The sequence below is a fragment of the Ailuropoda melanoleuca genome, chromosome 13 (assembly GCF_002007445.2).
Source record: "Ailuropoda melanoleuca isolate Jingjing chromosome 13, ASM200744v2, whole genome shotgun sequence".
NCBI classification, from domain to species: domain Eukaryota; kingdom Metazoa; phylum Chordata; class Mammalia; order Carnivora; family Ursidae; genus Ailuropoda; species Ailuropoda melanoleuca.
Window position 1 is genome coordinate 32,160,441 of NC_048230.1, and position 51,354 is coordinate 32,211,794.

Consider the following 51,354-nt stretch of genomic DNA (forward strand, 5'->3'; position numbering starts at 1 on the left):
TCCTAGCAGAGGAGCCTGATGTGGGGCTCGATCCCAGAATGCTGGGATCACGCCCTGAGCTGAAGGCAGATGCTTAACGACTGCGCCACCCAGGTGCCCCAAAACATTTTATTTTTTTTTTAAGTAATCACTACCTTTGTTGAGGGGCTGGAACTAACAACCCTGAGATCAAGAGTCACACACTCTCCTGACTGAGCCAGCCAGGTTCTCCTGGAAATAGTATTTCTTAGCTATGTTGTACCATAGAGATAGCATGATATTTGACTTTTTATGGAATATTTTAAGTGTCACCAGAGAGAAAAAGAGGGAGTTATGTTTGCTATTAAGAGTACATAGTCATAAGGGAAGAACCGATTTGTGTCTCTTGTTTTCTATAAAATCTTTAAGGTTGATCGAAAAAAAAAGAAAAAGCATGTAGTCATTTATATCAAAACCGCAGTGTAACAATTGCTTAGGTGACTGGGATTAGGCTAAATAATGGTTCCCAGAGATATCAGGTCCTAAACCTAACTGAAAATGTTACCTTATTAGGAAAAGGGTCTTTGGGGGGCACCTGGCTGGCTCAATCAGTATGGCATGGGACTCTTGATCTTGTCAGGGTTATGAGTTTGAGCCTCACGTTGGGTGTAGAGATTACTTAAAAGTAAAATCTTTAAAAAAAAAAAAAAGGAAAAGAAAAAGGGTCTTTGGAGATGTGATTAAGTTAAAGACTTTGAGAAAAGAAGATTAATCTGGATTATCTGGGTGGGCCCTACATACAGTCATAAGTGTACATACGAGAAAAGCAAAGGAAGACTGATACACACACGAAGGGGAGAAAGCCATGTGACCGTGACCGTGAAGGCAGAGATTGGCCTGATGAGGCCAAGGAATGGCCACAACCACTGGAAGCTGGAAGAGACAAGGAAGGGATTGTTCCCTAGAGCCTTCGGAGGGAGCATGGCCCTGCGATACCTTGATTTCGGCCCAGCGATACTGATTTCAGACTTTTGAACTCCAGACTGTGAAAGAATCAGTTTCTGTTGTTTTGAGCCACTAAATACAGGATTATTTTTGACAGCAGCAAGAGAAAATGAACACTGATTCTTTTTATTCACTTGATATAATGGTACTTGACATGAAATAATTCTAACACAGGTCCAAGAGATTTACTCAAAAGATAAAATGCAGTATAATTTTCTTTGAAAATGATTTACAACAGACTTGAAAATACAAAGTTCTCCCACTGCCCTTATTTTAAGTTTTTATTCATTTAAGTAATCTCCACACTGAACATGGGGCTTGAACTCATGACCCCAAGATCAAGAGTTGAATGCTCCCTACACTGAGCCAGCCAGGCGCTCCTCCCACTGAAAAGAAGCAATTTACAAAAACAAATGTTTCACGCACATTTCAGGAACATTTCTGTAATATAACCCTCTTGGCTTTAGATGCAATCAATATGTTAATGACTACTAAATTCAAACCTCTGGCCCTAAGGACTCCCCTTAATTTGACCCTTGTCTATGCATTTGCCTTTTCAATATCGTCACTGGATATCCATAGGGCCCTCAAACTTACCATATCCAAAGCTGGGCTTCTGTCCTTTTCTGTCTGACTTGCTTGTCCCTAACCTGCTCCTTCTTGATAAAAGGCAACTCCATCTTTCCGGACACTCAGGCCAAAAATCTTGCTGACATATTTGACCTCTCTCCCCACATGGCCAACAGCAAATCTGATCTTGGCTCTATCTTCAGGTTGTATTCAGGATCTAGCCCTTTCTCACCACTTCTGCTGTCTCCTACCTTAGTCCAAGCCACCATTATTTTCCTCCCAAATTATTGTAATAACTTCCCAGCTGGTCTCCCAGCTTCTGCTCAACCTAGTCACCATACAGCAGCCAGAATGATTCTTTCACTGTATAAGTCGGCTCGTGCCACTCCTTCACCTAAAACCCCCCCACTGGCTTCTCACCTTACTCAGATTAAAAACCAAGTCCTTACAATGGTGGAAACCTCATCTCTTGCAACTCCTGCCCTCACTCGTTCTGGTCTTCACGCAAGCCAGGGTGATCTGATTGCTCTCACCTCAGGGTTCTTGCTCTCACCTCTGCCTGGAATCTTCTTTGTCCAACTAGCTGCAAGACTCCTTTCCTGGGGTGCTCAGTCTGTGGAGCATGCCACTCTTGGTCTCAGGGTCGGGAGTTCAAGCCCCACCTTGAGGGTAGAGATTACATAGGAGAAAAGAAAAAAGAAAAAGATTCTTATTTACTGCCGGTCTTGGTTCATGAGTCTGGCCTTCCTTGACCACCTCCCATTCACTATCTTCCCTGCTATATATTTACATTTTTATTATCTATCTTCCCCCCCCCCATTAGAATGTTCACTTCACAAAGGTGGGAACTTTGGGTCTGATGTGTGCACAGCCAATAAGCCGAACATGCAGAGATGCCAAATATGAAAACAAACATAGTTGTTAATATAGAGACACATGAGTTTCAATAATCAGTATCATGATATACATTACCAGGGTTTTTCCAATCAGTATTTCTCTCTGTTGCAGAAAATCGACCTCTGTGCTCCGGAGCAGTAACTCGGAGACAGAGTTTGGGTTTACAGCGGCAAAATAGTTTATTATTCTGCCAGGCAAAGGAGGCTACAGCTGGCTAATGGCTCCAAAGACTGCAAGCCTGCCCGGGGTACAAGGCTGAGGGGTTTTATAGGAAAATACAGGATCTGGGCGGTTTGGATAGGAATCTGGTCTGTGCTGCCAGCTGGGAAGGTCACATCTTCAAGGTGGTCTCATGACCAGCGCTGGCACTGGCCATGAGTCTCGTTACTAAGTATACATGGAGGTCAGCGGGATGTCAATATTGGTAAGGAGTTCCTGGAACAAAGGATTCTACAGAAAAACAAATGAAGGGGAATGGGAGGGGGAGGCTTCAAGAATGAGGAAGAGAAGTGTTCAGTTTAAAGTCAAGCCTAGCTGAGGCTCTAGAGTGTTCATCGTTTTTTTTAATTGCATTGTTATGACCCCTATCTTTCTTTTTATTTTTTTTAAATCTCTCAACCTAGCGTGGGGCTTGAACTCAGAACCGGAGATCAGCGGACTAGGGACTGAGCCAGCAAGATGCCCCAACTACTGTGTCTGTCTTACTTTCCATCTATTTTTACGTTTCTATTGCGGTTTCATTTCTACCTTTCAGATTCCTTATTCTTTGCTAATTCTCTCTTCTGAAACTAAATTCTTACTTACAATGTCAGACTCCCCCAAATGAAGGATTTATAAAGAGTCTATCTATATAATAGTACTTTACCTATTTTCTCGGACCATTTCTCAGACTTATACTGAGTTCCTTCTTTACTTCCTTTTTTTTTTTTTTTGTTTCCTCTGCAAGCTTTTCCTTAGATTTCAATGTGCTTTCGTTTTCCGTTACCTCTAAGCCTAGTGAGGAAGGGCTTCAGTTTGGTGTGTTGAGAGCCAATTAGAGTTTTCTCCACCTTTAACCTCTCTCTTAGACCCTCTCTCACTCTTATTTTTTGAGTCCTGGAAACCATAAATCCATTTACTCCATTACGCCTTTGTTACTTTTTGTGTTTTCACACTCTTCATACACAATGTAGACCTCCAAATACTTTGTCTCTAGTCAAACCACGTGCACACCGAATAGAGCCAGAAAACACCTTAGCCAAGCCTGTCTCAACGGTTTTGGCTCCTAGTGTGCGTTCTAGAAATTTGTGTGGGTATCGGATCATTGGTGGGGGGAAGGAAGGTATCAGCATATAATTGGGATGCCAGACATCTACAATGTAACAAGCTTGCACAGCAAAATATTGTCCCACATTCCACCTGATTTTTCAATGTCCTGACAGACACCTACTTATGTGTCTGAGGCCTAGGCTATAACTCCATTTCACATATGCTATTTTTTTTGAAGGTTTAATATACACTAAAACTTTTTTTAAAGATTCATTTATGTGAGAGAGAGAGAGCAAGAACGTGAGCATGCATGTGTGAGGGCAGACCAGGAGGGGCAGAGGGAGAGAATATCAAGCAGACTCCCCACTGAGCATGGAGCCCAACCCGGGGCTGGATCCGACCACCCCGACATCATGACCGGAGCAGAAATCAAAAGTTGGACACTCAACGAACTGTGCCACCAAGACACCCCTGCACAAAAAATTTCTAAGAACTCTTCTATGTGAAAAACAATGGAAGACTGTACTTTCATATAGACAGATCTTTACCAAGAAGTTGTACACCATTTTGGAAAAATCATGCCACTCACAGTAAGCCCTTATGATGCCTGGGGAACCAATGAAAACATATCTGTTGCAGATTTTGCTTTTACAGTTGTTATATATGCGTACATGCAAATGACTACTTCTTTTTTATCTCCTATGATAGACATATTTTAGCCTTTATATTTTGAAGTTTATTTATTTATTTACTTAAATATCTCTACACCCAAGGTGGGGCTGGAACTTACCACCCGAAAATCAAGAGTTGCATGCTCCTCAGACTGAGCCAGCCAGGCACTCCTAACCTTTATATTTTGAAATATATATTATTTTGCTATTTTGCAATGCCCCTCCTTTACATTACACCTAGGACATTTTGTTGTTGTTTTTAATTATGTGTGCAGTTGGGTTATATTATCCATGATTTTTATTATAGAACAGTAAAACAAACAGTAAAATCAAACAACAACAACAAGTCTATTCAGCATATAGAAAGTGATGTTGGTGCTGATCAAATTCACTAACAGGTAGACCATTCCAAGATTTCCCATTTGCTTGGGAGGCTACTGTTGACTGACACTTTGACCACACCACACACAAACTCATTCTCACTTTTCAAGCATCCTAAACTTTTTAATAGGGACCTAGATAGTGCGAATAATAATGAAAACTTGTACGGTCCTTAAAAATTGAAATAACCTCGCATACATGAGCTCGCTCGATGCCCACAAGAGTCCAGATAGCCAATAAAATGTCTTTCTAAAGATTCTTCTTATCCACATAATGTATTATAGTAAAAATGAAAACAAATACTTGTTTTATCACCGAACCGCTGTCATACCTTCTCTTTGATCTTTAAGAGATGCCACAGATTAAACCCCCAAGATTCTCAACCAGGTGAAAACTTTAGAACTTTTTTCTTTAGGGTTTATTTCAGCCTGCTCATGCAGAGATGAGAACACTGAGATGCAACAAAAGTTAAGCGACTTGCCTACGGTTCTGAGAAATAATGTTTCAAAGCAGGAATATAAGAATATATGGGGCGGTCTAGTCTGTTAACACTAGTTCTCCTCACCGCAAATTTTGGATGAAAAGTCTGTCACCGACACAAAACCGGACATGAGCTTCAGGGGCGAGGGTGAGCCCCCCTTAACCCCGCCCCCCAGGGCTGTCCGCAGCAGTGCCTGACTGGCGGCCAGCGCAGGGGGCCTCGTGGGGTCCTTCCCGCGGGCTCCCGACGCACTGCCTGAGCGGGTGAGCAGGAGGCTTCCGGTGTGGGTGACGAGTGGTGGCCGAAGCAGGGGGACATCAAGGGACGTTCAGGCAGGGACCATGGCGGACGGCGGCTCGGAGCGGGCTGATGGGCGCATCGTCAAGATGGAGGTGGACTACAGCGCCACGGTGGATCAGCGACTGCCCGAGTGCGAGAAGCTGGCCAAGGTGAGGGGAGGCCGGCTGGCTGTTGGCGGGCGCCAAGGGCTGAGTCACGGCGCGGAGCTTGCTTAGGCCTCAGGGGGCCTGCCGGCTGGAGGGCGCGTCCCCCACTGCCTGCCCAGCCCGAGTTGGGCCTGCATGAGTAGGAGGTCCCAGGTCCGCTCCGCAGCGGGAGTATGCTAGTGCATACAGCTTCCCAAACCCTCCCCAGGACAGATGGCCACTTCCCGGAGGAGTTGGGGCCCCATGGTACTTTTTGCCTTTTCTTGGTACTGTTTAACGTTTACTTTAGCAGTTTCCCAGGGGTTAAGGCCGCTTTAGCGTTCAGGCTAGGTCAGAGAGTTGAGTTCTGTTGCCCTTGCTGAATCAATTTGAATCAAGTTGTTTTAGGATCATGGGATGTTCCTGGCCTTTAGCCAGCAGTAGGGTTAGGAAAGTGGTAGGGCGAAGGTGATTAGCACAGGACCCCTGCCCTTACGGAGTTCGTATACATCACGAATTAGACGAATCAGTCATGGTGGTGAGTGTCACACAAGTATAAACGTGCCGTTGGGACACAGAGAAGGAAACTGTTCGTTCTTACTGGTGGGATAAGGGAAGGTTTTCCAGAGAAGTTGACGTTTGTATTGGGCCTTAAGAAGAGTGGGATGGGGAGGAGCCGTTCCTGGAGCGGGAACTGCAGAAGTAAAGACAAATAGTCACAGAAGTTCAGGATAACCTCATTAGGGGAGGTCATGAACAGTGGTTTAGCTCAACTGTTTATCTCCCCTGGAACAGGAATTTAACTTGATCCTAACATTTTTAAACCCCCCCCCATGTGCCAGGCAACTTTATGTATCATTTTACATATAAAGAAACCAAGGCTTGGGGAGTTTCTTATGGAACATTACAGTTAGTAATAGAACTGGGGGTTTCAAAACTAGGTTTGTCTGATTTGGGTTTGGATGGTTGTTGCTAAGAATCCTTACACTCAGTCCTCATTAAATTCCTTGACCAATCCAGCCACAAATATTTATTGCTATTCACCTGGGATGCATGTACTAATAGAGTTTTTGTCCTTTAAAAAGCTTACTGCATAAGTACATTTAAGTGTAATAAATTCAGGGACAGGAGTGTCAAGTATTATTTCACAGTAATAGTTCTTGGAAAGAAACCTTTTCAGTACTTCTTCATTTTCTGATAAAGGATTTAATAGAGCTTTACAGAAGACAGGGATAGGGAAAAATAATGAAGTTGATACACCTGAATTTCTTTTTTTCTTTTTTTTTTTTTTTTTAAAGATTTTATTTATTTATGTGACAGAGAGACAGCCAGCGAGAGAGGGAACACAGTAGGAGTGGGAGAGGAAGAAGCAGGCTCCCAGCGGAGGAGCCAGATGTGGGACTCGATCCCAGAACGCCGGGATCACGCCCTGAGCCGAAGGCAGATGCTTAATGACTGCGCTACCCAGGCGCCCCAATACACCTGAATTTCTTAACCGCAGTACACTTGATGGAGGGGAGCCATAAATTCATCTCTGTACTTACTGGTAGCTAGTGTAAAGAAACATCTTGTATATGAAGGTTGGAAAACACCTACAGTGCCAGACAGATAACAATTGCTGGCATTTAATGAGTACTTTCTACAGTGCCAGACACCCTTCTGAGTGCTTACACGCGTTAGCTCATTCGGTCCTCACCTTAGCCCTATGTGATAGGTATCGTTCTTCTTCTTATTTTACAGACATGAAACAGTCTAAGAGAAGTTGAGTCACGTGCTCCTAGGTCATACAGCTAGTAAAGTGGTGGAGCCAGGATGCAAACCAAGCAGACTGATTCTGGAGCTTGTGCTCTCACCATGCTATCCTGCCTAGTGAGCCAAGTGAACTTCTGAGCACCTGTCCAGGGAAAGGGGGCAGTAACTCTTCACCTCCAGTTAATCTTTGCCTATTGGGGATGAAGGCCAAGCCTTGTCAACTCTTCTAATTTGAGGGAGAAACCAGGAAAATGGAGGGTTTTTTAATATGAATTGCCTCAATATTTAGAAATGACACAAATCTATTTTAAAACACGTTTGAGCCAATAGCACATAGGTCGAACAAAACATACGTACGGGTCAAAGTCAGCCCCTGAACCACCACTTTGGAAGTCCTAGATTGCTAGTGTCCAAAGGAAGAAACCATTTGCTTTAAAGAAACACAGCTATTCCTAAAACTGAGACCTGGGAGGAAAAAATCTTCCCTTTACCTTTTTCTTCTGATAGCCTACTGTCAGTAGTCAGTGCTAGACATTGTGGGGAGTACAAAGATTATTATGAGATGAAGCTCTTGCCCTCAGATAGCTTATAGGTCAGTAAGAAAAAAAAATTTCATTTACAGTTGTAGTAATCGTGTGTATGGCATTTATTTAGGAGATTGTGGTTAGTTCAAGATGGTTGAAAAGACTTGCAAACTCAGATGCCTTTTTAGGTGTCAAATTGGTAACAGAATGTTGGTGCCTGTTGAACTGGGTAAAATTAAAGCCATCTGGATTTGTTTTTCTTTTTTAAGCTAGTGAACCAGTGGAACAAAACAAGGCACAGGTGTGGGTTATTTTTTGTGAAGGAGGCAGGTAGAGGACTGGGGGGTGGCAGGGTATAAGCTTTTTGTTTTTTAATGCAAACCCACAATTTTCAACTTTTGGATTAGATGGTTGTCTTACCATCTAGTTAAATTTTATTAAGGTTTGTTTCTTTGTTTTGCCTTTTATTTATTTTTTAAAAGACTTTATTTGACAGAGAGAGTGAGAGTGCATGCACGTGTGCTCAAGCTGGGGATGTAGCAGGCAGAGGGAGAGGGAAAAGCAGGCTCCCCCAGGAACCGGGAGCCTGATGCAGGGTTTGATCCCAGGGTTCTGGGATCACGACCTGAGCTGAAGCCAACTGAGCCACCCAGGTGCCCCTATAGAACACTTTAGCATACATTCTTCTGTTTTTTACTTTGAGCTCATTAGCAAAACTAAAGAAAGTTTTATTGTTTTTCCCTTACTTGTGAGAAAACTAAGGTTCTTGCAGCTTAAGTGGTTTATCCAAAGTCTGCAGCAAAGCCAGATCAGGCTCAGGTCTCCTGGCAACAGGTAGTGTTCTTTTTGCTACATCCCACGACCTCTTTAAGAGACTTTCTTTTGTATTTAATTTCCTTAAAACATTTCTTATTTTTAATATGAAAGACATTTGAAGATAAAAATTATGTTTATAGAAACTTAATAAGAATGTACCCAGTGAGGAAAGCACAGATAGCAGAAACCTTCAAGAGGCAAACTGAAGTATAGATGTGGGTGGTAAAATTGCCAAATCTAGGCCATATCAATCTCCTACAGTGACCTAGTACAATTCTGTTTCTGTATCCCAACACTCACCTAACATTCAACATATGACACCCAGTCACTAATATTTATTGCTGTGTACTTTCCTTTTTAAAAAAATATATTTATTTATTTGAGAGCACAATTGGTGGCACTGGGGTGGGGGTAAGGACAGAGGGAGAGAGAGAGAAGCAGGCCCCTCACTGAGCAGGGAGCCCAATGCAGGGCTCCATCCCAGGACCCTGGGATCACGAACTGAGCTGAAGGCAGACACTTAACTGACTGAGCCACCCAGGTGCCCCTGCTGTGTACTTTCTATATAACATTAGCTGTTATGATGATAATATATTCCAGGCATATCTTCCTAGGTATTGCTTTAATCCTTAGAGCAACCCTGTGGGGCAGGAATTTTAGTATGCTCATTTCACTGAAGAGAAAATTAAGGGTCAGAGAGGGTAAGCGTCTTGCCCAAGGAAACACAGTGGTAGACCTGGCATTTAGACCCAAGCAGTCTGGCCGCAGAGCCTATGTTTTTAACCATTACATTCTGACGCCTCTGTGATTGGTATTTGAGGTTGGTGAGATAATAGGAGTGATACTAGTTCTTGGTAATGGTTAGTGCTTCACCCATGTATTAATCTAAAGAGGGCCTTTTCTGAACTGCAACTATATAGTACTTAGCGGTTCTTACACAGAGGATCACCACCACCCTTCTTGTTTGTGGTATATTTGGTACGTGGGTACTTGGGGATTATTTACATTCTTAAATTGAATATATCCTTTGGTTCTCCTTCTTCATGTCTTTTCATTTGGTTAGCTGTAGCCTCTTTCTCTTTCTTTTTTTCCTTAAGATGCTTTTTTTTCCCCCCTAAGATTTTATTTGACAGAGAGACAGCCAGCGAGAGAGGGAACACAAGCCGGGGGAGCGGGAGAGGAAGAAGCAGGCTCCCAGTGGAGCAGCGAGCCCAATGCGGGGCTCAATCCCAGGACCCTGGGATCAGGCCCTGAGCCAAAGGCAGAAGCTTAACAACTAAGCCACCCAGGCGCCCCTAGCTGTAGCCTCTTAAGGTTACTATCAAAAATAAAGAAGAGGTGAAATGTAAAACAATTTATTGACTGTTAGCAGTTTGGACAAAAAGACCCCTCTGAGAAAAAGGTCATGTGTGGGTCCCCTGGGTGGCACAGTCGTTAAGTGTCTGCCTTCGGCTCAGGGCGTGATCCTGGCGATCTGGGATCGAGCCTCACATCAGGCTCCTCCTCTAAGAGCCTGCTTCTTCCTCTCCCTCTCCCCCTGCTTTTGTTCCCTCTTTCGCTGGCTGTCTCTGTCAAATAAATAAATAAAATCTTAAAAGAAAAGAAAAGAAGGTCATGTGAAAGCATTGAATTGGCATTAAATTTCAACTATTGGCCTTTTTCTTACTTATTTAGGTTGTTTAACAAATCATTAAAGCAGTGGATCCTTTAGGAGTTAAAGGACACAAACATACAGAATTTACAGATACCCAACATGTATTAATGTTGAACAAACTCCTTAGTCATTACCTCATTTACAAAGATTATTTTAATGAGAAAAATGAGTCACAAAAGTGACATGTTCTAACGGGTTGGTTTTGATAGCTCTGACCATCTTGTTCCTCTGAGTTGAAAAGCAGCATCAGGAGGTGGAATTTCAAGAACTGTGTGAATAGATGGGAAAGAAAGGAGGAAAATGGTTAGCCATAGCATTGAACATGGAAGAATGGGAGGAAAAAGTGGGATGATTAAAGAATTGAGAGTTGTATTTAATGAAGTTGATGGTAGCATCCCTCAAATAGCACTGAATTGCCAGTGATGGAACTCGTCACATCCTACATAGTGTGACAGTGAGAATCAGGAATTCTGAGCCATTAAGGTCATCTGATAGTTCTGGTTATTGTCAATGCCTACTATGTACAAGTTGGTGCATGGGAAACAAACATGTTCCAGCCCTGAAGGAATTTATAGACCACTTAGGAGGCAAGATATGCATATTAATAACTGGTACAAGGTGTAAAGGGATGTACCATAACATGTACAGAAGCAACATGATGTGCTTTGCTAGGTACAGAACTCTGAGCTGCAGTGGTGAGCAGCATGGATGCAGTCCCCACTCTTACAGAATTTACATTCTAGTGAGATTAGGAAGACAGGGTGAAAATGGAAAAGAGTTTGGAGTCATTACAAAGCAGAAAGTCAGTGGGCTTGTGAGTTAAACAAGGAAGTGCTGAATAACTACTGACTATGGGGAGTTGTTTAAGAATGCCTTCCTGAGAAGGTGACAGCTGATGTTTTGTTGATACAGCCTATGGCTCTAGAGTGGTATGTGATTCCTTCACATGTAGAGTGCAGTTCTTTAAAACCCATACTCTGGGGGTGCCTGGGTGGCTCACTCTGTTAAATGTCTGCCTTGGGCTCAGGTCATGATCCCAGGGTCCTGGGATCGAGCCCCGCATTGGGCTCTCCACTCAGTGGCAAGTCTGTTTCTGTTCCCTCTCCCTCTGATCTCTCTCACTTTCTCTCTCAAATAAATAAAATCTTAAAACAACAACATACTTCTGAATACTATAGACTATACTCTGTTGATTATAGTCACATGACTAATAGTAATTGCAAAAGTGATAGGTGACCATTAATGAACAGTATTTTGCATCTTAATTATTTTTGTACTACGTTTGTTGCCAGATAGTAACCATTTCCCTAATGGAAATTACCTTGATGGAAGCAAAGATGTGATTTAAACTGGTTACACTGGGTGTTATACGCAACTAATGGAGCATCGAACTTTACATCGGAATCCGGGGATGTACTGTGTGGTGACTAACATAATATAATAAAAAATCATTTAAAAAATAAATAAAAATAAAAAACCAATAAAAAAAATAAACTAGTTACGGTTTGGTGTCATGGAGGGAACACTGGACCAGGAAGCAAGAGCCCTGGGTTCTGGTTCTGCTGATAAGTTTTGTGGCTGAGCTGTTTGGTCCTTAGTCTTTTTATACTCTAAAATGAGGTGATCAGGGCTCCTGGGTAGCGCAGTCGTTAAGCGTCTCCCTTCGGCTCAGGGTGTGATCCTAGTGTTTCGGGATCGAGTCCCACATCAGGCTCCTCTGCTAGAAGCCTGCTTCTTCCTCTCTCACTCCCCTCCTGTGTTCCCTCTCTTGCTGGCTGTTTCTGTCACATAAATAAATAAAGTCTTTAAAAAAAAATAAAATAAAATGAGGTGATCGATCGCATTAAATAATCTGCAGCAGTCTTTACAGTTCTAAGATTCTTTTATCTTTTATGATTTATTAGCCTTTGAAGAATTTATGGATTTGTTCTTTTCCTCTGATGGACATTTAGTCAGCATTTATCATACATATGAATCTATAGAGTTTGCAGAACTGAGGCTCCCCCTTTGCATATGAAACATTGTTGCAATTTTAATCTTACATGTTTCAGACTTAACTATAATAATTGTATAGATTTGAGTTAAAGTTCAAATAATGCCTGTATAGTACATATTCTGTGCTCCATAGAAAATTCATAGTTTAAATGTTATCTTGGAAAATATGGAAAGAGTATTTGAAAAGTCCAAACATTATTTGTATCCTTAATTCAAAAACTGTTTGTTTCTTTCATCAGTAAGAGTAGTACTCATGTACTATCCATGAATGTCATTAAAATAAAATAAGTTTCAGGGCACTTGGCTGGCTCAGTTGGTGGTGCATGTGGCTCTTGATCTTGGGGTTGTGAGTTTGAGCCCCACATTGGGTATAGAGATTACTTAAAAATGAAATCTTTTAAAATGAAAAAAAAATAGGGGCGCCTGGGTGGCTCAGTCGTTAAGCGTCTGCCTTCGGCTCAGGGCGTGATCCCGGCGTTATGGGATCGAGCCCCACATCAGGCTCCTCTGCTATGAGCCTGCTTCTTCCTCTCCCACTCCCCCTGCTTGTGTTCCCTCTCTCTCTGGCTGTCTCCCTCTCTGTCAAATAAATAAATAAAAGCTTTAAAAAAAATGAAAAAAAAATAAATTTCATTTATAGTTAGAAAACCAATTTCAAAATAAAACCATCATCACTTTTTTTTTTTAAAGATTTTATTTATTTATTTGACAGAGACAGCGAGAGAGGGAACACAAGCAAGGGGAGTTTGAGAGAGAGAAGCAGGCTTCCCTGCCGAGCAGGGAGCCCAATGTGGGGCTCCATCCCAGGACCCTGAGATCATGACCTGAGCTGAAGGCAGACGCTTAACAACTGAGCCACCCAGGCGCCCCCCTCCCCATCACTTCGAATTCATTCACTGTTACTAATATCAGTATCTTCAATACTTGCAATTTTTTTTTGCTTTGGACTGGTTTTGTTTTTATCACAATGTGGTTTGTTTTGGTTTTGTTGTTTGTTTTTGTTTTTCTTTTTTAGATTTTACTTACTTAGTTGAGAGAGACCAAGAGCGAGAAAATGATCCCAGGACCCCAAGATCATGACCTGAGCCAAAAGCAGATGCTTAACTGACTTAAGCCCTCCAGGCACCCCACAATGTGTGGTTCTTAATAGGATAGCTTATTTTAGTCCTGATATATTACCATTTAAGTTTATATCATTTGAATTTTGTTATTCCCATTTCCTGACGTGCACCCCAGGAAGAGTATTTTTTGTATATGAGAGATACAGGTTATTGTCAGTTGACAAAAAGGGGTATTCCATTTGGATCAGTATCTGCTTAGAAGCATGACCTTTAGTATAGCATGTATGGATATTCTCGGGTGGTCTTCATTTCCTTTAACCACAATTATAATTTACTTTAAAAGTCATTGAAGAATTAGGGGCTCCTGGCTGGCTCAGTTGGCAGAGCATGCAACTCTTGATTGCGGGGTTGTGAGTTCAAGCCCCACTCTGGGCACAGAGCTTACTTAAAAAAAAAAAAAAAAAAAAAGTCTTTGAAAAATTAAACCAGGGTTTCTTATCTTTTCACCACCAAATATCCTTTTTATTTTTCCTGAAAACTTAATGTTTTAAAGTATTTGTGTTGGTGACTTCATAAAGAAATCATTCATTTTTCCCATTTTTATTCCTCAAAGACACGTACGTGTAAGTGCCACTTAGAGTCTCAGTTCGAAACAAGATAATCTGGTTACCGTACTGAGTTGATCAGTTAGAATCCAAAACAAAGACTTGACTTTTTTTCAGGCGTTAAATCATTGTTCTTTTTTTTTTTTTTTTTTTTTATTTTTTTTTTTTTTTTTTTTTTTTTTTTTAAGAGCCCAATGCGGGGCTCGGGGCTCGATTCCAGGATTCCGGGATCACGCCCTGAGCCGAAGGCAGACGCTTAATGACTGAGCCACCCAGGCGCCCCTAAATCATTGGTCTATATTCAGTTTCTCTTAGGCACTTTGAAATGTTAAAAACAGCTGTGGGCCCCACTTTGGGAACCACTGACTTAAGGAGTCCACAGGAAAAGCAAGCACTACCAAGAGAAGAAAACCAAAACAATAGTGGTAATGGGGGTGGCCCTTTTCCTCTGAAATGGATTTTTTTTTCTTTTCTGTGTCAGAAACATCTCATTTTAGGCTAGTTTGTTTGGTTTTGTGTTGGTGGTAGTGTTTTCATGGTTCATTTTTATCTTTTGTTTTAGGAAGGAAGACTTCAAGAAGTCATTGAAACCCTTCTCTCTTTGGAGAAACAGACCCGCACTGTGAGTAGATTATAGTGAAAACCTCAATTATCATTAATTTCACTTAACAGTGCTCCATTAACTTCAATATATTTTCATTCTTACAGGCTTCTGATATGGTGTCTACATCCCGCATCTTAGTTGCAGTAGTGAAGATGTGCTATGAGGCTAAGGAATGGGATTTACTTAATGAAAATATTATGCTTTTGTCAAAAAGACGGAGTCAGTTAAAACAAGTGAGTTCATGACTACATTTGCATTTAAATAAGGACTTTAGAAAACCGTTCTATGAATCTGTTTTAAATTTACTGTTAAATCAGCATTACATTCCAGACAGTTTTTAAAAATTCTGCCCATATTTTTATGTCAGCTGTTTTTATGTTTTTTTCCAGTTTTTATATATTTGCATATTTTTACAAAATTGTGCTGAGTGTTGGTGCGGCTTTGTTCTATTTCCATGTGGCTCCATGTCTTCATGTTTATTATTTTTTTATTTTTTTTAAAAGATTTATTTATTTGAGAGAGAGTACGCACGTGTGCGCGCACACACGCTGGAGCATGTGAGGGGTGGGAGAGGGAGAGAGAGAGAATCTCAAGCAGAATCCCCACTGAGCGCAGAGCTTGGAGGATCTCAGCCCTGAGATCACGACCTGAGCCAGAATCAGGAGCTAGACATTCAACTGACTGAGCCACCTAGGCTCCTCCTCATGTTTATTATTTTAAATGATTGTGTTATTATCCATCAAATTGATCATCTGTAATTTACTTAGTCATGTCTTTTATTAAATATTTAAGATTTAACTTATTTTGAGGCCATTTTTCAGACATTAGTTTGACTAATTTTGTTTAAAGATTATGTTCTCATTTGGTGTTTTGGGGAAGCTAGATTTTCTTTACTGTTTTCCCTGTTTTTTTTTGCTTGAGTTTTTGTTATTGTTTTTTAGTAAACTCTGTGCCCAATGTGGGGCTTAAACCTATGACCCCAACGTCAAGAGTCACATGCTCTACTGACTGAGCCAGCCAGGCGCCCCATTCTGTTTGAGATTGAGATATTTAAATGATCCTCTGTACAAGTAGATTCCACTTGTCATTTATATCTCATCTTTCAAATGCTGTTCCCTGAGTAGTTTCCAGGTTTTTATTTTTTGCTTGCAAATAAAGGTATTAACATTGTAAAACAGAATAGTAGTAGTGGAACCAAAAACAGAAATATGGTGTTCTTGTTCAGATCTCTTGTTTTATTAATTAGTTTACTGCTAGAGTGAACCTAGTGTTAGAGTGGGTTAAATTATTTTTTTTGCATAAAATGTTTTTCTCCTTTTTTTTAGATAAGTTTATATGCATATAATTTGGTCAAGAATTAACATAGAGGGGCTTCTGACTGGCTCAGTTGGTATAGCTTGTGACTCTAGATGTCTGGGTTGTGAATTCGAGCCCCACATTGGGTGTAGAGATTACTTAAAAATAAGATCTAAAAAAAAATTAATATAGATTTGAGGCAGTCTAGTATATGTGAATGAAATTGACTTAAATATGCCTTTTACTGCTGAATTCTGTGGTTTGAGAGACCATCATAGAAGCAACTGAGAGACTGACATTGTCTTCCTCTGATTTTCTAAGAGATTTACTTTCTAAGGACAGTTTGGAAAGGGCTGCTTATTTATTTGTCTTGAGGCAATCTGGGTTAAAGTAAACAAAAATATGTGTTTTATGTAGTACTAGTGCCATTCAAAGCACATACCCAAAAATACAGATTATTAATAGAGTCATAACATTTCAGAGCTAGTAGAAGGGACTGTTTAACTCTGGCTTTTCTGATTGAAAAACTGACATTTGTATGTAAGACTCTCAGAATGTGAAGAAATGTGTCAGGTAACTTCTAGTTCATAGACAATATAAATCACGAGTAACAGTAGTCCATCTTTAGCAAGGTGATTTGTTTTTTTTAAAAGTTACACACATAGGGGCACCAGGGTGTCGCAGTGGTTTGAGAGATTGACTCTGGATTTCGGCTCAGGTCATAATCTCGGGGTTGTGGGATGGAGCCCTGTGTCAGGCTCTGCACTCAGCACGGGGTGTGCTTGTCCCTCTCCCTCTGCTCCTCCCCCAGCTCACTGTCTGGCACGCACTCTCTCTCGCTCTTTTTCTAAAAAATCTTAAAAGTTACAGACTCACACAGCAATATATAGTGAGTGACATAGAAGAATAGTGAGTGGCGTTGGGAGACATGAAAGGAGGAAGAGAGGGTTTTGGTTAGGTTTGTCCGGGGAGGCTTCCTGGAGAAGAGTTTGAGCCAGTCTCGCAGCTGGCTAATGGCATGACCACAACTGTGGTGGGGCTCCTCTTTTTGCTGTGACATATGTCTTCTTAGCTCTGGAAAGTGCTTAAGGACTCAAAATGTGCCTCTCCTTTTCCCGTAATTACTTTTTACCTAAAACTTTTCTTTTTGCTCTACCAGACTTAGAAAGTATTGATTTTCTTAAAATAACCTTTTCTAGATTGCTTAAAATTAATGGTTTCTAATTCACTGTCTGTCACTTGAGCCCAGGGGGTAAGCCTCACTCCAACTATGACTTACCTGATGACTTGTAATTTTTCAGGGACCAGCAGGATGTTCACTTACCATTAGGATATTGATGTACTTGTTTTGTTTTGTTTTTCTTGTACCCCATCTGATTCCTGTTAATGTAGTTTTTGCACAGCTTTTAGAATTACTAAGGCGTATGCCCTTCTAGAAATCATGGTTATAATTAGTGTTAGAAGGATCATTTTTTGAGATGCAAGATGTCCCAGAGCCTTGCACTTATTGAAAGAGTTATATTTCATAATAAAACCTTCGCTTTCTGGAACTCCTGTGTCTGAACAGCCAATTTTTCAGGTAATTAGAAGTTCGACCTGAGCTACATGAATATTGTTTTTCAAGAAAATCTTTGCAAGCTATACCATGGGATTTTTTTTTTTCCAGCTTGATGTATAATCGACAGAAGGTATTCTGTTCACTTTTCTGCCGTCTTAAACAAAATAGGCATTTTCTTGATGACAGAATCCTAATTATTATTCTCAGTGATTATGATAATTGATAATGCTGTTTAGAATCTGTATTAGAGGGGCTCCTGGGTGGCTCAGTTGTTAAGCATCTGCCTTCAGCTCAGGGCGTGCTCCCGGAGGCCTGGGATCGAGCCCCACATTGGGCCCCCTGCTCCACTGGGAAGCCTGCTTCTCCCTCTCCCACTCTCCCTGCTTATGTTCCCTCTCTTGCTGGCTGTCTCTCTCTGTCAAATAAATAAGTAAAATCTTTAAAAAAAAAAAAATCTGTATTAGAGGTTACAAAATACAGGCCATGGGCCAAATCCCACCTGCCAGCTTTGTAAATAAAGTTTTTATACATAGCCATCCATTTGTTATACATCATCTGGCAGCTTTGTAGTTACAAAGGCAGAGTTGAATAGTAGCCATAGAGACACCCTGTGGCCCACACAATTTAAAATATTTACTATGTAAATATTTACCAGAATTTACCGAAATGTTCAGAATGTTAGAGCTAGAGGTAATGTAGTCCAACCCATTTATATTATCCTTGTGGAACCTGGGCAAAGGACATGTGGCCATCAATGTCATATTTCATTGAGGGGAGTATGGGTAAGACTATGGCTTCTCCTCCCTACCCAGGGGGTGGAATTACTTAACCTTTTGCCTCTGCCACTGACTCTTTTCTTTAGTCACAGTATCTGCTGGCTATGGCTTCATTGTGTTCACAGCCACCGTTGAACTCTGCTTTTCTCTTCTCTTTCTTCCCCCTTTCGTCTTTTACAACTTCTGTGCTTTTTTGCTTGGCTCCAGAAAAAGCCAGTTAGGAAGGCTTTTTTAGATTTTATTTATTTGAGAGAGACAGAGAGAGAACATAAGCAGATGAAGAAGCAGAAGCAGACTCCTGCTGGTCAGGGAGCCTGATGTGGGACTCAGTCCCAGGACCCTGAGAACGTGACCTGAGCTGAAGGCAGACGCTTAACCGACTGAGCCAGCCAGGCACCCCATCTAGGAAGCCTTCTGATAGACATCCTTGAACACCCCTTTTGTGTAATAAATTCATGGTTTGTAGTGGAGAGGTGTAAAGTCTTTCATCTGAGGTTTTCCTAACCTTTTTGAATTTATTACTAGGTGTTTAGTACTTCTTAGCTATCAGAGACATTTTTTTTTAAGATTTTGTTTATTTAAGAGAGAGAGAGAGACAGAGCATGAGCAGGGGGGAGGGGCAGAAGCAGGCTCCCCAGTGAGCAGGGAGCCCTATTCCGGGCTCAATCCCAGGACCCTGGTATCATGACCTGAGCCGAAGGCAGCTGCTCAAATGACTGAGCCACCCAGGTGCCTCCTATCAGAGACATTTTGAATTTTTTTTTTTAAGATTTTATTTATTTATTTGACAACACAAGCAGGAGGAAAGGCAGAGGGAGAAGCAGGCTCCCTGCTCGCCTCACGTAGGGCTCAATCCCAGGACCCTGGGATCACAACCTGAGCTGAAGGCAGTGGCTTAACCAACTGAGCCACTCAGGCACGCCATGAATTTTTTATTATTTTTTATTTTAAAGCAAGCTCTACACCCAGCGTGGGGCTTGAACTCATAGCCCTGAGATCAAGAGTTTCATGCTCTACCAACTGAGCCAGCCAGGCACTCCTTATGTTTTTTAATAGGCATATCAGTATCTATACTTGCTTGGGAAGACTAGATTTGAACATAGCTCTTCCGTTGATGAAATACTTCCTTTTAAATTCTATGAGGAATGACTCTTACTTATGAATGGTTTTTATTATTTTAGGCTGTTGCAAAAATGGTTCAGCAATGCTGTACTTATGTTGAGGAAATCACAGACCTTCCAATCAAACTTCGATTAATTGATACTCTACGAATGGTTACAGAAGGAAAGGTAAGTTTTCCATTGGCATAACTCAACAGTGGAAAGTCCTGTCTTTTCTGTATTCAGAGATTCTTATGTAGACATTATATTAATAGATACATAGATATTTTTTAAGATGACAAAATAGGTCATCACCTTGATTCAACCATTATCTTTGTACATTTCCTTCTAGTATCTTCCCATATACAAATGAATGTATTTACTTATTTATATATATTTTTTAAAGATTTTACTTTTAAGTAATCTCTGCACCCACCGTGGGTCTCAAACTAATGACCTGGAGATCAAGAGTCGCATGTTCTTCTGACTGAGCCAGCCAGGCACCCCTAAGTGAATATATTTAAATAGTGGCAGTCTCAGTATAGCCAAATTTTTCTAGGAATTAGTGATCTTACTCCAAATTTACATGTAGTAATAATGAATCAAAGATAAAGCTAATTCTTCACCCTAGCCTAGATCTGCTTGAGAAATCTATGTTTGGGATAACTAAGGTTTCACTCTACTATTTAAAATAATAGAGTACTGGGGTGCCTAACTGGCTCAGTTAGTAGAGCAAGTGACTCTTGATCTTGGAGTTTGAGTTCGAGCCCCATGTTGGATGTAGAGCTTACTTAAAAAAAAAGAAAAAAAGTAATAGCGTATTCACAGTGTAGGTTTAATTTTCAGGATTTCACTGTCTTGGCAGAATCCATTTGTATTTCTTTTGATCCCTTTTTTCCCTCCTAATTTTTCGTTTCTCCAAAAACGACAAGTATGAAATGGTGACTGAGGTAAGTATATTTTTTTTTTCTGGACTGATTTTTGTGATCTGAGAATAAAAACTTAGCTTATAATTAGCTTATTAGGTCTTGACTGTCACTTCAGTAAAACTTTTTAAAAGATTTTATTTGTTTTTAAAGATTTATTTATTTTAGAGCGTTGGTTGGGGGGGAGGAAGAGAGAATCTCGAGCAGACTCCCCACCGAGTGTGGAGCTCAACATGGGATTCAGTCTCATGACCCTGAGATCATGACCTGAGCCGAAATCAAGAGTCAGACGCTCACACCACTGAGCCATCCAGGTGCCCCAAGATTTTATTTTTTTAAGTAATCTCTATACCCAAAATGGGGCTTGAATCTGCAACCCTGAGATCGAGAGTCTTACGCTGTTGTGACTGAGTCAGCCATGTTTATGGAGCACCCGTGTTGTGCTAGATCCAGAATGAATATGACACTGTCCTTCACCACCTCAAAGAGATCCATCATAAAAACAGTCACTGTGCTGTGTCTTGACTTTTTTTTTAATTTTTTTTTTTAAAGATTTTTTTATTTATTTGACAGGGATAGAGACAGCCAGCAAGAGGGAACACAAGCAGGGGGAGTGGGAGAGGAAGAAGCAGGCTCATAGCGGAGGAGCCTGATGTGGCTCGATCCCATAACGCCGGGATCACGCCCTGAGCCGAAGGCAGACGCTTAACCGCTGTGCCACCCAGGTGCCCTGTGTCTTGACTCTTGATTTCGGCTCAGGTCATAATCTCAGGGTCATGAGATCGAGCCCCATGTTGGGCTCCCCATTGAGCAGGGAGTCTGCTTGAGATTCTCTCCCTCCTTTTGTCCCTCCCCCAGCTTGTGCCCACGGTCTCTTTCTTTCTAAAATAAAATCCTTAAGAAACACATGGAACATTTAGGAAAATGAAAATTATTTTTCTTGGAGATTGAGGTTTTTGGGGGTGGAGTAGGGAAAGGGGTTGCTGTGGAACAAAGGCTAAAGGGATAAGGAAGCCTAAGCATGAAAATTAGTTCCCTAGACTCCATTAGGCTGTAGTTATATTTTTGATGTTTAATTTGCTGGAAATTATAAATCCACTAATATTACTTAATAACTGTAAAAAATGCTGGTAACTTTTATAAGGTCAAATAGTTTTACTTTATTGTTATTATTTTTTTAATAAGCTCTGTACCCAATGTGGGACTTGAACTCATGACCCCAAGGTCAAGACTCACATGCTCTACCAATTGAGCCAGCCAGGCGCCCCTCAAATAATTCTTTTAAAGGCTCTGTTCTGTTTTCTGTACTATTCAATGTAGCTTATGGTTCTGTTACTCATTAAACACAATGATTTCATATTTAGGTTCTTGAAACAAAGCTACAAAATATGGATAATGTTTCATAGAGACTTTTTCTTAAAAATTATGTGATTGTGGGGCGCCTCGGTGGCTCAGTTGGTTAAGTGTCCAGCTCCTGTTTTTGGCTCAGGTCGTGATCTCAGGATGGTGAGATCAAGCCCTGAGTCAGGCTGCACATTCAGCGGGGAGTCTGCTCTAGATTCTCTCTCTCTCTTGCCCCCCTCCTCCCTGGGCACGCATGCACGAGCATGTGTGCGTGTGCACATGCACTCTCTCTCTCAAATGAATAAATTTTTTTTTTTAAATTTTTTAATTTCTTTATTCGACAGAGATAGAGACAGCCAGCGAGAGAGGGAGCACAAGCAGGGGGAGTGGGAGAGGAAGAAGCAGGCTCATAGAGGAAGAGCCTGATGTGGGGCTCGATCCCATAACACCGGGATCACGCCCTGAGCCGAAGGCAGATGCTTAACCGCTGTGCCACCCAGGTGCCCCGAATAAATTTTTTTAAAAAAATTACGTGACTGTGAAATGTAAAATGTCACTCAGCTATATTTGTTCTTGGAGGATAAAGTGCATGATCGCTGCGGGATAAATACTGTTAGGCTTAGTTTGAGTAATAGTTCAGGTCTGTCTTTAAAATGTTAACACGTTTCTCTGGGAATTTTGATAATACAAATTTCTCATATTTGTAGATTTATGTTGAAATCGAGCGTGCTCGGCTGACTAAAACATTAGCAACTATAAAAGAGCAAAACGGTGACGTGAAAGAGGCAGCCTCCATCTTACAGGAGTTACAGGTAAGGAGTTGTATTTAGAATGTGAAAATCTTTATATTTGTTCAGCAGTATTTGTTGTGGCAATAGCTTACTTTGACACCTTACCACTTTTTTAAAACTACCCAGATAAGAGTGAGCGCAGTGGAGCGGAAGGTTACTCAGGTACCTGAAAATTGTGTAATTAGGGTCCTGACTAAATTTAACTGCTCAGAAAGTTTTGAAGAAAAGTTAGAATCAATGCATTAGTCTTGATTTTGTGCTATTTGAAAATTGTCATTCTCTTTAGAACTCAAATAAAACTAGTAATTCATGTACTATGTATGCCTGAGGGAGTTGCTGTTAATCATTAGCCTCATTCTAAATGAATATTTGATTGATGGTCAATTTCTAGGCTAAATTGTTCTAACAAAGAAAAATTGCCTCATAATTGGCCATGTTTCAGGACAAATTTTTAAGAGAGATCTTAAAATGAGCAACGTACTAAGAAATCTGAGAAAAGCCATAGACTCGTTCTCTCAAAATTTTCCTTGTAATTTTGGCCCATCAAGGTTTCGGCATTAAGTTAAATTACTTATTCGGATTTTTCCGTCATGTGCTAGTTTAGCTTAAAGGAGGGGAAAAAATAACACTGAGAGGATCCTGTGTGCTATGCATTGTCTTTGTTGGTTTTTTTTAAAACATGTCCTGTGTTGTCTACACATTTTATCTTCTTCGGTGTTCATATACAACACTATTTTTATCCCCATTTTTCTGCCAAGGAAACAAACTCAAAGTAATGTGCCTAAAGTCATTGCCAAGAAGTGGTGGAGTTCAAATTCCTACTAGTTCTGTTTGGCTTCAGACTTTTCTTCTTTTTTATTAAAAGACTTTATTTTTTAGAGCAGTTTTAGGTTCACAACAAAGTTGAGTGGCAAGTACAGCGTCCCCATATGCCCCCTGATGCCCTCCCCCTGCAACAGGCACACACACATGCACAATTTCCCCTTCCACCAATATCTCCCACCGGAGTGGTACATTAGTCACAGTTGATGAACCTACGTCGACGTGTGATCACCCAAAGTCTGTATTTTGCATTAAAGTTCATGCTTGGTGTTGTATGTTCTGCAGGTTTGACAAACGTTTAATGACCTGTGTTCATCAATGTAGTATCATGTAAAAAGTTTCACTGCCCTAAAAATTCTCTGTGGTCTGCCTGTTCCTCTTCCTCTCCATCCCAATCCCGGCAACCACGAATATTTCTACTGTCTCCATAGCTTTGCCTTCAAACTCTGTTTTCTTTCTTTCTTTCTTTCTTTTTTTTTAATCTATTTATTTGACAGAGATGGAGAAAGCCAGCAAGAGAGGGAACACAAGCAGGGGGAGTGGGAGAGGAAGAAGCAGGCTCATAGCAGAGGAGCCTGATGTGGGGATCGATCCCAGACGCCGGGATCACGCCCTGAGCCAAAGGCAGACGCTTAACCGCTGTGCCACCCAGGCGCCCCCAAACTCTGTTTTCAACCAGGAGGATTGTGTGCCTCATGATTCAACATCCTCTGAAATATTCTTACCAAAAAAAATTCACCTCAATTATATAAAGCTTCTGGTTTAACTACCAGTTTACAGGATATACTAGGGACAGAGGAGCCTATTAAATGATACCACAAGGATGCAATCAGCGTAATTTAGACTCTAGGAAACTGTAGGATGATTGGCTTGATTTTGTCAGTAAATGGCAAAGGAATAAACGGCAAGGAATAAAGAGCCATAAGAAACATATCTGATGATTGCAACGCATGAGCCTTATTTGGATTCTGATTTAATTAAAATAAATGAGATAGATATTGGGAACTGACTAGATATTTGGTGATACAAGGAATTTTTAGATAAGTTTTTTTCAAAGTTTAGAGACACATACTGAAATACATGATATGTTGTCTGAAATTTGCTTCAAAGTAATTGACACATGGAGAGTGGGTGAAGATACATAAATGAAACATTGATGGCTTATTGTATAAGTTTTTATTTTCCTTAACAAAAAATTACAAAGAAGACCATGAAATCAAAACCTTTTTCAGACCTAATAATAATAAGAATGAAATAGCCTTACTTCATTTCACTTTGCCATTCTACATTTTATAAATTCATTTGCAATATGTGTATGCAAATATTAAATTGTTTTTCATAGTATTTGACGTAATTGATTTTCTATATTGTATCTGTTGTATATTTACTGTAACTCTACATTCTACATCCGTTAGAAGTCATATCAGTCTCATTACCTGAATTTTAAGAAGGCTAGCACCTCTTTTTTTCTATAATTTTTTTCTATAATTTTTCTATAATTTTTTTCTATAATTTTTCTATAATCTCTATAATTTTTCTATAATTTTTTTCTGTAAATAGCCTGCGAGTGGCATCTTTTTTGTGTTTAGAATTGTAATTTCTGGGGCGCCTGGTGGCTCAGTCAATTAAGCGTCTGCCTCCTGCTTGTGTCATGATCCCAGGGTCCTGGGGCCCCACATCGGGCTCCCTGCTCAATGCGGAGTCTGCTTCTCCTTCTCCCTCTGCCTGTCTCCCCGGCTTTTGCTCTTTCTGTTTTTCTCTCTCTCTCAAACAAATAAAATATTTTTTAAAAATGAATGAACTATTGATATGCACAACAATTTAAGTGAATCTTAGTATTCAAAGCATTACGCTGAGTGAACAAAGATAGTCTCAAGAAATTGCATTCTGTGCTTGACATTCTTGAAAAGACATCTGTAGTGATGGAGAACAGTTCATTCTGAGTGGGGGAAGTGTTACTATAAATGGGGGAGTTTGGGGGTGATAGAACTGTTCTGTATCTTGATTGTGATTACACAAGTCTATACGTATGTTAAAATTCATAGAACTTTTTATGCCAGAAGAAAAAATATCCATTTTCCTATATAATTTTTTAAATTGTAATTTCCTGGAGAAAACTAGCTTTTTATATCATCATCAGCGCTCCCCAGTGTGCAAGAAGGTTCTTATTATTTGACAAGTGTGAATATGTTCAAACATTTAATCTTGCAGTTTTTAGAAATTACCGAATAGAAACTTATTTGGGGTCTTACTTTGCTAGGTGGAAACCTATGGGTCAATGGAGAAGAAGGAGAGAGTGGAGTTTATTTTGGAGCAAATGAGGCTCTGCCTAGCTGTGAAGGATTACATTCGGACACAAATCATCAGCAAGAAAATTAACACCAAATTTTTCCAGGAAGAAAATACAGAGGTAAGCATGTCTTTTACTGCAAGTTTACTTTAGAGGTGTTTGGAAAAAACCCATAAGCCCCAATTTATTTTTATCAACTCTTTTTCAGAAATTAAAGTTGAAATATTATAACTTAATGATTCAGCTGGATCAACATGAGGGATCCTATTTGTCTATTTGTAAGCACTACAGAGCAATATACGATACTCCCTGTATACAGGCAGAAAGTGAAAAGTGGCAGCAGGTGAGAATATATTCTTATGCTTGACATTGATACTTACTAGGAAGAATTTGCATTTTTTATTTTGAAATGATTATATGCAGTTGTGTGGTGCTGATTTCTATTCAGTGTGTTGATTATTCAGTTTATCTTTACTGATTGAAATGAATTGTGGCAATATTCTAAATTATTTATCACTTTTGAAGAATGTAGCCTTGCTGTTTAAAATATGTATGGCAGGGGGGCACCTGGGTAGCTCAGTCAGTTAAGCATCCTACCCTTGATTTTGGCTCAGGTCATGATTTCAGGGTCGTGAGATCAAGCCCCACATCAGGTTCTGCACTCAGCTTGGGATCTGCTTGAGATTCTTTCTCTCCCTGTTTCCCTCATTCTTGTACTCATGCATGCGCACGTGAGCATGCTCTAAATAAATGAATAAATAAATAGATAAAATCTTTTTTTAAAAAAAAGGGGGGGATGCCTGGGTGGCTCAGTCGGTTAAGCATCTCTCTTTGGCTTAGGTCATGATTCGGGGGCCTGGGATCGAGCCCTGTGTCAGGCTTCTTGGTCAGTGAGGAGCCTGCTCCTCCCTCTCCGTCTGCTGCTCCCCCTGCTTGTGCTCACTCTCTGTCAAATAAATTAATTTTAAAAAAATCTTTTTATATATATATATTTTTTAAAAGATTTTATGTATCTGAGAGAGAGAGAATATGAGCAGGGTGAGGGACCAAGGGAGAAGCAGACACCCTGCTGAGCAGGGAGCCTGATGTGGGGCTCCATCCCAGAACCCTGGGGTCGTGACCTGAGCCAAAGGCAGATGTTTAACTGACTGAGCCACCCAGGCGCCCTCCAAAAATAAACTTTAAAAAAATAAAATTAAATATGTATAGCAGGAGCGCCTGGCTGGCTCAGTTGTAGAGCATGCAACACTTGACCCTTGGGGTCATGAGTTTTTAAGCACCATGTCGGGTGTAGAGATTACTCTAAAATATGTATAGCAGGTCACTTGCTAGCAGAGGTTGTAGGTAAAAGACCTAGCATTACTTTGGAAAATAATTTCACAAAACCATTCAAATAGTTTATATGTTTATTCCACGTTTGTGCTGCTGACATGTTATAAGAACTTTTTCGTTACACATCTGACGCCAAAAAATGCCAGCCCAGGTAGTAATTTAAATTAGCAAAGATTTAGTGTAATTGTTCCAAGAAACTAAATATGACAAGAAGCCACTGTTAAGGGCTGCTTGGTAGGATGTTTATTCCCTAAGACTTTGAGAATAATATCAAACATGAATATAGACAATTCTCCCATGATTTGGTAGTTCCTGCCTGAGTTTCTGCTTTGTTTCTAAGCTTGTTTATAATTCATCGTGTTATACATTTTTAGGCTCTGAAAAGTGTTGTCCTCTATGTGATCTTGGCTCCTTTTGACAATGAACAGTCTGATTTGGTTCACCGAATAAGTGGTGACAAGAAGTTAGAAGAAATTCCTAAATACAAGTAAGTACTTTTATAGCTAGTGTAGTACATGTCAGCAGAAACACCATTTTAAAAGAAAATTGGTTAACCTAAGTGTACACCTGCTTCATTTGGTTGCTGACAGATTGTATTGGTGAATAAAATTAGAGTTTATAAAATAGTGAAATGTTTTTTTCCCACTGCATTAGAAATTAATGAGGCTATAACACACTTCATTCTAAACCACTTACCAGGGGGTCCCTGGGTGGCTCAGTCAGTTAAGCATCCGACTCTTGGTCTCAGCTCAGGTCTTGATCTTGGGGTTGTGAGTTTGGGCCTCACATTGGGCTCCACGCTGGGTGTGGAGCCTACTTTAAAAAATAAACAAATAAACCACTTATCAAATAGAAGTTGCATTTCAAGCTCACTTAGCAGCTTTTGGTTAATTAACCATTTGCTAAAGTTTAGTGTTAGTAGTTTGGGGCTTTGTGATTTTCAGAAGTACATACTATATAAAACAGACATACGCTACCTGAGGACAGTGGGCTTTTATCTATTAAAAGCTGTTTTTCTTTTATCTGTCTCATTGGTAAGTTTGCATTAATTTTTCCCAAGACTGGCAAATATATTGCAGGAGGAAGCAGAATGTTAAGTAGGGGTAATGCTCCATTCAGATTTACCGTGGAAAAAATGGTAGTAAAATAGGTAAAATAAATAATAACCAACTTATGTTTTGTTCTACAAATAAAAATTTTTACAGTCTTTGTCAATATCTAAACATTTGCTGTTATAGTACATGAAACTTAGTTTTTACATATTTGGAATATTAAGTTTTATACAATTTACAGGGATCTTTTAAAGCTTTTTACCACAATGGAGCTGATGCGTTGGTCCACACTTGTTGAAGACTATGGAATGGAATTAAGAAAAGGGTCTCTTGAGAGTCCGGCAACTGATGTTTTTGGTTCTACAGAGGAAGGTGAAAGAAGGTGGAAAGACTTGAAGAACAGAGTTGTTGAACATGTAAGAATCTGGCATGGTAGAGATGCCAGTCTGAAAGTAAACTTCGGCAAATTTAAGCATAAACTTTTATTTTTCAAATTTGATAGGTGTTTTTTTTTTTTTTCAAGGTTATGTCTATAATTCTTTGCTTTTGGGTTTTTGTCTTTTTGGGGTTTTTTTTTGCTATGCCCAATGTAGTGATGTAAATTTGTTGTTGAACGTTTATTGTATATTTCCAAAACCACATCAGAATTTATCTCCTCCCTCTTACTTCCGCCTGCCCTATTCCCCCATTTTTGGCTTTTCAGGAAAACAAACAAACAAACCCCTGTATTTTAGCATGCTTATTTTGAGGGGACTTCTCAAGAATCCAAAATTTTAGGGACACCTGGCTGGCTGAGTCAGTAAATCATGTGACTCTTGATCTTGGGGTTGTAAGTTTGAGCCTCACATTGGATTTAGAGGTTACTTAAAAATAACATCTTAAAAAAAAAATCCAAAATTTTATAGCCTATAAACCAGAAGGAATTTCTTAAGAATGCGGGGGATGGTTGTGGGTGAAAGGATTTCTTTCGGATACTCGCTTAGTAGTTTTGGGAATGGGTAACAAGTCTTAAACTTAAGGTCTTTGATCTTCTTGGCGTCACTATAAGTTGAATTATCTCAGCATTCATTCACATGACAAACATTTATTGTGAGCCTTCTATGTGCCAGATACTGCACAAAGTTGCCGGGACATGTGGGAAAGTAAGACATGGTCCCTGCCGTCCGACAGCTTAAAAAGAAGTCATAGGGAAAGGTGCATTTATAAATAAAAGTATCCAAGATACTAGGCACAGGGGCACCTGGGTGGCACAGCCGTTAAGCGTCTGCCTTCAGCTCAGGGCGTGATCCTGGCGTTATGGGATCGAGCCCCACATCAGGCTCCTCCGCTAGGAGCCTGCTTCTTCCTCTCCCATTCCCCCTGCTTGTGTTCCCTCTCTCGCTGGCTGTCTCTATCTCTGTCAACTAAATAAATAAAATCTTTAAAAAAAAAAAAAAAAAGATACTAGGCACAAATAGCTATCAAATGGAGTGGAGCATAAGTAGAGAGTGATTGGTTCTACCTGAAAGGGGGTGCCTGGCTGGCCCAGTTGGAGCATGTGACTCTTCATCTTGGGGTCGTGAGTCCAAGCCCTATGTTGGGTGTGGAGACTACTTAAAAATCTTAAAAAAGAAAGAAAGGTCAGGCTAGGAATTGACACAGGAGGTAAGATTTGTAGGAAGAGTACCTGGTGAGCAGGCAGATGGGATACTCTGAGCGGCGACTTGGAGATGCACCAGCAGGGGACATAAGCACCTGCAAGAACAGGGCTCAGTGAGGAAGAAAGTCGGAGATACGGAAAGGGTCTGGAACTTAACAAAGTTTATATACTGCAGTAGAGGAAACTTTGACCTGAGAGGACGATGACCAGGCTTGTATCTTACAAAGACCCCTCTGGCAGTAAGTGTGGAGAATGGATTTTGGGGAGAGACAGGAATAGAACTGAGACTAGGTGAAGGCCCCTTATGGGCTTCCGCCAAGTCTGTAGCTGAGGGATTGAAGAATGGATGGGGTGGAATTATTTTAAGAAAGAAAATCAATTGAATTTGGTCCCTGATTACACTTAAGGGATGAAGGAAAGGGGGGTCTAGAATGATTGTCCTTCTTCCTAAGAAGTTGGTGTTGCCATGGACCCAATAGAGTTGGGAGGAAGGACAGCTCCTTCAAAGATCAGTTCATTTGCTCTCCCCACTGTTCCCCATTTTTCCTATGAATGCTGTTGTTTTGTTCATGACATAGAGAAGAATAAAGGAAGGAATGTGGCTCAGTCAGTTAAGTGTCCGACTCTTGATTTTGGTTCAGGTCACGATGGCAGAGTTGTGGAATCCAGCCCCACTTTGGGCTCCAAGCTCAACAGGGAGTCTGACTGAAATTCTCTTTACCTCTCCTTCCACCCTACCCCTCCCCACACTCTCTTTCTCTAAATAAATTGATAAATTATTTTTTTAAAAGAATAATAGGGGCGCCTGGGTGGCTCAGTCGTTAAGCATCTGCCTTCGGCTCAGGGCGTGATCCCAGTGTTCTGGGATCAAGCCCCACATCAGGTTCCTCCACTGGGAACCTGCTTCTTCCTCTCCCACTCCCCCTGCTTGTGTTCCCTCTCCCTCTCTCGCTGTCTGTCTCTCTCTGTCAAATAAATAAAATCTTTAAAAATAAAATAAAATAGGGGCACCTGGGTGGCTCATTCGTTAAGCCTCTGCCTTCGGCTCGGGGTGTGATCCTGGCGTTCTGGGATCGAGCCCACATCAAGCTCCTATGCTGGGAGCCTGCTTCTTCCTCTCCCACTCCCCCTGCTTGTGTTCCCTCTCCCTCTCTCGCTGTCTGTCTCTCTCTGTCAAATAAATAAAATCTTTAAAAATAAAATAAAATAGGGGCACCTGGGTGGCTCATTCGTTAAGCCTCTGCCTTCGGCTCGGGGTGTGATCCTGGCGTTCCTGGGATCGAGCCCACATCAAGCTCCTATGCTGGGAGCCTGCTTCTTCCTCTCCCACTCCCCCTGCTTGTGTTCCCTCTCCCTCTCTCGCTGGCTGTCTCTCTCTGTGTCAAATAAATAAAATCTTTAAAAAATAATAAAAATAATAAAATAAAAATAATAAAGGGAACAGTTTCCAGTGAAAATTAGGAAATTTAATTTCAGGTTACCTTTAAGTAGTTATAATGATGATAATGTGTTTTAAGATGCTCTCAATCATTTTTTTGAATCTGAGCCTTTTAAACATTTGTGTCATGATTACTAAAGTTTAACTTTAGATTCTTCCATTTAGCAAAAACCTTTTAGTACAGTTACAGGGGTTTTTTTGGTTTTGTTTTTTTTTTTAAGATTTTATTTATTTATTAGAGAGAGTGAGCATGCACAAACAGGGGACAGGGGCAGAGGGAGAAGGAGAAGCAGACTCCCCGCTGAGCAGGGAGCCTGAGGACCCTGAGATCATGACCTGAGCTAAAGGCCCATGCTTAACCCACTGAGCCACCCAGGCGTCCCAGTACAGTTGCAGTTTTTAACTACTATTTTAGTTAAGATAAGCCTAACTTTGACTATATATCTTTTTTTCCCCTAAGATTCTGTTTATCTGAGAGAGAGAGAACGAGTTGGGGAGAGGAGCAGAGGGAGAAGCAGACTCCCCAATGAGCAGGGAACCCAGTGCGGGGCTCGATCCCACACCCCTGGGATCAGGACCTGAGCTGAAGGCAGATGCTTAACTGACTGAGCCACTCAGGCTCCCTTGACTATATATATTTGGAAAGAGTTGTGGAGAGTATTCACAACAACTTACAAATAACTGCAGAAACCAGAATTTCTAAGTTTTGCTTTGTTACTAAGATTTAGAAGCAGCTCCCTTCCAGTGGTGGGCTATAGAGAAAAGCTTGAATCTGACATTTTAACTAAACCTATTTGCATATGGAGAAAATAAAATAAAATAGACCCATTTGAATATGAAAACAAATGGGGTCTTAGCCTTACTGATGACTGTTGTGTGTCCTTCATGCCTCTGTCCTCCCCAGAATATCAGAATAATGGCCAAGTATTACACGAGGATAACAATGAAGAGGATGGCTCAGCTTCTCGATCTGTCTGTCGATGTAAGTAGTTTGAGTTGTTTGTAGCCAGTCATTTTGAATATCAACTGACTTGTAAAAATTGAATGAGAAAATCAATTTTGTTTTATTATTTAAAGTTTAGTGTCTCCAGGCTATCTTTAATACCAAAAAATAGCTTAAATATCAAGTTTATAGTCACATTAATATTGTGTCCTAGTTAAAATTTTTCACTTCTGTGTGGTAGTTTTACATCGATTCATCTGCAGTCCAGGGTTTATATTTCTATAATGAATGTGTCTGGGTTCCCAGAAATGAATGATAGAAAATGTGAGGGAGACTTGACGGTACTTCCCTTGCAGAGAGAGGTCCCAGGTCACGTTAGAGGAGCGCTGTGTTCAGGTATGGGTTCCTGTTGGTGACATGTATACCACCACAGAGGCAGGGGTCAAGTGGAGTGATCCAGAAGCTGTTTCGGTCACCAGACAGAGTTTTTCAGTTTAGCTAAAAACGACGGATCACTGATGTTAGAGGTGGAAGGTTTTGATCCTTGGTTGGCTCATTAGCTCCTCACATTTCTGGACAAGGGTACCAGAGTCCTTAGAAGTAAGTGTCTTGTCCTTGGCCATGTAGTCTCTCCAGTGGCAGAGTATGCATTGTAACCTAGCATTTCTGGAAACAAATTATCTGTCTAATGGTTAGGGGGAAACATTGTAGACCAAGAGTGGACCAGGTTGCTGTTGGCAGCAGGCTGGCTGGCTGGCTGCAGTACGGGCAGTGTTGAGTTTGCAGGGAGGCTGATGCAAACTCCACCCTGATTCTGGGTAGACTGGGAGTCTCTTCATTCCTAGACTCATAGTAAAATAAATATGTCAACAATTGCTAACTATGACTAGGGAATTTTAGCCTGCATATTCTTAGGTAAAGAGTTTATAAAATGCTTTCCTTAAATTTTATTTATTGTCTGTAATTATCCTGTCTTAATCCAATTTGTCTTTCTCTCTTGCAGGAGTCAGAAGCTTTTCTTTCAAATCTAGTAGTTAACAAGACCATCTTTGCTAAAGTAGACAGGTTGGCAGGAATTATCAACTTCCAGAGACCCAAGGATCCAAATAATTTATTAAATGACTGGTCTCAGAAACTGAACTCACTGATGTCTCTAGTTAACAAAACAACACACCTCATAGCCAAAGAGGAGATGATACATAATCTACAATAAGCGTCTCAACGCCCCTAATGCTTTTAGAGAAGAGCTAAAATTGGAAGTCATTAAAAAAAAAAAAAAAAAAAGACTGTTATGGTGTATATGTTGGGGTTTTTGTTTTTGTTTTCCTATTCTCAGCTCCTTTGTCTAAAATTTAAAAGATAGTGAATATGTTTAAGGCCCCTTTTGACCTTTGAATTCCTTGATTTTATCGTTAACTTTGCATTTGCAGTTGGTGCAAAAAAAAAAAGAAAACATTTCTATTGTCTGCGTACTCAAAAAATTGTGTCATAACTTACCCAAATGTGTTTTTCTATCATTTGAAAACTTTTTAGCTATTATTTGTTTTCATTCAGCTAACAATTACCATAATTATAATAATAAAAGCAGTATATGCACATTGACTTTCTATAGTTACCTGTGTTTCTGAACGTTTTGTGGGATAGTGATTTAAGTGTTTTTTAAATAAAAGAAATTCTGTTGTAAAGCTATCAATTATTTGGTAGAATTTAAAAAACAGCATCAGACATATAAGAACATTTGGGCTAGAGTTGTGATTTGTGAAGAATTTGTATTGTAGCATTGTGGAGGAGGCCTCTATCTAGACTGAGTATATAGAGTGCTCTGGTAGGCTGAAGACTTAACATAGACATAATTTTTCCCCCGTGAGTCAGACTGGTTACAATCACAGTAGCTTGACGATTTTCATTCCCATTCGCCACCTTGAGCAGTTGTTGAACAAAATCAAGTGACATAATGTTGACGTAGTGTAACACAGTCATTTTTATAAGATTTCTTTGTGGCTTTCACTTAAAGGTCTAATTACATCATTAGTGTTCCAAATTCATTATCTCTCTATAGGAACTTTAGTTCCATTATATGAACACTGGGTACAACCTAAAATGCTTTAAAAAATAGCAACAACAAACAAAGACTCAGCCACCCTCTTAGCAAATGGCATAGTATTGACTTTTTTTTTTTTACAGAAGTTAACAAAAGTAGTTTTACTGCCAAAAGAAACATCTGAAATCAATTAATAGCAAATTTTGGAAGTTTTTAAAAATTTGATTTATTTCAGGGAAAACTGAAGAATGAAACTGTTAGAAGCTTATTTAAAATGATGTTTAAACAAAGTATGAGGTCTACTTTTTAAAAAATTCAAATGAAAGGAGTGGGTGAAAAAGACATTCTGGAAATAGCATTTTTCATAATTTTCACTTAGTGGTCACAAATTGTCCTACTCTGTGATCCCAGGGCTGGGGACAATTGTGGGATCTCTGCTATTTATGCTGAGTCATTGTGAGTAATAACCTAGTACTAAATCTAATTCTCTTCTTTGGAAATTTAATGCATCGGTCACTTAATAACATAAACATCTGCTACCACTTATCTTTAAAAATCTAACCAAAAATATGGCAAGGAACATCAGAAGTTCACACGAGCAGTAGGAATATGGTTTAAATTTTCTTCTGAACAAAAAGGATAGACAATGAAATCGTTTTATATTGTTAATTTGTAAATCAAGTTGGAGCTAATTTGAATCTAGCTCCTCATTAACTCACTAACTACCCTTGTACTTGCCAAACCTAGGCTATTTGGCCAAATACTTGGTTGTTGTAAAGATCGCAAATGGTCCTCTTCTTTGGTCTTTATTTAACATGCTTGCCCTCAAACTCAGCTCTGTGTGTGTTCTGATTTAGTGCCACTTGTAACTGTCCCAAGAACTGAATCCCATTTAACTGCTCGTCCAGTTCTTGTATTTTTCCCCTCCAAGCAAACTTAAATTTCTTAGTGTTACAAATAAGAATCCATTAACACAGGGCAGTAAAATATTTGAGATGTTCAGAACCCAAAATCCTGGCTTCCATTTCAGACCTAGAGCTGGCTATTTGTGAAAAGGAAGAACCACTTGGTTTTAAATATGGGAAAGATAATACTTGACTCCTTTTCATTTTCATTAGGTTACTAACTAGCAGAGAGGTGATAAGCCGCTGGTTTTTGTTTTTTAAATGAAACGTTTTTTACCCTTTTATATAATTTATGTTTTTATTTTAGAGTTCAATAGCTATTTCTGTAATTATCCTCAATTTCCATGTGCTCACTGAATCATTGAAAAACTAAACTTTAAAATTCATACTGTTTCCTTCTATCTTCTACGTGTTACATGTGTGATACAAGTACATATTTTACGTTGTTTGGCTCCTGGATAGAGCTACAGTAAAAGCACTAATCTGTGGGTGTGTAAAAACCTGGAGAATAAACTCATACTTGTAAAGATCACTTCTTTTTTCAATTCTCTTGCCGTTTAAAACAAAAAGCCATAGGTTTTTCATTCTTTCAAAATCAGGTTCTCTCCATAAACCTGTTTTTTATTTATTTTTTTTTTATTTTTTTTTTTTTTAGATTTTATTTATTTATTCAACAGAGATAGAAACAGCCAGGGAGAGAGCGAACACAAGCAGGGGAAGTGGGAGAGGAAGAAGCAGGCTCATAGCTGAAGAGCCTGATGTGGGGCTCGATCCCAGAACGCCGGGATCACGCCCTGAGCCGAAGGCAGACGCTTAACCGCTTAACCGCTGTGCCACCCAGGCGCCCCGCATAAACCTGTTTTTTAAGTGGGGAAACATGGTGCACATTTGTTTCAAAAGCCAACTGCTTGACTTTTTTCCCCCTGGTTTCTTCTGATCTGGGTTCGGCGACAGGCCATGCCATCCTGTGCTCCCGACCCATGGTTCTCCAATGTAGCCCACGTCAGAATCACAGGAAGGGCACACTACAACAGGTGTTTGGGCCCCACCCCCAGAGTTTCTGATCCAGGAGTTCTGAGGTAGGGCCCAAGAACTTTCATTTCTAGCAAGTCCTCAGGGGTTGCGGATGCTGCCGAAAATACTGAGTGGACACAAACATCAGGACGGTGAGGATTATACTATAGTGTGATGCTTACTCTGCTGGTTGTTTCCAAGTCTAGTGATCTGGGGTCTGGCTTTATCTTAATCGCTGACATGTAAAGAAATGTTCTTGCTTTCCGAGTGGATGTAAAGCAATGTCCCTCAATATTTACCATGTTGAAAGAATTGAAGATTGGGGAAGTCTCATCATCTTGCTATCTTTTTCTGTCTATGAGATTGGGAACCATGTTTATCTTGGTATCCATCATTTCTGTTACATAGTAGAGATTTAAACACTATTGAGTTAAATTGTTTTTTTTTTTTTGTTAAGATCTTTTTTCTTTGACAGAGAGATAGGCAAAGAGAGAGGGAACACAAGCAGGGGAGTGGGTGAGGAAGAAGCAGGCTCCCAGCAGAGGAGCCTGACGCGGGGCTCCATCCCAGAACGCCGGGATCACGCCCTAAGCCGAAGGCAGATGCTTAACGACTGAGCCGCCCAGGTGCCCCAAATTGTTTCTTTTTTTTTTTTTTTTTTTTTAAGATTTTATTTATTTATTTNTGACAGAGAGAGACAGCCAGCGAGAGAGGGAACACAGGGGGAGTGGGAGAGGAAGAAGCAGGCTCCCAGTGGAGAAGCCTGATGTGGGGCTCGATCCCAGAACTCTGGGATCACGCCCTGAGCCGAAGGCAGACGCCCAACGACTGTGCCACCCAGGCGCCCCCCCAAATTGTTTCTTAACCAATTTTTAAAAATCCTTCCTTATACCTTCCTGGGATTTTTTTTTTTTAAAGATTTTTAAATTTCTTTATTTGACAGAGATAGAGACAGCCAGCGAGAGAGGGGACACAAGCAGGGGGAGTGGGAGAGGAAGAAGCAGGCTCACAGCCGAGGAGCCCGATGTGGGGCTCGATCCCATAACGCCAGGATCACGCCCTGAGCCGAAGGCAGACGCTCAACCACTGTGCCACCCAGGCGCCCCTACCTGGGATTTTTTTGATCCTCACATCCAACTTTATATTATCCTGTAAGGGTACAAGTCAGTGGCATTAATTACATCCATAATGTACAACCATCACTAATACCTAGTTTCAAAACGTTTTTCAATCATTTAAAAAAAATTATTTTTGAATACTATACCCAATGTGGGGCTCAAACAACCCCAAGATCAAGAGTCACACACTTGGGGCACCTGGGTGGTTCCGTTGGTTAGTCTGCCTTCAGCTCAAGTCATGATCCCAGGGTCCTGGGATTGAGCCCTGCATCAGGCTTCCTGCTCAGGAGCCTGCTTCTCTCTCTCTTCCTCTGCCCCTTCCCACCACTTGTTCTCTCTCTCTCTCTCTCTCTCTCTCAGCTTAAAAAAAGTCATGCTTTACCAACTCCCCCAACCTGGCACCCCTATTTCCAAAACTATCAACTAAAAACTCTGTTAACCATTAGGCAGTAATTCCCCCTCCCCCTTTCCCTAGTCCCTCAGTAGCTCCTAGTCTACTTTCTGTTTCTATGAATTTGCCTACGTGAGATACTTCATATAAGTTGAGTCATACAATATTTGTCCTGTCTGGCTTATTTCATTTAGCATAATGTTTTCAAGGTTCATCCATGTAGCATACAACAACTTTCTTTCCTGGCTGAATAGCATTCCATTGTATGGATATACCACATTCCATTTACTCATCTTCAGTGGTCACTTGGGCTTCCACCTTCTGCCTCTTGTGACTAGTGCTGCTATAAATATGGGTGTACAAGTGTCTGAAGTCCTGTTTTCAATTATTTTAGGTATATCTGCATATTGGCTTTTAAAAAATAAAGATTTAGAGGAAACTGTGCAGAGTACTTTTCACTCAGTTTGCACATTTCCTTTTATTTATTTTTTAGAAGTTTTTGTTTGCTTGTTTTTAGTAATCTCTATACCCAATGTGGGGCTCAAACTCACAACCCTGAGATCAAGAGTTGCGTGCTCTTCTGACTGAGCACCCTAAAGATTTGCATTTATTTTTATTTTTATTACAGATTTTGTAAAAATTATTTTAGAAAGAGAGTGTGTGAGTGAGGGAAGGGGCAGAGGGAGAGAGAGAGTCCTCAAGCAGAGGCCCCACTGAGCATGGAGCCCAACACAGGACTCGGTCCCAGGACCCTGAGATCATGACCTGAGCTGAAATCAAGAGTCAGACCCTCAACCGACAGAGCCACCCAGGCGCCCCAAAAGATTTTTACTTTTAAGTAATCTCTACACCCAATGTGGGGCTTGAACTCATGACCTTGAGATCAAGAGTTGCATGCTCCACTGACTGAGCCAGCAAGGCGCCCCCGCACATTAGCTTTTAAAACCAAAAGAATATTTACGTGCAAAGGAATGATGTGGAAGGCCAGAGAGGGACCGATTTCTGGCAAAGCTGTGGCTGTGTTAAATCTTACCCCCTTCACCATAAAGACAAATTCTGCAAGAGTTCTTGTTCTCTTGCGCCTACTGTCAGGTGGAATAGGTGCTACTTGTGATCAAGTTATCAGACCAAGTCTCAGCCATGTGAAGCGTGTGTCGTGCGCACGTATCTCAGGAGAGCAATTAGCATTAAATAAGGCACTCCAGTCTCCGTCATAGGTGCTCTTTTATCTGATACTCTTAAGGACTTTCCAGGTTTCAGTACAAAAAAGTCTCAACATTTGGTATCGCTGGGACAAATAAAAAGAGAACTGTTCAGTATGAATCACAAGCAGCTCAACAGAGGCGCCCGGCTACTTGAATAGAGCATCCTTTTTTTTTTTTTTTAAAGATTTTATGTATTTATTTGACAGAGAGCACAAGCGGGGGGGCAGCAGAGGGAGAGGGAGAAGCAGACTCTTCACTGAGCAGGGAGCCTGATGCAGATGCGGGGCTCGATCCCAGCACCCTGGGATCATGACCTGAGCTGAAGGCAGACGCTTTAACCAATGGAGCCACCCGGGCCCCCAAGCATCCTGCTCTCGATCTTGGTGTCATGAGTTCAAGCCCCACACGTTGGATATGGTGCCTACTTTAAAAAAAAAAAAAAAGGTTACATATTCATAATACATCCACGAAAAAATATTTGGGCCAAGTGTTCAGAAACGACTTACACTGTAGAAATAGTGCTCTCAACAGGGGTAGCTTTATCTAAAGGAAGAAGGTAGGTGTCACACATTTTTTTTCTTATTTTTTCCATATTGCCATATGTACAGCCTTATTATTCAATATGTAATGAGTACCATCTCTGCAGTAAAAATTGTCTTCAAGAGTTTAATATTTCTAAATTTAGTTCCCTATTCAATTTCCTATCTTAATTTGAACTTTGGACATTTTCCCTGAACCGTGAAAGAATACTTTCTGGTTTCATAACACACACCTTTTTTATGCTTTAAAAAGGTTATGAAAGTAAAAAGCAATATGATGTAAACTAATTTTACTTCATCAAGATTTTAGCATTCTATTCATTTAAAAGTTTTTAGGATTTGAGGAATTAGATAACTTTAAAAGAGCTAACCTTCAAGAAAGAGCAAAGATAATGCTGGAAAGAAATAAGACGTCTCTTAAGATGCGTATCATGTCTTCTGCTGAATGCACAGCATAATGCCTCACTACAGAATACTAACCAGCTGGCTTCCTGATGCTTCCACATGGATTTCCATTGTGTCTGGAATGCAGGGCAGATATTTTATTCAAAATGTTCCCACTTAATGGAAACACTCTTTGAAACCACACTTCCTTCACCTTTTAGAATGCAAATCTTGAAAGAGAAGGATAATGTGCTTTTTTTCTGCTGTCAGTATTTAGGGATTACAGTAAGAGTTTGAAAATAAGTTCTTCCTCTAAGATTTAGATTATAATAGCAGATTCTGGGCCAGAGTGGATAAGCAGACACTTACTGGCTCCCTGGCTCGCCAAATCTGACTGCCAGAAGGTAAGTGTCTGGAGGGCAACTTTTACAATTAGCTGACAACTAAATTTCCCAACATCTGGAATTTGTGCCCTGCCTATAGTTACAATTTGTATGGACTTTGAAAAATGACCAGATAACTGACTTGACTAGCTTTGAGATATATAACGGAAGAAAGAATGTGTTAACGATCAAAGAGCGTGAAAGGTAGGAAAGTGGGAGATACAGAAGCACATGCAGGTGATGCGAGGGGGACAGGGATCCCTAGCGAACAGAATCCAAGTGGTCCGGACTTACAGTCAAGGCCATACAGGAAATGCATCCAAAACCCTGTGATCCCCTTGCTGGAAACATTTCTCTCAGGAAATTGAGGCAGCATGCAAAAATGGCCTAAAATAATTTAAGGAGTGGGGCACCTGGGTGGCTTAGTCAGTTAAGCATCCAACTCTTAATCTGGGCTCAGGTTATGATCTCAGGGTCAACAGGTCAGGATCAAGCCCCGCATCAGGCTCCCTGATCAGCAGGGAGTCTGCTTGAGGTTCCCTCTCCCTCTGCCCCTCCCTGACTAAAATTAATAAAAAATAAAAAATAAATCATATAAGGACCTCACCTTGATCTAACCGCATGCTCAATAAGCAAGCTTCTGGCGATGATTTAACTTATCATTAAGTTCATGACCACTTACTGAGGGTTATTTGGTAACTTACCAAGTGTTATTTTCAAAAAGGCAAAATGGAATGTAAAATGGTTTAGTCAGGTGGAAAATAGTTTAGTGGATCCTCAAAAACTTAAACACAGAATTAAATTTGATCCAGCAATTCCACTCCAAGGTATATATACCCAAGAGAACTGAAAACAGTATTCAAATACTTGCAAGGGAATGTTCATAGCAGCATTATTTGCAATCGTCAGAAGGTGGAAACTACCCAAATGACCTTCAGAGAGTGACTGGATGAGTATCTGTACCATAGGATATTACTTAGCCATGAATAATAGTGCTGATCTGTGCTACAGTGAGGACGGGCCTTGAAACATGCCAGGTGAAAAGTCAGACACAGAAGATCACATATGGTATAATTCCATGTACATGAAATAACCCAGAACAGGTAAATCCAAGAGAAAGAAAGTAGGTGGTGATTGCCAGGGACTTGTCGGGAGTGGGGAGAATGAAAATAACTATTTAATGGATAAGGAGTTCTATTTTGGAGTGATAAAAATGTTTTGGAACTAGATAGAAATGATGGTTGTACAACACTATGAATGTACTAAATTCCACTGAATTTTTCATTTTATAATAGTTCGTTCCAGGGGCTCCTGGCCGGCTTGGTCGGTAGAGCATGCAGTTCCGGACCTTGGGTCATGAGCTCAAGCCCCACATTGGGTGTAGTGTTTACTAAAAAATTTAAAAAAAAAAAGTTAATTCTTGGCCCCTGGGTAGCATAGTCGGTTACGCATCCTACTCTTGGTTTCAGCTCAGCTCACGATCTCAGTTATCTCAGGGACACGAAAACAGGGAGGAGTCTGCTAAAGTTTCTCCCTCTCCTTCTGTCCCTCTTCTCTCTCTCTAAAATAAATAAATAAATAAATAAATAAATAAATAAATAAATAAATAATATTTTTAAAAGAAAAAGATTTTTTTTATTTATTTGACAGTGAGACAGCCAGCGAGAGAGGGAACACAAGCAGGGGGAATGGGAGAGGGAGAAGCAGGCTCCTAGGGAGGAGCCTGATGTGGGGCTCCATCCCAGAACGCCGGGATCACGACCTGAGCTGAAGGCAGACTCTTAACGACTGCGCTACCCAGGCGCCCCTGGACTCTCTTTTTCTTTCTCCAGATCTTGAAATTAAATGTTTAATCATTTATGCACTTCTCTGTTTTTGGAGATACATCATATTATTAAAATTAGTTTGCTAAAATTTCAACAATTGCTATTGAATGTCTGTTGATAGATTCAGGCAAATTATCCGTTCCTTGAAGTCATTCTTTTTTTTTTTTTGTACTTCTTCTTTTTTTTTTTAAATAATATTTGTTATATTAGTCACCATACAGTACATCCCCAGTTCTTGATGCAATGTTCCATGATTCATTACTTGCATATAACACCCAGTGCATCATGCAATATGTGCCCTCCTTAATACCCATCACTGGCCTATCCCAATCCCCCACCCCCCTCCTTGAAGTCATTCTAAGTATACTCAGTCATCAGGAAGGATTTGCACGGATACGAGTGAATGGAGAACACGCCTGTCTCTCTAAGGAAGTTCTGTTCCTTTCCATGAGATAATGATCGTTCGTTTCCTTCCTGGGTTTTGAATTCCCATGCTATTTGCGAATGTTCATGACAGGTTTTCTGTTGAGGAAAACATTGACCAGTATTACATTCAAGCGCTCTTTCTCTGAAAAGCATTTTCCAACCGCTGATTAGTCATGGTAGTTAGACTACAGCTTGGCAAAGTTGCATTATATGTGCCATCTTTCGAGACAGTAGGGTGAGATACGCATCTCCTGCAGATGGTAAACTGACTGTCAAAACGGCTTCCTTGGAATCCTGGGGTTTGCAACAGCATCATCCAGGTCGACTGCTCCAAGTGAACTTGTACCAGGAGAACAGCAGAGAGATCCTTTCATTTCCTTTTCTCAGGCCCACCTGGAAGCAGAGTCACTGGTGGCTTTCAGAATTTAAGTCTTAACAGTATTTCCCATCACTTTGGGCAAGAGAACATTTGGAGCCCCACACAGGCAAACCAGACCAAGATGAGGTAACGGTGCATTGATCCACCCAGGAAAGAACTTGCACAGAGAACCGGGACCCCGGGACCCTCTCCGCCATTTACAAACATGGAGGTCATTGGTGGATCTCTTCGTGTGGCGTTCCTGCAGCTGCCTGGAGGACACTCAGAAACAAGCACGAGGTATTTCTCCCTCTTTCACTCCAGGAAGCCTTTGTGTTTCTAGGGCCCATCTCCCTTTCCTAAAGGGCTGTGTGGTGTGGACAAGGAAGACAAGTGAAGGGCATGCTCCCCGCTCTGTCCTTGGATTCATCTGCAGAATGAACACTCTATTCAGGGAGGCCAATGTGGGCGGAAGGGTGCTGGCAGGAGAAGAGGGGAAGAGAGATGATTACACCTTGCCTGAAGCCCAAGCCACTTTTGGTGTAAGAGAAAAGAAAATTTTACTTATTTAAGCCATTTAGAATCTTAGGGTTTTTTTGTTAATTGTTGTTATTTAGGAAACCAAAATATCCTAACAGACCTACCTCTCTGCTCATCTTTCCAAAAATGTACACAAAAGAAACTATACTAGACACACTGCTCTCAATTTTCTTTTTTCTCATTTTATATATCTTGGGGATATTTCCAGATTTCCTGGTACAGGTCTACCTTCTTGTTTTCTAGTGGATGCCTAGATTTTTAACAATCTCAATTTTCTTTTTTCTCATTTTATATATCTTGGGGATATTTCCAGATTTCCTGGTACAGGTCTACCTTCTTGTTTTCTAGTGGATGCCTAGATTTTTAACAATCTCAATTTTCTTTTTTCTCATTTTATATATCTTGGGGATATTTCCAGATTTCCTGGTACAGGTCTACCTTCTTGTTTTCTAGTGGATGCCTAGATTTTTAACAATCTCAATTTTCTTTTTTCTCATTTTATATATCTTGGGGATATTTCCAGATTTCCTGGTACAGGTCTACCTTCTTGTTTTCTAGTGGATGCCTAGATTTTTAACAATCTCAATTTTCTTTTTTCTCATTTTATATATCTTGGGGATATTTCCAGATTTCCTGGTACAGGTCTACCTTCTTGTTTTCTAGTGGATGCCTAGATTTTTAACAATCTCAATTTTCTTTTTTCTCATTTTATATATCTTGGGGATATTTCCAGATTTCCTGGTACAGGTCTACCTTCTTGTTTTCTAGTGGATGCCTAGATTTTTAACAATCTCAATTTTCTTTTTTCTCATTTTATATATCTTGGGGATATTTCCAGATTTCCTGGTACAGGTCTACCTTCTTGTTTTCTAGTGGATGCCTAGATTTTTAACAATCTCAATTTTCTTTTTTCTCATTTTATATATCTTGGGGATATTTCCAGATTTCCTGGTACAGGTCTACCTTCTTGTTTTCTAGTGGATGCCTAGATTTTTAACGTATTTAAAACCCTCATTTATTAACCGGTCCCCCATTGACTGAACAGTTGCTTTCAGGTTTAATTTTTAATATTTTCCTTTCCCCCCCCAACTTTATTGAGGACTGATTGACCAATAAGCATTGGATTATATTTAAAGTGTACAACATGGGGGCGGCTGGGTGGCACAGCGGTTAAGCGTCTGCCTTCGGCTCAGGGCGTGATCCTGGCGTTATGGGATCGAGCCCCACGTCAGGCTCCTCTGCTGTGAGCCTGCTTCTTCCTCTCCCACTCCCCCTGCTTGTGTTCCCTCTCTCGCTGGCTGTCTCTTATCTCTGTCAGATAAATAAAATCTAAAAAAATAAAAAATAAAAAAATAAAGTGTACAACATGATGTAATGCTTGGCGGGCTCAGCTGGTGGAACACGTGACTCCTGATCTTGGGGTTGTGAGTACGAGCCCCATGCTGGGTGCAGAGATTTCTTTTAAAAATAAGTAAATAGGGACACCAGCGTGGCTCAGACAGTTGCGCTCAGTCTGCTTCTCTGTCTGGTTGTGCTCTCTCTCTGACAAATAAATAAAATCTTTAAAAAGTAAATAAATAAAATCAAATCTTTTTTTTTTAAAGATTTTGTTTATTGGGGCGCCTGGGTGGCTCAGTCGTTAAGCATCTGCCTTCGGCTCAGAGCGTGATCCTGGAGTTCTGGGATCGAGCCCCACATCGCGCTCCTTGCTCCGCTGGGAGCCTGCTTCTTTCTCTCCCATTCCCCCTGCTTGTGTTCCCTCTCTCGCTGGCTGTCTCTCTCTCTGTCAAATAAATAAATAAAATCTTTTTTAAAAAGTTTAAAAAAAAGATTTTGCTTATTTATTTGACAGAGCGAGAGAGCACAAGCAGAGGGAGCAGTAGAGGGAGAGGGAGAAGCAGGCTCCCTGATGAGCAGGGAGACCGATGTGGGCTCGATCCCAGGACCCTGAGATCATGATCCAAGCCATAAACCTCCCTGAAGACCTATCTTGGTTCAGTTCTCCTAAAGACATACAGTCTTACTGACATTTCTGATTATTATTCAGGTGACATACCCGGTCTCTCATGCATCACTTCGGATCTTCTTAGCATTTGCTGTCATGTCTCCAGCCACCCATGCAGCTATCACTCCTTGGTAGACACAAATGATTTCAAGCTGGTCCAACCATACCGTATCTTGCCTTGGGTCTGCCCCACTCTCCTTCTCTCCCTCTCTCTAGGGCTTCCCTACTGATGAGACCCCAACTCTTGCTACCGAAAGAGAGTGGGGGTTAGCATCCCATGAGGTCAATCTTTGACTGATGGGAGAAGGGAGTTGGGGGGGTTCTTCTTTCCCGTTTCTCCCCACTGGACTGTCCAAAGTGCAGGTTATATAACTTCTTAGAGGACAAGTCCCCCAGGATGGCGCAGTCAGACACATGTGGCAGTGGCCGGTTTAATAATGCATCTCCCTCACGGTAATGCCTCCTCCTCTTTCCCAGCCCGCGTCCCCTGGCCCGTCTCTCCTGCCCTCTGAAATCGCACTCCCTAGTAAATGAGTAGCACCCAAGCTCTGGCTTCAGGCTGTGCTTTCTGGGGAATCCAGGCTAAGACAGTTGGTATTTTCCACATGATTATACTGACTTGAACTTAAGCCATCTGTAAATCTTTCTAGTGATCAGTGTTGAAATAGAATCCTGAGTTCTTGAGATTGTAGAATACGGTATATAACACATGCAAAGCTGCTCTTTACTCTTCTGAATACAAGAGGAGTGAAAGTATAAAGGAATCCAAGAATCGGTAGAGACTCTGACATAAACATTTTCTACAGCTTTACTCACTAGGTCTACTTTCTCTCGTCAGCACACTGCAATTGGCTGTGGGCTCTCTTTTCTTCTGAAATGGCCCTTTTGAAGACACCAGTGCCCACCATCATGTCACAGCCAAAGGTCAGATATTGTGTTCTCACCATATGTGGTCTCTCAGCAGCGTTTGGCTCCGTTAACAACAGCCTTATTGACACATTTTCTTCTTTACGCTTCCCGGATGGAGTTGCCACCACACCCTACCTTGATGGCTGTTCTTCCTCCAGTGCCCCCAGACCCGTGGCTGTCGAACGGTGCCAGGATCTCTCCTCAACCTCCTCTTTTCCAACTGTGTTCTCTCCCCAGATAGGCTCATCCAATCCCATGGCTTTAGATATATCTCTAGGCTGATGACTTCCAAGTCAGTATTTTCTACCCTTGTCTTCCTCTTGAACCTCAGACTCCAGCTATCAACTTGTTTCTACTTGGATATCTAAAAGGCAACTGAAATTTAACATAGTCATAGCAAAACGCCTGACGTCCTCATCAACCAACTTCCCTCTGTTCTTCCACATTTCAGGAAATGACACCATATAGTAGCTCAGGTCAAAAACTCAGATCACGGGGCGCCTGGGTGGCACAGTCGTTGGGCATCTGCCTTCGGCTCAGGGCGTGATCCTGGCGATCCGGGATCGAGTCCTACATCGGGCTCCTCCGCTGGGAGCCTGCTTCTTCCTCTCCCACTCCCCTGCTGTGTTCCCTCTCTCGCTGGCTGTCTCTCTGTCAAATAAATAAATAAAATCTTTAAAAAAAAAAAACAAAAACAAAAAAACTCAGATCACAAAAAAAAAATTAAAACAAGCAAACTCCAATCACATCCTTTCGTTCTCTGCCTTCATCCTATCCATCAGCAAGTCCTGAATCTCCACAATTCACCCCAAATCCAGCCCCTTGTCACCACATCACTGCTACCACCCTGACCCAAGTCACCATTGTATTGAGTCTGGACTACCTCCAAATGCAACCAGGGCGATTTTTGTAAAACTTAAATCTGATTGTATCTAATTCCTGCTATAAATAAATAAATAAATAAATAAATAAATAAATAAATAAAATCTTCCAGCAGCATCCCTTGCAAGGATAAAATCCACCAGCCCCTACCTGATCTGCCCCTGGCTGACCTCTCTGATTTCTTATCCGGACTCTCTTCTCCCTCTTCTTTCCTGACGTTCTAACCTGTTCAGCTTTTCTTGCGCCCGCATCTTCCCATGCAAATCTCTCTCTTCCCAAAACACTCTTCTCCAGATCTTGACATGGTTGGCTCTTCTTGGGCTCTTTCTTATTACCTGGGTCTCAGCTCAAGTGTCATTTCTCCAAGAGGACTTTCCTGACATCTGTGGTTAAGGTGGGCCTGGCCCTGAGATCCTCTCTGTCCCATTATCCAGCTTTATTTTACCATGTCACTTATCACTGCCCAAAATTATCTTGTCATTTATTTTCCTCCTTCCTATTCCTTTGTGCAAGTACTGGCGGTCTCCATCTCCTACACTACTTGACTCAGGATGGTGGACCTTGTCCTGTTCCCTACTAGATCCCAGGAATTTAGAATAGAACCCAGCCTAGCCTAGAACCCAATAGGAACTCCAGTTTTTGGTTATGAAATACATATTTGTTGAATGAATGAAGGGTGGGTGGTAGCATTCTGGTCGTTATTTCCCTTTAGCAGGCTGTTTAAAAGACTTAGAATAAAAGAGGTCAGAAGAGTGGCTTCCAATCTTTGGAAATAACTGGCTTTTTTTTTTCTTTGGCCCATTAAGAGATATATTTCCCTGGCTTTTCTTTCATTACCTTTACAACTATTTTTTTTTAACTTTTATTTATTTAAGCAATCTCTATACCCAACCTGAGGCTCAAACTTGTGACCCCCAAGATCAAGAGTCACATGCCGTACCTACTGAACCAGCCAGACACTCCTGCAATTATTATTATTATTTTTTTTGCTCAAAGGGTCAAGGTCACCGAAGAGCTTACTGGACTGTGAGAAGCAAGAATCATCCTGTGCCTCCCCTCTCCGTATCTCATGGGCTTGGAGAGTATCAGAGCTTGGAGCAGGGACTTGAGACACAAAAGACCAAACGTGGGGTGAGTCCAGCATGCAGGAATGTTCCGAGAATCCTTGACCTCGGTGCAGATCTAGCTCAGCGTAGGGGTTAATATTCGGTCCTCTCGCTGGACCCCGGACACTGATCCAGACTTCAGACTTCCTCATTCAATAACTCTGTGACCCCTGGGTAAGTCATGTACCCTCTCTGGACTTTAGTCTTCCTGTTCGTATGGCGATGATGATGATGACGATGATGATGGTATGATGAGGCTTCCTAGGGTTTGAATAAGGATTCAATAAATTTAACTATCTCAGTAAAATATTCGACACCGTTACCAGGCTGGATTCTGAACTAGTTTGCTAAAAGGTGCCAGGCTTGAGGTGGCAAAGAGCAAAAGGCCTCATGGCGCTTTTAGAGAAATCTTTAACTTTGCCTCACATTTATTAAACAGGTTAAAAATTCCCACAGTCCTTCCTGCACCCCTCCCACCTCGCTTCTTTCTCTCCTTTTCTGTCTCCTTCCTCTCTTCCTCAGAGATACAGGGGAAAAGAGGGAAATAAGTGCACTTTCCAACATTTAATTTTTTTTAATTTTTAAAATTTATTTTATTTATTTATTTTTTTAAGAACTCTTAAAATTCCAACACACAACTTCCTGGAAAAGCCTGCATGGCCCTTAGAAGACACTAGGGGGCAGCTCTGCTCTGGGGTCCCGGACTCTCGACCAGGACTGGGCTGTAAATACGCTGCAAGTAAGGTCTGAAACCCCTTCTGCTCCCTTCCTACTCCTGTTCTCCCCCAAGAAGTGCAGGGTGTGTGCTGGGCACACTCTCAGGTCTCTAAACAACAGCAGGAGACGGATGCTGTCTCCTTTTTGTGGTGGCCGGTGGCCCCGGTGATCAGTGTATGGAGTTGCCCAGGGCCTTGGTGTCCATCCATGTCCCACAGCCCCAAGAATGAATGGGGGCTGCAGGAGACTCAGGGGCTGAGCCCTTGGGGATTTTCCCTGGTGACATGGAGGGACAGGTGTCCTCTCCCTCTTACCCACCACCCACAAGGTGGGGTTTGCCCCCAAGGTGGGCAGGTTGTCCCCCTCTCTCCCTCCAAGCAGGGGATCAGACGTGGCCCAACTGATGTTGTGAACTTCCTTTCATTGGCCTTTTATCGGCCATTCCACCTCCGCAGACAAATCTCGTCCGTCCAGTCAGCCGAGGCTAGGGGAACACCACCACCTTGGGCTGTCCGCCTGTGAATGTGTGTGTGTCTTGTCCCAAGACGAAGTCCAGAGGCCACTGGGCCTGCCAAGGACTGTAGTCATTTGCTCAGACTGCAGTAACAAAATCCTGTGGACGCGGCGGGAGGCTGGAAGTCCAAGATCAAGGTGTGGACAGGTTGGTTTCCTCTGAGGCTTCTGTCCTTGGCTTGTAGAGGGCGGCCCTCTCACTGCCTGTCCACATGGTCCTGACATGGCATGAACCCTTAGAGACCCCTCCTCTTCTTTCAAGGACACCCCCTAACAGCCCCATTTGAACCGCCTCACCTCTTTCAAGACTCGTCTCCGAATCTTCTTCCGTGCTGAGGGACTGGAGGTTAGGCCTTTGTGATAGGAACTCTGGGGACACAGTTTAGCCCCACTGCACTGTGACTCACGGGGCTCAGTTCTCTTCCATGTCAAGGACGGCTAAAAAGGCCACCAGAGATTGTACATCCTCCCCACTGGGATGATAGAGGCAAGGAAGGGAGATGGGGGTAGGGAACTCCGTGAGGATGCTGGTGGGAAGACCAGGTCTCACCTCCTGGGATGAAGCCCCTTTGTGTGGTGAGGGAAGGACACAGAGAGTGGGAACCATATTCAGAGTCCAGTTCAGTCCAAGGGAACTCATTGGAAAAGGGACATTTGTACTGCCCAGGAAGCTAATTAAAGGGTGCTGACTTGATAGGAGGGCGGGGAACCAGGACCCCCTTTAACATTGAAGCCCTCCCCCCTCCTCCTGCTTTCCTTCATTCCTTCCGGGGTGGGGGGCTACACTTCAAGAGATCCTAGCAGTTGGGCAGCCCCAGCAAGATGGTCTAAAGATGCCACCTCTTCCCACCTGCTGTGATGTGTGTGTGTGTGTGTATGAGTGTGTGTGTTACACCTGGAGGCAGTGAATAACAGCTGTGGGGGGGGGTACTTTCTAGCTCTCCTCACCTCCTCACCGCACACTTCTCTCAGGCTGGGGCCAGTCTCCAGCACTCGCCCAGCTTCACATGCACCCGTGTCTCCTCCCGGGATTCTCAACTATTAGACCATCTCCCAAAGCAACTGGAACATTCTCAGGGCTGTATTCTAAGGCTCCATCCAGCCCACCCGAAATTCTGAGAAAGCAACTTGCATGATTCTGCTATTCTGGGGTGGCCGTGAGCTAGCTTCACTACAGTGTGGATGTGAAGAAACTCCGTTCTTGGGGAAATGAGGGCCTCCGCAAAACCCAAAGACAGAAAAAAAAAAAAGGCCAAGAAATAAAGAAATAGATTTCTGCAGAATCCAGAGATTGCTGTACCATCCCCAGTTCTCTCCTGTTCCTTGGGATGAGCTAAGTTTTTCCTTCCAAGGAACAAGCCAAGTATTTCCAAAGGACAAACTGTCTATGTCATTTTCCACAGCTGCGGCTGGTGTTAGCAACGTGGTCCCAACATGGCTAAGGAGGCAGGAGGGATGGTTTAGATGGAAGCCAAAGGAGCACGGGGCCGGGATACAACCAGCCCCCGCCCGGAACTTAGGTCATATGCTCAGAAGGGTCAGAACATGGCTATCTGAGGACCATGCAAAGGGAAGCCCTTTGTGGAAAGTGTTCCTGGAATGTCAGGTGAGGGGTGTGGGGCAGGGAGTAGAGGCCAGGAGTGAATTCTGCTCTGGGAGTTGGGACTACCTTCCACGGGGAAAAGTCATACCTGCTACAGATTTTCCTTGGTCAGCAGGCCCATGATCAGGGAAACTGGAGTAACTTTGAGAAACACTATAAAGCCAAAAAGCCAGGGGGTGTACTCCACCCCTAGCCTTCCAGACCTTTCCCCTCTCCCCCACCCCCAGCAGCAAGCTCACTACAACTGCCAAATCTTTCCAAGAGCATTCCCCACCCATTTTTCCGTAGCCCACACCTTCCCCCCATGCCCATGGGGCTACTGGGCTGGTGGAGTTCAAAATGTGTTTATCACCATTTAAATAACACGTTCTAGTTGCAGAAAAATTTAAAACCACAGAAAAATGTAAATAAGAGATAAACAATTACCTGTTCTCTCCAACCACCCAGAGAACATCACTGATACGATTGTAATGTATTTCCTCCTGGTGGTTTCTCCCCCTTTCTTTTTTTTTTAACTAACATATATATATATATA

At 41.5% G+C, this 51,354-nt stretch overlaps 1 protein-coding gene across 1 annotated transcript; it reads left to right on the plus strand.

Annotated features, from left to right (window-relative positions):
• Window positions 1–5,455: 5,455 nt before the first annotated feature.
• Window positions 5,456–35,427, plus strand: PSMD12 (proteasome 26S subunit, non-ATPase 12). The gene is made up of 11 exons (XM_002924625.4): window positions 5,456–5,660; window positions 14,606–14,665; window positions 14,752–14,880; window positions 19,459–19,566; window positions 22,355–22,459; window positions 25,521–25,670; window positions 25,759–25,893; window positions 27,257–27,369; window positions 28,176–28,350; window positions 31,916–31,993; window positions 32,958–35,427. The coding sequence occupies exons 1-11, from the start codon at window positions 5,553–5,555 to the stop codon at window positions 33,165–33,167; spliced, it is 1,371 nt and encodes a 456-aa protein (XP_002924671.1). The 5' UTR covers window positions 5,456–5,552; the 3' UTR covers window positions 33,168–35,427.
• Window positions 35,428–51,354: the final 15,927 nt, after the last annotated feature.

Bases quoted from the DNA above. Each gene is read 5' to 3' on its own strand.
- PSMD12 (XM_002924625.4), top strand. From the start codon at position 5,553: ATGGCGGACGGCGGCTCGGAGCGGGCTGATGGGCGCATCGTCAAGATG. The intron at 19,567-22,354 runs GTAAGTTTTCCA...TCATATTTGTAG, and splicing joins GAATGGTTACAGAAGGAAAG to ATTTATGTTGAAATCGAGCG. The intron at 27,370-28,175 runs GTAAGTACTTTT...TACAATTTACAG, and splicing joins GAAGAAATTCCTAAATACAA to GGATCTTTTAAAGCTTTTTA.